Source organism: Etheostoma cragini, chromosome 3 (assembly GCF_013103735.1).
Source record: "Etheostoma cragini isolate CJK2018 chromosome 3, CSU_Ecrag_1.0, whole genome shotgun sequence".
Taxonomy (NCBI): domain Eukaryota; kingdom Metazoa; phylum Chordata; class Actinopteri; order Perciformes; family Percidae; genus Etheostoma; species Etheostoma cragini.
The window spans coordinates 1,076,347-1,148,435 of NC_048409.1; the positions used below are offsets into that span (position 1 = coordinate 1,076,347).

The 72,089-nt window shown below is 39.2% G+C and overlaps 1 long non-coding RNA gene across 1 annotated transcript; it reads right to left on the bottom strand.

The window, feature by feature from the left end:
* Nucleotides 1-35,040: 35,040 nt before the first annotated feature.
* LOC117942022 lies at nucleotides 35,041-57,257 on the bottom strand. Its single transcript, XR_004656046.1, has 3 exons — nucleotides 57,140-57,257; nucleotides 36,355-36,360; nucleotides 35,041-35,052 (listed from the first exon to the last, which is right to left on the bottom strand). It is a non-coding gene; the product is annotated as an uncharacterized LOC117942022 (long non-coding RNA).
* Nucleotides 57,258-72,089: the final 14,832 nt, after the last annotated feature.

Genomic DNA, 72,089 nt, shown 5'->3' on the forward strand with positions numbered 1-72,089 from the left:
TATTCCAACCCCAAGGAAGCAGAAGATGACAGACATCAGTGAAAAGACATCCGTCAAGATATCCTGCGGCATTGGCGCAGTCCTAGAAGTGGAACGTCGTGGCTAATGACTACGTGTGATAACCGAGTTTCCAAAAGAAGAATTCTAATGCGAGTGGTTCTTCTGCAGTAGGCTATGTGGTAAAACTCAACCTCTTGCTTAGCATTTGTCTTACTCATCTCAAATCATCTAAAAAAAGTAATTTAGACTACAGTCACATATGATATGACTATATTTGGTGATCTCTTCGTTCCTACCAAGACAGAGTGAATATTAGAAGAGCTAGTAATGTTACAGAGTTAACATTACTGTAAAATGCAGCCATACATCAACGCCACTATACTAACGGGTAGGTAGCAGTTTATTGAGCCACGTTTTCTTTGCTTCAGTGGTGTGTCACATTCGTAACACCTGCAATTGCCTTCCATAACCGCATGATTCACTTTTTCTGACACTGTTCACAACAAAAATGTGTTATTTGGGAATAGTCACACATAATGGATGCAAAATATAACAGTCATGTAGCAGTTATTAGGGAACGTGCAAGAAAGCTCTCCAAGTGGCTGACATACATTTATGAAGAAAATGATTAACTGTGCTGTGATGACTGCATCCTGGAGACATATTCCACCGCTATTCATTTGAGTTTGAGCAGTTTTCCTTGGGCCTAAGATTGCCTTTTAAACTAAACTAAGCATTTTAATTCTACCAGTGTACAGAATGATTTGGAGATAAATTGTGTGTTATTGGTAAAATGTCAACCTCATAAAAACAATATTTCCTTGATGATACCACTGGGGAATCCTTCGTGGTTTATTCTGTGCTTGAAAAGGTGATAATGTGATATTTGCACGTTGAGTACTCTCACATTGTGTAGGTGTTATCTTGACATTTAGTGTCTCCACTAACTATCAAAGTGCAGGCAGTGATAACAGAATGACCCTTGAGGCTTTTTTCTTTTTTTGGCACACAATGCTTACCTACCGTTTAATTTAGTAATTAACATACATGGATCTTAGACTCATCTTAATTGAATTTTGTTGATTTTAATTAAGGGGTATTATAAAACTGTAATGGAATATGCTGCAATCACTCTTTGTCTGAGAAATGCAGGGGCAGGGCATACTGTATGAACACGCTCACAATCAAGAGATTGTGCCGTAATAATGTCTGAAGTAAAACTACTATAATGTCTGAAGTACAACCACTGAAGGACCAAATCCACTCAACAGGCACACTGCAGTTCTATTGTATTTCACTGCAGCTGATGTTTGACATGCAATGAGTAAAAGAAATAAGATACAAACCAATAAACATGACTTTGTCCTCCCAGGATTTGCCTGATCTCTTTCTGTCAAATCTTGTGACACTCCCTCTATGATGATTGATAGAAATTACACTGTTATAGTAGACGAAGGACAATTCCACTGCATATTTCTAGAAAAGGTAATAACAAGAAAGAAGGCTTTTGTCACCGAGTTAAATCAAAGTAACGGACCATTAGTGTTCTCCCCACCAACCTCTGCTCCAGGAGGTGAAGACAATATCAAAGGGTGAACACATTCACTTCAAAGAATTGTACAAATACATATGACATTACAATTTAATGAGCCACATGTCTCTGAATGTAATCCCCATGCTGTGCAGGCTGTATGAGATGCACTGTAGTGCCTTGTGCTGCTTCACGGTAGAGGCTTTGGCAATGTGTGGAACACACTGCGTAATATCATCTCAATGTCATCCCAGAGATTATCATGAAATGGCTTTGGAGTTACTAATGAAACTGAAAGCGTGAACTAATAATAGCATGGACAAATAATGCTTCATCAACTCCACGGACGGAAGTGATTGATCAAGGTAATGGGCTCAAACAAGTGCTGGTTTAAATGGGAAGCTGAAAAAAATCCCCCTCAGATATCCCTTTGTAGTTCAGTGTGTTATTGAAGTGTTGGACTTGACTATTTTTAGTGAACACACTTTTCCTTAACATTCCTTGTCAACCTCTATTTCAGCTAGTTTCATATGCACATTCATCTCACAGAACTTCAAACAACCTCTGGTGTGAACTTGTTACATTCAATCAAAGGTGTTTGCGTGGCTTAGACTATAAATAAAGCTAGCTCTAGGTATATGTACTATATTTATCTATTATATATAGCTAGCCACACCCCTCAATCAAACATAGGCTCTTGTGGCTGCATTGCACTTTGGTCTGCAGATGTTACTGTCACTTGCGAAATTAGTATCTCTGTCTCATCTAGGATGTCTTTTTTTTTTTTTTTTACTTCTGAATGTTTGATATTGTTGCACAATGATTAAATTAGAGACAAGCTCCATGCTCCTTGATTCTATGGCAGTGGCATTAAAACCCAAAGTTTACATTCATGTTTTAGCCAGTCCAGTTATTGCTCCGGTGCCACAGGGAATTCCGCCGGATGTCCATCACCTTCCTCTTTATTTGGCGAGAAAGGGGCGGCTGTGGCTCAGTGGTAGAGCGGTTGCCTGCCAATCGGAAGGTTGGTGGTTCGATCCCCGCCCCTGCAGTCATTGTTGAAGTGTCCTTGGGCAAGACATGTAAAAGCGCTTTGAGCAGTTGGTAAGACTGGAAAAGTGCTATATAAATACAGCACATTTACACATTTACATTTGTGTAAATTTAAACTCTGTCTGATTTCTGAGGACTATGGCTATCTGGACTATCTGTCCAATCTGAGGACTGTGGTTACCTGGTCCTCAGATCTGTGCTGGGTAAATCCAGACAGCTAGCTAGACTATCTGTCCGATCTGAGTTTTCTATTGACGACTAAAACTACTTGTGAACACATGTTCCCCTTAAACAACTTCCTTCCTGAGACTATATAGCAGAGGCACCGTCATTGTGCACAGGGCTCAGTGTTGCTCATGATGATTGTGATTGGTTTAAAGAAAAGCCAATAAACCAGGGCAGGTTTTTCACCTGTCCTAGAATGCTGTGTGGACTAGCCAGACCTTCCTCCGCCGCATTGTAGAGGAAGGCCATGTGAGACTATGTTTTAGCAAACTTAACACTCTTTTATTGTCATTCTTTCGATCACAGCCAAACTAATATGTCAACGTCACATCCCATTTTCAGCATCATCAAAAACAAATGTGTGACCACTTGCAAGGTGTGTTGACGTGTGTTGTATGTGTCTCTAGGCTGTCCTCTGCTCAGAGGTGCCCTTGTATTGTGAACAGCAGAGGGACAGTGGGGGGACTCGTGGTCTGCTGGTCTTCACATTGCCTGCTGCTTCCCACTGCAGGGAATGAGACGTGATTTGGCATGGGGGGGATGATGTCTGCTTCGCCATGGTTACTGACTCTTTGGAAAACAATACTGTTTATTCCCACAAGACCGACACTAAGCCGTCACTTGCTAAGGAAAAAAGGTTTGTTTCTGCAGCCATCAGGAAATTAGTTGGCAAAAAATTGGGTGATTGTGTATTTCAAAGGGTTGGGATGCCAGATGTGAAACACATCTCTTTATGTAATTTGATGGATTCTTAAAGGTTGTCGATTGATATTGTGCATTGAGCAAATATCTGATACTGGCTTTAGTCTTGCATGACCGGACCTTCTGTCTGACCAGTCCGGGATGGGAGAAAAACGTGCTGGGGTTTGTTGGCATTTCTTTAAACCAATCACAGTCGTCAAAAAAAGTGACAAGATATGTATGTTTTGTTTTTTAAATTCTGAGCAACAGCAAAGCAACTATCCACATACACGATGGCGGTGCTTCTGCAAAATAGCCTGTTGATTTAGTCATTCTATTTCTCCATCGTTCCTTCCTGATTTGTTTTGTATACTCACCTCTTTCATCTTGTTTCAGATACTTCCTTTCCTGTGCTTGTCTGTCCCGCCCGTGTGATTGCCTAGCCGGCCCTGATTAGTTTCACCTGTCCCCCATTATCCCTTTCTCCCAAGTGTCTCCAGTCTGCGTGTGCCCTGTTCTCTGTGCCAGATGGTCTTAGTACCTCCGTGTCTAACGTCTCAGCGATTTATCTCCAGCAAAACTTCTCATATGTGACTTGTATCTGTGTTTCTGACCACGTCTTAGATTAGTGTTTTTGTACCCCTCTGTTTGCTCTTGGACTGATTTCCTCTGCACCGAACACATCTTGTCAAGGTAACCCCCCTTTTTGACTTTACCTGTTTTTGTGTTGAGTCTTGTGATTGAGTCGGCCGTCTGCTACGCCAGTGTCACAGATTCACACTGCAGATAACTTAGTAAAGCAGCTGTTATGGGAGCTTCCCAGATGAGACGTAAACTGGAAACGCGAGGCCCAGATAAGTTGAAATCAACCAATCACATGAGCCATCCCGTGTAGTGAGGGTGTGTTGAATTGCATTACATCATAGGTGTTTTCTTGTGTATTTTACCAATGGGCTAGAACTAGGTTTTCTTAGTTGTGCTCTGAGCACAGCACATTAGCAACATTTCTTATGTTGTGAGATTCATAATTGTTCCAATGATAAATGACTAAATTACTTAATTTGGAAGAAATCAGACAAAACGTCCTGCTGCAAACTAAATAGTGGTGTGTGAAATTTTATCATGTGCATTTGTCCTGGTTGTTAATAGATTTCACACAGCATGCACACATCATGTTCATCCTGTGTGTCCCAATTAGCAAAATTGTAGGGAGCAGACTGGTGTAACATCACAGAGCTTTATTATACAGTAGGTTATGACATTTACATTTATCCTTTTCTAATGATTTAGTTCTGCCAAGAAAAATCTTTTTCTCTTTCCACGACATTCTAAAAACAAACCCTGTGTTCAAACCAACATTGCACTCACATGGTTATTATTTCCAAAAGGATAACAGCAAACAAAACTTGGCTCAACAACCCGCCAGTGAGAAAGGTGTTTGCACAGTCTGGGTGAGAGAGCGCGCGTGTCCATCTGTCAAAACTTGTTCATAGCTGTTCTTTTGCTTATTGATTTTTCTCAATATATCACTTCAGTTTCATGTTCCTTTCCCTTTCTGCTCCCTCGCCACTGATCGAACGGACGTCCCACCTGACTTCTCCTCTGCTGCTCTTTTTAGAAGCTCCCAGGCAGCCGGTCCTGTTTGGAATTGCACCATGATCTTAGAGCTGCAACATTAGAAAATTCATATATGCCAGTGTTTACTGCAAATCAGTCACATTTAGAGTTAGAAAAAATGTGTAATATAAAGAAGCTTTGTGCTGGGGAGAGACATGTATGATCAGCTTGTGGTGATATTTATACACACGTTTGTTGTGTATTTTGTTAATATTTTGTTGTATGGTCTTTAATATTGTAGTTATTTTGGGATCTTTTCTAGATTTTTGTCCTGTGGGTGGTGATGACCCTAACAGTTTTTAATAATAACTAAAAAACTGTTGATCACAACAAAAACATGTGAATACTAAATACTCATACAAATGAGTCTATGATGACATGAATCAGTTTGAGTTTGTTTAGGTGGCTTATTTTATTCATATGCTCTTGTTGCGGCACACATCTGGAGTTAGACCCACAAATGACATACAGTCTTCTTCTTAGATGCCCCGCGCTGAGCGAATGATTCTTTTGCATCTTGTCTTGATACTCGCTGAAAAATGTGATGTGTCTAATTACAACTTAATTATGTTTATCAATGTAGAAAATGTGACAATCTAATAGGAGTTTTAAAACGCCCCTCTCGGAGCTTGGCATTTCTGTCACGATCACAAGCTTTGTAATGTCTGTGCATGGATCATTGCTTTCAGATGATTAAGGAATGATAGGAAAGACTATATAAATCAAAGACAACCAACCCAACTAATTAGCTTTCCTAACTATTACGTCCACTAACAACTGCTGGAGGTGTTTCTCTTACATAATCAACTCCATTATTAGACAGTGTCGCTGCAGCTTGTTGTGGATCACGTCTGATAGAATGCCAGCAAAGCATAGGGGAAGAAAAGTGCTTTTGTATCAATAAATCCTCTGTAATGTCATTTTTGAATAGGATACTATAATAAGATTAACAGTGTTGCTATAGGTGAAAACAAATTTAGAGCTATTAAGCTCATTCTCAAGGGCAAACGGGGCTCGGCCATTTCAATTACTGAGTCTGGTGAAACACTTTGGCTCGATTCGAATTTGTCTGTATATCAATTAATAAACCTTGACAGCAATGTTACATCAAGGTACAAATCATAAGTACGAAGGACATACCTTTACCTAATGGTTTGATTACAGAATTCTACGTTGACATTATGTGAATAAAAAATCCCCCCCCCCCCCGGGTGAGCAACACTCAGGACACAAAGCGGAGAGATAATCCACCAACTGCAAAAAATCTGTGGCAATTGTTTGCACTCAGTAAAGATTGTGTCCTCAAAAGGTTCACCTTCAGAGTGGGGCTATTATGTTTCTCCTGATATGGGGCTGATGCTAATCAGTGTGGATTGTATTTTATGCCTTAAGGCAGGAAAATGTGCTGATGAGAACCTCACAATAAATGAACCTTATCACCTAATGGCATCTCAGCCCACCCTGTGACTTCCTGAAAAAGCCCTTGCTAAATGTCACGGGCAGGCAGAATGCACATGTGAGATAATTAGAAAGAGATGATCCCAAGATGGATTGGTCACTCATCATTATTGCAGATAGCAAACTCGGGGGTCTGTGGGAAACACTAACACCGATTTCAAATACCATCCTCGGAAAATGTTTTGGTCGATGCTCAAAGGCAACGATTAGAAAAATAAAACTGTGGCCGCTGACCTTAACAGAGGGGAAACCGGAGTAGTCCAACAGTGTTAACATTTATTTATCCTACGTATGTTTTATACTCCTGGCACTACAACTTCCATTACATAACAGAGCTATGAATTATTAATGGCAGTAAAAACAACAGTTGCTGTAGAACAATACACACTAAATGTACACACACTTAAGTGTTGCCAGGTGACGTTAATTGAGCACACACATAGTTCGAAGTAAGGCTGTCATGAGGCATGCAGAGTAGAACTTGTTGAGTGGGATTTCTAGAAAGTAAAAGCTTGACTTTGGAGTTTGGAAGATAACATGTAAATGCATTTAACAGAAACATTGAGGACAATATACTTTTTGAATTGAATTTACTATAATTATCTTTGTGAGCAGGAATTGGAGAAAAAAAAAGTATCATTAAAATCAAGGTAACATAGTGCTATCCATCCTCCTATACAGACATTTAGAAAATAAAGATGGATGTGGTCTCTTTTAAATAAAGGCAGAAGTTATAGTGTCGTCAAAGTGGGACCATGCCCTCAGTGCTACACAGTAGCCTGCAGCAGCAAAGCACCAGCGACATTAGCTTCAATATCCATTTTGATTTGTCAAAACTTTCTGTTGAGAATCAGATTATAAAGCTGATAAGTGGGTAATTGTCACTGGACTCTAAAGAGGTTTTTAAAGTAAGTGGCCACTAACTGGGCCTCCAGGGTGAACTCAAATCTTCACCATGAAAACAAAGCCCGTTTTGGCCCTGTGAGCAGAATGCAATCAAGTTCATCTCTACCTTGTAATATTGTGAATATCACTCCAACCAAAGTGTGTGTGTGTGTGTCTGTGTTGTGTTGTGTATGTGTGTGTGTTCTTAGGATGGAAATGCCCTGTAGAGCAGGGCTAAGTAGGCTATCACTCATTGTGAGTAACGGCTGAGGTGAAATGTAAGTAAACTCTGTGAGTGTGCACGGCCACCCGAGTGCCAGATGCTGCGCGCTGGTGCCAACATGGCATGTGAGTGACTCATTAAATCAGAAGAATGAAATCCATTGGCCTTTCTCTGATGGCTGTGTCGCTCATTCAAACCAGCAGCAATTCTGCTCGAGACTTTCTTCGATCAGGGAAGGAAGCCAGCTGGGACAGTTCCTGATTCATTATTGGCATGAAAAAATAAATAGATGAAGAATTAAAAAAAAAAAGCATTGAGAATAGGACCGTGGGGAGGCAGCTATGGTATTAGAGAAAAGAAAACAGTTTCCTGTAAGCAGCAGATTATGAAAACATTAAGCAACAATTACCGTAATGAGAGTTATTGAAGCGGCAAGGTAGCAGACCAGCTGTGTGCATCTGGTTGCTGCATCTGGCTGCAGTGGCAGAGCATCCAAAGGGGCAGGCGGGAAGTCATTCATCAGTTATAGCCATTCCTTCCCTGTGGATGGAGAAACGGCATCGGTAATTGTCATGTACTGCATTTGATCTCGCAGGCCGCATATTGATGCATGCACTGTGATGGATACTAAGTGCGCTGTCAGAAATTTTGAAGATATCATTTAGGGTAAATTGAGAGAATGACTTGCAGTGGGCAATTTGTGTCGCTCCCTCTGTGTTTAGAGATGAGCACAAGATTATCAATTGCTGATAGGACTCAAATCTTCATTTTACATTTTGGCAAATATGACCACAGAGAGCAGCCAAACTTGGCTCTGCATTAAACCAATTCAGAAATGTTATTAAATTAACTAATGCGGCAACCTGACTGTATTTGGAGCATGATGTCTGCTTCCAAAACCCTTTTGATTGGGATTAGGATAGCTAACATACCATGTATATGTACCAAGTGGATTTTGCACAGATAGCCCTTGATTTGATAAACTGGTTTATCATCATCTTCATCCTCATTGCTATTGTCATTAGCACGGTCTTCCATTCATTTAACCACAGATGTTGTGAATACTGCTTATAGAAAACAGTTGAAGAGAAAAGCTAGCATTCAATTATCATTTCACAATTTATGGTTTCAAGCCCACCCCTTTCCCTCAATATCTTCAGGAGAAATCAAATTAAATTAAAAATGACCTTTTCGTGTAATTAGTGACGACAGCATGTTTGTGGTTGACAGCACTTTGTTTTGCAGGGTTTAACAAATGAAAGGACCTTTTCTTTCTTCCCAAAAACATTGCAATCCCATCTGTTCATCTCTTTTGAATGGAATCCACATTCTGCCGCTGGCCTCAAAGAAGATTTTTAAGTCTGAAAATTATTTTAAATGATTACCTTAATTATTTGAGTTTTGTGGACCACTGCCATGCTCAATAAACATCAAGACACCAACCCTTTTAATACAGCAAATGTTATGATGCATGTGCTGTTCACAAGAAACTGACATTTTGTGTTGTATTTATTCTGTGTTGCATTCATTTCCACTTCCTGGTTTGTCACTGGCAATTTCGTGTACAATATTGAATCTTGCCCTCACTGTGCCCAGCGGTCTATTTATTCAGGGAGTGGGATTAAGGCTGAGCAGCTCGGCCCCGGACGAGACGTAAAGTAACGTGACTCTCTACTAGGGAAACAAGATGGATGGGCTGGGCTGTAGTCTAGATGGAACGCCTCCATTGGGCCGTTTGGCCTGGTGGAGCCCATCAATCAGGGCGGCACCCGAGGTCCAGGCTGAGGTTGTGTAATGATGCGGACAGCATGTGGCCGAGCCATCCCTGGCTGCTCAGGTGTGAGGGTCTGCCCTGTCCACCAGTCCTCTCAGCTCCTTCACCGCTATCATCCATCATATGCCGGCCAGATTCAAGGCGTGCAACACATTTTATAGGTTGGATTTGATAAGATCGCCATAACTAGAGTTCAAAATTAGAAATTAGATTAGAAAAATGAGAAAGTTGTGGTGTTAATAAGTTAGGTTCTGTTCATTCGGTTTTTTATGAACTCAGTTTTTAAAGACTTGAGTGCAGACCTGTGGTAGAAGTCAAACATCTCAACAATTAAACTTTGGTACCCTTTACAGTAGCTTATTCTAGAAAAATTATTCATTAGAGCACGGGTTGCATGATCCTTGACAAGTCCATTTCAAATGAACAGCATTGCAGAGGTGAAGACCAGACACATCACTTTCCCTAATAGCAGTTATACAGGAAGTTGCCATTAGCCTTTTTATAAGCCCCAGACTTGCAGCAGTGTGGGCGCTTCAGTCTTTCTATAAAGTTCATTAAAGGACATATTTTATTGCACATTATGTGCTTTATATCCCTCACACAAACATATTATGCTCCTGGATGAAGGTGGCCTTATGAGTCCCATAAAGCAGGCCTTGTGAATATGAGTGTAAAAGCTGCTGCTTAGTATGGACTCAGTGTGAGGGGAAGGTCATTTGCTAGAAAGCATGCACTGCAAAAATGTATGCTTATAAAGATGTCTTGGTGGGGTTTCCAAGCTGCTGAAAATACATCTGCTACAGCCTAATGGACTTCCTTCCCCCGCTTGAAGTAATACCTGGGTTGGATTTCAGTACGCTATGAGATTGAATTAAACAAAGCCATTCTTTGGTCAAGGACTTGTTTTATGCCGCCGTGAGGAATTATTTATTGGTTTCATTGTCATCGTAAATTGAGTGTACATGTGACCCCACATGTAAAGGTATATGTGCATTGACAAGTGGCATGTAAATTATACTCTTGTATCATGCTTGTTCATTTAACTGCATGCAATACCTTGTGATAATGAAGGATGTTAAATGGACTAAGCATTTTTCCTTTTTCTTATGTAATCAATGTCGAGGGATTTTAAAAAGGCAGTGTGTAAGAATGGCTGATAATTGCTTTTTGTTCTTCCCTGATGATTACCACATTATGGAGGCATAGCAATTTCTGATTAGACCTCAAATTGGATTTGAAAACTGGGATTTGAGGTGTGAGGAGGGGCCTTTTACAATGCAAAACAAGGACTTAAAACTCTGATCTTTCTCCTGAATTTCAGGAAATGATGTGGATGTATGCCTTAAAAGGTTTATTAATTAATATCAATTGTTTAATTAACGTAAAGAGGGATTTCACACTCTTCTAAAATTGAATGAGTAATATCCCCTTCAAATCCTTGTAAGCCTATAAACTCCAGAGAATATTTCCTGATAGAGTTGCAGCACCTCCAGTGTCTATTTTGTATAATTTATTTTGATTTTAACATCATCCTTATTTGGGTGTCTTGTCAGTGAGACCTTACTCAGTGAACTTCACATTGAAAGAATGTATTATTATTATGACTTTAATTCCATAACTACTGTATGTGACGTTGTTCTAATTAAGAATTGCCTCCCCCAGTGGGGGCATGGTTTGACTGGCGTTTGTGTGCTAGGGCATTGAAGCAATTTCTTACCCTGCAAGCATGATTATTCTAAAGTTTGCCAACCCAGTTCTCAGGAAGTACTCCATAACCTTGAAAATAAGGGAATTACAACAATGGTCTTGTCTCTTAACCTATCAAAGCATGCAAATTGCTAAATTGTATGCTTCATTACTACTTTTAGTTGCCTCCAGTCTCATTACAGCATTTCACATTTCCTATACCATGTCCAGGCATAAAAAGAGCTCGTGGACACTGTGATCTGGGGGTTAACAGCAGCCTTTTATAAAGGGTGCTGAGGGTGAACGTCCTTTTTGCAAAGAGGGGGTCAATGTCTAGAGATTATTAAGATGTGTTGCCAAGACATAATGGGGTTCCAGCACATTACATACACCTCTCTATGTCATTAGGTTTTGTCAGGCATTAAAACACTCATTTTACTAATATGGACAAACCATTCGTCATTGGCATGGTAACAACTTGGGAACAGAGTGCAGTCCAATCAAGTCATCCCTGTGTCTTGGATGACCAGATTAATATGCCATACCACCTAGATGGCACTGTCGCACTGCTGACAGGCTGACTGACAGCCGGCTGATGTGCCCGAGCACAGATTGTGGTGTCACTCCACATCTGTGCATTTGCTTAAAAGCTGTGGAGCCAGATTAACATTTAAACATGCAATATTGAAAAGCTGTCAACAAATAAAACTTTTTGCTCATTTTTGTGAGACATTAAATTCATCTAGTTTTGTTGCAGTGCCGTGTAGCAAAAGAATACTTGAAGTTTTAATACAATGTAATTATAAGGCACACACTTTCATATTTGGACTATTTGTAATATGTTTTGCCAATTGGAAAAAGAAACAAATGTAAATTTCAAATGAGAGGGACAGAGGCAACCTGTCTTCATTTCCAGCAAAGCTTCAGGTGCTTATTTGCTGGGAATTATAGAAATATGAGATGTCATTCACCTTGACAAGCCTATTTTCTGCTCTGTAATTCCATCTGGGAAAGTAAAACATATGCATGCCTTTATTATAGTATGCAGTGTTTTCACGCCAATACCCTTTGCTGAGATTTTAATTATTGCAAGTACCAATAATTGCAAAAAAGCTAAATCAAGAAATAGAATGAAAAAATTGGCCTGTTCTCTGATCAGAGTTCATATTATTTCCAGATAAAGCATATCAATGATATGTTCTATTGAGCTCCAGATTTTCCCATGTTTATTTTAAAATACCTAATAAGATGAAGCTTGCCTGCACGGATAAATACTGAGTGTTCCTCTGTGGGCGTTGCATCACTATGCTCTGGAGATGAAAATTAGATCTGAATTTCAAAAGCACATAAGACACTTGAACAAGCAATTTATTGAGGCAAACAGCCTACACATGGCAGGCCACACAGGCCTTCACCAGGGCTGTGGGCCTGGCTGGTGGCGCTACAATTTAACAAAGTGATGTTTTAATGAGCCTGGCTCCAAAGGACAGAAATGCTATTCTATGTTGAGTTCCTCGCTTGAAAAAAAAAAAACGGAACCCCTGGTAGTGAATAAATGCATGGTAAGGGCAGAACGATATACTATAGACCGCTGCAGAGAAAATCATCTTGTTGTCCCCATCACTTTGTCATAACTAAATCAAGCATTAATTACATGCAATGATGGTAACATTGTCATTTCAATTTGGAAACAAAATAATAATTGGAAATTGAATATTGATGTAATGACATTTTGGATTATGCAATAAAAAACATTGAGCTGCCATCCCTTGCCGTGTGAGTAATCAGGATTACCTCTTTACTCCAGCTACTGTATAACAAGCATATCGAGCAGGCATCTTGGCTTTAGAGCTACTCCTTTTAGAGTATCTCTCCACTCTGATGTGCACGATCACACAGAAGTGTGATGTGTTCGCATTTCAAGGACGCTCATACTTACATGCTGTAAATCTGGCCTCATTAGGGCCAGAAAGTCCTAGTTTGGAGACTTTATCCATGCCACAAATGGTCTATGGACCCTTCTCTGAATCCTATTTGCTGGTGCAAAGCACCACAGCACAGACATCAAAGTTACTTTGTAAGGATGTTCTCTGCTATGATCCCCACTGACCCAAGGTACCATCAAAAAGTACACAATCAAATCATCTAACAGGAAGAGACTTTCTAATGTTGTTTTATTATTGACATCTGTTGGTATAATAAAGGTGTGTTTATCACATGTCTTAACTCATAGAATTGGAGAATAACTTATGTCATGCAAATGGGTGTAGGGCTCACTTATTTTTACCAGTCCATGCAGCCCAGTTCATAAGATGGAAAGTCATCAGCACACTACACGGTCATGTAGAAAACGGCATAAAGTGCATAGCAATGAAAGTAGAGATTGCAACCTTAACAGCCTATTCCTGAAATATCATTAAAAACACATCACTGAATTTAATTGCCAATATAAGCACCAGAGATGGGGGTAGCTCACATTGTTCATCTTGATATACTTTTAACTTATAATGATATGCAAATGCATGGCTGTGGCTGTTTAGTATACTTCTTAAGAACTTTAAGAGCGTGTTAAGTGAAAATAAACTTGAAAAATACTGAGATGGCTGCTTACAGTAAAGATTAATTATTTTTGTCATATTCATTTTTTACACAATGAACTGTCACAACATGTTGGTTCTTCTACAGATAAATATTTTTTTCTTAAAAAAAAAAACTATTGTATTCCTTAATTTGCATGAAAATGGCCGGGTATGTCCCCATGCCATGCTAATTTTGTATGACACATGAAAAATATAAATGTCATGATGTTAGATGATTTTATTGGGACTTTATGCAAATCGTACATGGGGAGGGGGGGGGGAATCAGCAGACGCCTGCCGATTCAATATCATCACGATACTTATGCCACGATGTTATTGTGATTTTAAACATAGTGCAATATATCGCAATTCATAACCTTTTTTCCAACTTCTACTTTTCCCAATTTCAAATGATGTCCTCAGAAGGAAACTTATCAACATCTGTTTCATCTAAAAAGAAACATTTCTCTCTTTGTTCATATCACTTCAATGTTATTGCTGCAAAATAGGATAAACCAACCAACACGTGTGTGTGTATATATATAATAAAAGGTAGATACTTGGCGTCTGTGTAGCGATGTAGCACTGCCGCTGAAAATATTGCGTTACTATGCTGTATCCATTTTTTTCCGTTGCCCTAAATGACCTTTATGATCATTTCCTAAACGTGTGCCGTTTTTGCTACATGATGTTTTTACATCTCTGTGAAGAAGTTGGACATGTTCTGCAACAGAGTAATCAATGTCTGATCTTTTCTGAGATTATTTTAATTTTGTTTATAATTTGAAATGCAACATTAGTTTTAGAATAGCTTTTGCTCAGCAATGTAGGCTGAAGACGTTTAAACTTGTTGCTTAATCGTTTTATTGTAGCCTGTTCACAAAAGTCAATCTTCCTAATAATAACTTACTTTGAATATAAACCATACTAAACTGGTGATTTCTATTTGAAATCACAGCACATTGTGACAAAAATCCATTTAGAGAGGATTACCGCTGGTAATTATTGGTGTAGTAAGTTGAATCTGAACATTTGCCATATGGATGTCTCCCCACTTAAATGTTGTCAGTAAATTATTATGACCTAGGTTGCCAAAATTCCACACACCAATCACATTTTCTTTGTCATGAGATGTGTGTGTGTGAAGTCTTTTTGTCAGAGTCCGCAAAATAGTTGGAGCATGGTTTGAATAATATGACTTTGTCTGTAACCCCATGTTTACCTTAGTTGTGGTACTGATGAAAGACAGTTGGTGTTATCACACAGATACTTTGTGATTTTGCAATGTGAAACATAAAAGAAACAACTTTACCATGGATTTAAAATGCATCATCAATGATAAATGTACATGGTCAGGCTTTTCTAATTAATTTTTTTAAAGCAAAACCATTTTTATGAAACAATATTTCCCTTTCCCTTACTGCGCTGTAGAGACACATAATTGTAAACTCTGAAAAAAAGACTTTTAAAAAAAGAATTTTGTTTTTATATGCTGGCACACACAAGCTTGACAGGCTGTTGAAATGGAGAAATCTGGACTTCTACTCTGACGTGGATGCTCTGTAAAAGTCTTACCTATCACATCAGTGTCAAACAATGGATTACACTACTTTACGAGACGTCAGTGGTCATTTCAATACTCCACAAAATTAATCAAATCTTTTCTCTTTGTAAATTCCAGGAGATCTCTCTCTCTCTCAACTGAGAACAGGAGTTAATCAAATAAAGTGGGATTGAGCAAATCAATCATCTGGTCTCTTCGAGGGTCCATGTTGACTGCCAGAGCACATGTCATCATTCATTTTCAGCCAATTTACGTGATGAATAAGCGGCCCAGCAGAGTGTTTGGCACCCGTTTTCCATTTACATAAATCTAATTTCAGGTGAAATTTTCAAAGCTCACCTTTACCCCAACTCAGCCTTCAGTCCTGATGTTGTGACTGGAACAATGGTTGTCCACTGAGTGCTCAGCTAAGGGGACTCAAGGGGTTGGCGGACTTTATTTGACTGTTCACGAACATATCAGAGAACAAGATCAGAGAAACGTTTTTTTTTTTGCGATTAAACTTTTTTTATTTTAAACAAAAGTGCAAAACATTGGTCTAGTTGACAACATACTGATAAATACACTACACATACCAAAGAAGGCACAGTGCACTTTTTCCACAATCCTTCCTTGTGATCAAATGTTTCCACACAAAACAGAGGAAATACTTCAAGGAGGGAGACACAACAAAAATACTAGAGCAAGAACAATGTCTGCAGCTCACAAACAAGATGCATAGAAACAGACTGGAGACATGGAGACTGGCATTAGACAAAAGGGACCAAACACACACACAGATAGAAGAAAGAAGGACTTCAAGGATTCAGCAATGCTAAGCCAGGTGTCCAAAGTCTTTTCTGGCGCTCCATTTCTGCGGCTGTGGAGCGCTCCACACACATGACATCCAAAAAGGAATGGGTCCATGTACGGATAGACAAGTCATGAGGTCGTTTCCAACGGGTTGCAATCATTCTCTTAGCCACTGTAAGTCCAGTGAACACAGCACCTTTAGAGTTTTAGAGAGCTGAAGGGTGTGGCCGGGTTAGCTCAGTTGGTAGAGCGGGCGCACACATGTGGTTACTCCTCCGCGCAGTGGCCGCAGGTTCAACTCCGACCCGCGGCCCTTTGCTGCATGTCATTCCCCCTCTCTTTCCTTTCATGTCAGCAATATTGTTCCAGAAGTGACCAAAAGGAGAAAAATCCCTGATCATGTGAAGATATGTACCTTGATCCTTTAGTGGTCATGAAGGGCTGTTAATTATTTTCATGCAATGCATCTTCCTGAGAAATACTCGCATGATTTCCTAAGGCATGCACTAATTTCCACATCATTTTTGTGACAATAATTATGTATGTTTGTCAAATGGCTACAAAATTACTGTGATACTTGTTTCTGAGAGTCATTTTAGTTAAGGTTAGGGTGAGTTGTTTTAGTAAGATTTAGGTTGTATCATCTTGGTTACGCCTATATGATTGCATCAGTCATGGTATTATTTGGTTTGAAAAAAATGCCATTTTGACTACATTATGCATACAATAAATTCAATTTTACACTTTGTATATCTTTCATGACTGGTCTGTTTCAACGACGTTCCACTTCCGTGATTACTCTGTTACTGACAAAAATAGTGCCGGATTTCACTCTTTTCAGCTGGATGCCACTCCCCTTCCTCTGTCTCTGTGTCGGCGTTCTAACCTGCGGCTGATTTTTGAGGACTATGGTTACCTGGTCCTCAGATTTCTGCAGGGTAAATCCAGACAGCTAGCTAGACTACCTCTCCAATCTGAGTTTTCTGTTGATGACTACAACTACTTGTGAACGTACACATGTTCCACCAAAACAACTTCCTTCCTGAGACCATTTAGCAGCGGCACCGTGGCGCTGTCCGGTGCTTAGCACCACCCAAGACACTTGTAACTGGTTTAAAGAAATTTAAAAAAGAATTCCAGGAATGCCGTGTTGACCCACCAGACCTTCCTCCACCACGCGATGGAGGAAGGTCTGGCAAAGCGAGACCACCACATTAGTAACGAAAAAATAAATCACCACACCCTATTAGAGTGTTGTGGTTTGCTGTAGTTACACTTCTGACATTGACATTGATAGTTTTTAGCAATGATTTATAGAACGCGTTGAGCTGCGAGGAACAACTTTCAGTACAAAATGTAAAACAATAGAAAGCAGTCAAGAAAGAGTCAGAGCTGATGTGGAGTGGGAGCTGAAGTGTGTTCTTTTAACAAAATTGAGACCACTCATGAAAGCAAGCACAGGGCTGTAGTAGGTGGGAGAGATGACACCCACTGTACTGCAGCTACTTCAGAAATATCATGCAAAGTACAGTACATTTTAGTTGGGGGTGGGTGGGGGGGTGTTCAGTGATAAAGCTATAGATTTGAATATCAGACTAAGAAAGGAAGAAAAGCTACATCCTTTTTTGTTCATGCACTACTGACTAAGGTTTTCCATTCCAAAAGACAGTAAGCTTTGATTTCAAAAGGTTGTACAGGACTATTGTTGCAACAACAGCTCATTATTAACACCTATTTTAAACAGGAGAAGTGTTGACATGCAATGCATCTAGAGGCTTTTAATGAGTTTGCTGTCAGACGATCAAACACCGTGCCACAAGGCAGTTGCACATTTACTGTCTTCAAGATAACAGACTTTAGCATCTGCGTTTGAATCTGTCCTCTTCTCTGTGTATTCATTTCTGTCTCTTACTGAACGTGCTCACATTGTTGTGTGGAATATTTACAAGTTATGATAACAATCAATGGGCATGGGAAACTAAAAGTGACAAAATGACTTTCAGGAATGTCTGATCTTGTAATCATAGATGGCTTTAACATTAATTGCTACAATGACATCTGTTTTGTGACTGGGTTCGCATCATGTGAAAAAGTGTATGTCTTCCATTTGTGCATTAGGACTACTGGGGCTCCATCTTCATCCTAGATTGCTTGTATTACATGGCTGATTGACCATGACAGATCCTCCAGCTTTTAGATTATTTTGCTATGAGATGAAACTGACATTTTGTCATCTGTCCAATAAGCTTCCACAGAGGTTTTCATTCTTCTGATTCAACTTTGCATTACTGCTTCTGATAAATGAAAAGAAATCTCCTCAATCTCAAAGTCACCTCCTAGCTCTAATGTGGTCTGTTTTGTAGATTGCATGCAAGCCTGTGCTTTCAGATTGGCTGGCTTTATTTTTAGTGCACGTTCTGAGGTAGTGAGTGGCTGTAAGGCACAAACTGGCTGCAGACTTGACTGAGTATCAAATTGTCATTTCAAAAGTGACAAGGTGCTGATTTGCCCGCCTGGCACTGTGCGATTGGACATCACTGTTGACAAATGGGCAGTGGAACAAAACTGGCAGGATGCTAGAGAAGACAAAATGCCTTTAGCCAGAGATTTTTCTTCTATCTGTTATCACAGCTGGATAACAGCTAGTTAAAATTCCTGAATTTTCTGATAGTATAATCGTTTTGCTGCCAACCGTTTCAGTGTCAAGCACACCCTCAGCAAATATTTGTCCTCTGTGCTGTCATTGTATTTTCAGTCTATGGTCATTGTCAGTTATTTGCATGATGCGTATAGAAGAAAGTGGACTGTTTGGACTCCACTGGTGGGTTTGCCTTTACAAATCTACATTCATTATTTATTTATATTCATTTTGGTGAAGAAGTCATTACAAACCTTGGCATGTAGGAAAAAGAGAGCCCGTCTGAGTAGGTCAGTGGGTGTCATTACAGCACAACAGTTGTAAAGGAATTAGCGAGGGAGGGAAGAGATGCAGATTGCTGCAATTACTGCTGTCTTTCTCTGAAGCTAACGGGGGGATTTGCAGTGAACAGCCACTCCGCTACATTCCTCTGTTCATTTGATCTTTTTCAATGTTAAATTCCTTCTTGAATGCTAACTTAAATTAGACAAATACTAGCCTTTATAAAGGCTGTAATCGGTAATACTTGTTGGATTTAACAAAAATAAAAATAACTATATTAATACAATATTTTTAGTTTAAGGCCTTTTAGCTTAAAAAGTCAATCTACTGTACTTTTAACCCTTGTGTTGTCTTTACTTTGGGACCCTCTATCATATATATATGTAGAGGGAATGCAATCAGTCTCTACTAGCACACAGTTAGAAATGGAAGTGGGATTTGTCATTTGTCATAAAGTTCTAACTCATGTTAAAAAACTACTATGGATAAGACATAAGTGTCATATCTAGACTAATTTTCTGAATTGCGTCAGGAATACATGTTTATCTCCAAAAATAAGGTAAGGCGTTGATTTTCAGGTAGAAAAAATGTAACTTGTTCCATTTTTCTTTTTGTAAAAATTTGAAACGGGTCAATTTGACCTGAATACCATACAAGGGTCATGACTAAGGACTGTGTTTGTGACTATCTCTAGTATTAGTGACTTAATACTAGAGTACTTAATCAACACTAGTAAATAGTAGTGTTAAAAACTAAGGCTGAATCAGGCCACCAGCGAACTAGAGATGACTTGGGCATACTGTGGTTTCTTGTTGCTTGAGAGCTAATGCATTATTCAATCCTTGCAGGGGTCAAGAGTCAGAATAAGAGTAAAACAGCCATTCACAGCCAGTCACCAAAGGTGGGATCAGATCCTGGTGCATACCCCACATTTTCAAAAGCTATTCTATAGACAGAATGTGACTAGGTATCGTCCCAGGAAACCCTCAATGGATTTATTTTGAAGACTGATTTTGCAGTGGTAATGCATTTCCCCTGTCTCACTGTCCGTCTCCGCTCTCGCAAAAGAAAGCAATCCAATGAAAAAGGAACAGAGAAAACTCATGTTGCATTTCAATCCAAACCAATTCCAGTTATTTCTACAGATAAGACTCCATTTATAATTGAATTAAAAGTGAAAAAGTTTGAAAGCATTTTTCCAGTACACACGATCGTGGTTAAATACATTTTTAGATTGTCACTGTTTTTTAATTCATTGTTTAAATGATCCATTACTGAAATTATGAGTGTGGTCCTTCTATGTAAATACCGTGTTGGTCCAAATATAAGATGACCCTGATTATAATCATCATCTCCATGACCACGCCTCTCTGTATTTCTGTTATAACTATCTGTTATAACTGCTTTTTTGCAGATGGATGTACAGTTTATTATTTGTTTTGGCGACATCTGTTGTGGGTGTATTAATATAAAAAGTAAAGACCCCAAATATAAGACAACACCACTTTTTCAGACTTTCTGAGAAAAAAAAGTCTTATATATTTGACCAATATGGTAATTTGACTGGTAAGAAAAATGACCGATTTTAATTATGTTTTCCAATGGTATTTAAGTCTTGTATTAGTATCAGTATGAGTATCAATATCGGTATTAGTGTTGGTATTGGTAAGGGAAAAGGACAATACAACCCCTAAACACAGGAGCAGATTAGTGGTTTTGATTTTAAAATAAAACACATTTTAATCACATCACATTGTTGTCTTGTCAACAGATAATAAGCCGCTGGACACCCCCCCGGTTATGAATCTGAGGACATGAGGTGCTCCTGATCCGCCGCAGTTCACCTTAGACTCATGAGCATGTGGTGGCAGAACATCTCACACCTCCCATTAGGAAAGAGGTGAGCAATGAATTACCTGGAGATACATCTCAGGCCCAAAAATATCATTGTCGCACTGTCACCTTGTCACAATGTGAGAAATGGTGGGGTAAAGAAGAGTGATAAATCACAACATGACAGACTGTGTCATCTTTTAGTTTCTTCCCAGATCTGATAGAACCGACAGAAGTGCCATTAGATCACTTAAAATGGAACGATGCAGCTTTTTAGCTTAATTTACCTTAACTGAACAGCTTCTGAGTCATTGGAATGGTTATAAAAAAACACCACTAAATTTTGAGTTAAAATGCGTTGTAACTTGCATCACTGAGATTGAAACGAGTATAACATTATTAACATTACCATAACATTATCAAAATGTTATTAGTAATGCATTGTATTACTGCGTAACAGCAAAAAGGAATACACTACTGTAACGGTGTTAATGTTGTAACGTGTCACTCCAACACTGGTGATATCAGGTCTCCAGATGTAATGAATTGCTTCACGGCACAGCACACATAACGGCCATTCATGATCCGGCTAACAAGGCAACGATGGAGTTTACCACACTATCTTCATGGCTGAGCCAGCAAAAAAGAAGCAGAAAGCTGAGAAAGCATTGTCGGAGGAACAGAGAATGAGGAAACGTCAGACTGACCAAGGGAGAGGTCAGACACAAGTAAACATAGGAGCTGCCATACATCTATTCTGAAGCTGTAGGGGGGGGGGGGGGGGGGGGGGGGGGGGGGGGGGGGGCTCTGTAGAGAAACCTGCAAGCAACAAGCGAGAAAATGTAAATGTGCTGTATTTATATAGCGCTTTTCCAGTCTTAACAACTGCTCAAAGCGCTTTTACATCTACAGGGAACATTCACCATTCACACACATTCATACACTGTGGCAGGGGCTGCCGTACAAGGTGCCAACTGCTCATCAGATAAACATTCACACACATTCACACTCCGATGCGCAGCACCGGGGGCAACTCGGGGTTCAGTGTCTTGCCCAAGGACACTTCGACAATGACTGCAGGGGCGGGGATCGAACCACCAACCTTCCGATTGGCAGGCAACCGCTCTACCACTGAGCCACAGCCGCCCCTGAAAACAGCAAAGAAATGGTCAAAACTGCATGGCACCCCTTTAAGAATGAAAACCTGTTGATCACTGACGGTCTGTTGCTTCCTGTTTCAGGACAGTCTCCTCACTGGAAAGGAAGTCCGTCAGACGGATGCAGAGAACCGCAGCAGGGTGGATGCATGGCGGACGCGTGGCAACAAAATTGAACCAAGGTAATTAACTCTTTACACCACATTTTCATTTTTCCTCACAGCACATAATGGCAATTTCATTTATTCTATAGTTAAAGCTGCATCAACTGATTTATAAAAAAAAAAATTGGGCTGCTTGGGGGCAGCAGAAACAGGCTGTACCTTGTAAAAATGACACTAATGTATGATCACCTTTTTAAGTTAATACAGCAAAACTTGTTGGCAAAAAGTTGCTTATTGACAAACACGCAAAGGCAGAGTATCGGTGGTATTGAGTTTGAATATTTCAGGCCACCTGGGGTCTGTTTCAGGAAGGAGGTTTTACAAACTCTGGGTCTAACCCTGGACTCTGAGTTGATCTACTCTGAGATGAAAACTCAGTTTTTGGTTCCAGAACAGCTGATTTGAGTTGGTTCAATCAACTAAGTGTAGGCTGACCCAGAGTTAATCACGTGCACCACCACAATAAAAAGGCAGCATGAATGGAGCCATAATACTACGATTCACCATGGTAACAACAACAAACAAACTGGTCGGCAGAAACACGCACACACATACATACATACATACATACATACATATGTGCATATACAGCGAGTTTGAACATATATTTAGTTAAAAAGCATTTGCGGGAGAGAAAATCGCTGATAAAGTAAATGCGTAAGTTTCAATATAGTGTATTACCATATTTAATCATAAGTATAATATTACATTTAGGTGCAATCCTGCAGGCAAAAAAGTCCTAGGCCTACTAATCCTATTCTGAGGCTGCAGCATCATAACAGAATTATAATTCATAATCTTTTATTTCAAAGGGTTTTCCACATCCATTTTTAATGTCTCTTACTGGTCTGTGTTCAGGACACGCTACAAAACATTTAAAACACATTTCAGAGCAAGGCGCACTCGTCGGTGCACGGTGGCTTTTAATATCAGAGATGGGATGTAACGAAGTACAAATACTTTGTTACTCTACTCAAGTTGATTTTTCAGATATTTTTTACTTTGCTATGTATTTTTATGGCGACTTTTTTTTTTTACTCCTTCCATTTCAACACGAATATCAGTACTTTGTACTCTTTACATTTCACCAAATTGGCTCGTTCCTGTAGTTTTGTACTAAAGGTTGTCTATCCGGTGTGATTGGAAGTGCATGACCCGGCGTGCGCCGTACACGGAGAAAAGAAAAGAAAAAGACCAGCTGTCTGGAGGATAACGTTGGCGTTTTAACAGACACACCCGGGGTGAAGTTGGAAACCAGGATCAGATTTAAATCCAGTCCTCATCTAGTCCTCACTAACAAGTTTACAATCATCTCACTGGAGTTACCGTTATCACTGTTAGCATCATCAGTACCAAATTCAATCTAATTGGATGGGAATATACACAGAATTCACACAGAATCATGCTTTAAATCATATCTTACTACTCAATCAGAATCGTATTAACCTGGAATCACAATAATCATATATGGGATATTTTAGGCCTATTAGCAGACTTCCATTTAAAATGTAGCCAACGGCATATAAAGAGTCTTTTTTCATGTCCACTGAAGTTCCTCAGCCTGCTCTCTAGTAACATGTGTCTGGTCCAGGTAGCTTTGGATAAAAAGTGGTTCTCATTTGCAAAGCTACTTTTACTTATACTTAATTATACTTTAAGTACATTTTTCAAGCCTGTACTTTGTTACTTTTACTTGAGTGAAGAAGTTAAATCAGTACTTGTATTTTTTAAACAAAAGTATTTGTACTTCTACTAGAGTACAGGAAGTGAGTACTTTTGCCAACTCTGGCTAGATAATTGACATTAATTTGTTGTAAAGGCCATGGTAGCAAAACAAGTTTCAACACCGACTGACCTTTTCTGAAAAAGGCAGAACTCAATTGCCTTTAATTAGCACATTATTTACTCTGCTGTGCCTAATTCAAAGCTTTGAGGGAGCTGAAGAGACCATGACACATTGCCATTAATTTAAAAAATGTAATAACTTGTATTAGAAATTGTGACAATTTACATCACTATTGGGAAATGACAGTTTAGTAGTTATCAGTACTGATCTCAAGAAAATCCAGATTCTAATTCGTGCTTACATTTGCAAATGAAATGCATGACAAACAAGTGAAATAAATATTAATAATAAATAAACGTAGCTGCCCCATCAGCTGTTTAGTCCCTCCAGAGTATTGTACAGTCTCCTCAAATTACAAGAGGCCAGTTCCACCATTGCTCTTAGAAAAGAACTTTTTTCTTCTTCAGACATTTGGTCAAATTAGATCTCAGTTAATTTTTAATGTCTTACAACATAACTGTGTACAATTGAATCACATAAGGAAAGTGAAAGGGGAGACAGATTTCCTTCAGGTGTTGGTGGAGGCCAAAATAGAGCTAAAATAGTGAATATTGGACTAAATTGGGCTATTTCTGAGAATTTCTCCAACTTAGAGACATAGATTTTATGGTAATATCCACAAGAAACACTTAGAGCTGTTCGGGATTTTGCAAAGTTTGCTGTGATTAAATAAGCCTTATTGGGACAAACATGGCTGCGGGAACAAAAGGACAAACAACTACAACCATAATTTAAAAAACAAAAACATTCATTTTTAATAAATTGATTATTAATATAAACCTAATCCTTTTCATTAGAAATGAAATGTAATACATTTTACAATTTGGTAAGTAAGAGATAAACACATAATTTGATTAGAATGAATCTGCCGAGGCGCAGCTGCCTATGACGCCGATAAGTGAAGAGAGTTGTGGGAACTTTCCCGGCGGGTCAACAGTAGTAGCAGCACCTCTCCACCTCCACACTCCCAGAGCGACGTGGCTAGCAACGGACGACGAGGGAGCTAATGTTGTTAGCCAAGCTAGCAGCACCTCTCCACCTCCACACTCCCAGAGCGACGCGGCTAGCAACGGACGACGAGGGAGCTAATGTTGTTAGCCAAGCTAGCAGCACCTCTCCACCGCCACACTCCAGAGCGACCTGCTAGCACCAGACCGCCAGGCAGCTAATGTTTTTAGCCAAACTAGCAGCACCTCTCCACCGCCACACTCCCAGAGCGACCTGCTAGCACCAGACCGCCAGGCAGCTAACGTGGTTAGCCAAACTAGCAGCAGCAGGGCAGCCATGGAGGGAACCTTAACAACGTCAACTCAGTGCTGCAGCGGCGGGGTCACACTTTTCCTGGTAGACGTTTTGGTGATGAGGATTATTTTTTTGTTTTTTTTTGTTATGTATGCAACACAAGGTAAGAATGCTGGTTTATTATTATGCTGCCCATAAAATGACTAGGCCCTGTTAAGAACTGTTAATTTACGGCCCAATATCTTTATGCCATAATTCGCTATTGCTTTGCTAGAAAAACTTAAGGCTGCAGTTCTCTATTTCAGTGTTTGTGTCAGGACTGACTGGCTGGCTTCACTTTCATTTGATTTAATATAATTCAGTGACGTGTTAAGGCTCTGTTTTTTAACTTGTAGTAGGCCTATTCTGTTCATGGTCTCCGCCGTGTGCCTGTATCCTGTGTTACCCGTGCCCAGGTGGTCCTGTCTTGTATTACGGACTGTATTCTTGTTTTTGATGCTTGTGGAGCGTGTATATGTGTTCCAGTTTTATTATTTAAGCCTTAGTACTGTTTTGACACCACAAAGTTTGTCTTAAAGAAGAGTCTTTATCTTGACAGTAGGCTTATAGGTAAGAAAGAAATTTATATTTGGTTGAATAGCGATAAGGGTCGATTATTTCCTTGTATTCCCGGGTCAGTACTCTATGGCAGGCTAATTATTGTCTTGGATAGGCTATTTATAAAAAATTAAATCTCTATACAGTAAAATAAATTGATGGATGCAGTTAGGTGTGTGGTGGTTGACTTTGGCTGATAACTTCACTGAAAATTTGTCAGCACCCCCATTTCAAAATATGTTCCCACGGCTCTGGACAACTATATCGTAGTGTAACGAGAAGTACTTCCACTCTTGGTTATGGATTACTACATTAGTAGTACTACATTAGTAGTAATCCATCTACATCTACATTAATCTACATTAGTAGATTAGTACAAAGTCCCATGATCCTGCGGGCCCTTGGTGAAAGAGATAGTAAAGAAATATGAATTTGCCTTTGTAGAATGCTACCGTACTGATCAACAAAGTCTCGGTTTCCACAAAATGGTTTATTGATTAAGCAACAAAAAAGGGAAATTATCAATATTGTTGGCTGCAACAACAGAAGTACTTCCACTCTTGGTTATGGGTAACCAGAGTACAAAGTCACATTAACCTGCGGGGCCCATGGTGGATGGATGAGATGGTAAAGACATAGGAGTCTGTCAGGAAAGCCTCTTCCTTGAGATCCCTTCTAGTAGCCATTAACGTGTGTTTTTGTCCATGTGGTGTGTCCGGTGGGGTTACTTTATGGTCATACAATGATGGGGACGTTGTATCACTTTGTCTACTGTAAGCTTTATTGTTGTTTAAGCTGTACTGAACTGCTGTAAAGTAACCGGACTGCTGAGTCCTGTTGTTAAAATACCTCCATCTTTTTGCTTGCTGCTTGTTTCTTTGTGCTTTGTGTTGTTTGAGTGTGTCGTCCCACACCGTGGGCCTTGCTTGTGTTAGTTTTTTGCACCAAGTGTAAAGCCAGTAATCTGCATTTTTAATCGGTTAAAAGACCAGTGTTCCACAGCAGGCGCCCCGAGTTTGCATGCCTGCAGGGATAAAAGGTACTAGCAAGGTACCCTGTGTGCATGCTCTATCTCCCGCTATGTTACTAAATAACACAGACACACACCTGTACACACATTCACACACATCTCATGTACACACACAAGATAGCCTGGTAGCTTAACTCGGCTGCACTTCATGCTGCTTTTTTAAATCCCCCCCCCTTCTTAATTGTTGTTCTTTGACAAACGTTTGGGGTCCCGCCCGCCATCCACAACTCTCGCAAGACCTGCAAGAAGTACAAATATTTGTACTTTAGCTGGATTAAAATAAAAGATCGCCCTTGCAATGTAATCTTACAAAGTATTCACATTGCAAACGTTATTCAGAGAGAAAAGCAAGGGAAGAATTTCATTGTACAGCGAAACTTGTTTTTGACTGCCAAAAATCGCTTTCACCCTGACCCTGACCTGATTATTGTTGGAAGAAATTAAAGGTCTCTTCTCCTGTTTGTATTAATAATGTCAAAATGCATAGAATATTTACCTAAACAATGTGCAAATATGTTGTAATAGAATAGTGTAATGGCTGTAGCAATCTGACATCCCAGTTAAAGAAAGAAAGCAATGCAGAATAGACCTGTGTTTACTCAGTCAACTGGTTAAATTTTATCATTGGAACATCTATCTGACGACACAAAGAAGGAACCTTAACCAATACATTGTTGAAAAATATTATAGTAATGTGCTTTTTCAGAAACATTGTCCTGGCTACTCACTATAATATAATATATAACCCCAGTTTTTATAGTTTCTAATGAACTATATATTGACTTCGGCACTGTTACCTAATTGGCACCTGCTTGCTTAGAAATGTTAGCTCACTACAATGTTTTAACCATAAAAAGTGTTCCCTAATCACCATTTTGTATCTGCAGAATACTATAAGCACCACACTGCAAATATGGTCGGAAAAAAGTTACATATAAACCTAGTTGAACAGGGGTCAGTTCAGCATGCACTACAATCTAATAAAACTTTGACTTTGAGAATGGTTAAACATGTCAGCTCTGCTCAACTTCATTTCTCTTTTACATAGATCATTCACAATAACATTCTGTGTTAAACTATGCATGCCTAATTTAGGTACAGTGGCTTTCCACCTCGTTCATATTGCAACATTTTCATGACTGCTTTTGTTCACTGAACATATGAATTGGATAACCGTATGTCAAAATTTCTAATAGAAGCCCTGTTAGAGCAGTTATCTGTGTGAAATTGCTTGCTTGTTTGTGTGGGAGCTTGTAAAGAGTGAGTGTGTCTTTGTGTAGGCGTTCATGTGAGTGAGAGCATGCATTCTAGAGGCTTACTGCTTGACTTTAAATCTAGCAACAAGCTTAAGTCTAGTAACCCAGTTGAAAAGCACAACCATGTGTAATTACATCAGCGTCAACTAGAAATTCTACTAAAGAATGGGAGAGAATGGTAAAGGACCTGTACTGTAGTAATGCCGAACATAGACTGTATAAAAAGACAGACGACGTGTATACTCATGCCCCCTGTATTTTAAGGAAGAACATTTATGTATTTATGATACATTATTCATTCACAAAGAAAATTGGTGTCCTTAAAGGTTGGATTCTCTTCTTTTTTTTAATAATGGCAATAAGTTCAATTTCCAATTTCTTTTATGGCTCTTTTTAATCAACTTTAGCATGGGGGGGTAAACTTTCCCATGCCACTGTACCTAAAATGATGCAAACCATCTTTGGAAAAAAAGATTTCTTTGATTTGTTTAATTTGGCCCTGTCTTTGATACAGTCTATGGTTTGGCCCATGTTCCATCTGCTAACATGGAGGGGGGCGGGCTTTTGACCTGGACTGCAGCCAGCCAGGTAATCCAGATGTTTTGGCTTCACTTATACAGTCTATGCATCAACCCCTGATTCTGTCATATTTAAATTGATTGACAAAGAAAACAAATTGAAAAATAACAAACAAGGCAGGTTTTGCTTTGGTAAATTATGTTGCATTGGTTGACAAATGGCTTTATTCTAATGTAATTTCCAAAGGGATTTTCATCCTCATTGTTTTCAGCTCGTTGTATCTACTTAGACCATATTAAAAGAACACTTGGGTTTGACATCTTACATAGTTTAGGGTGTGTTTGGCCTATCTTAGCACAAAGTCTGGGAAAAAGCAAAACAAATACATTCACTGCATTTTAGTCAGAATATGCAAATGTGTAAAGAAATGGCAACTTTGAAATGACATATGAGTTGCAGGCAGTCACTGTACCCAGTTGTGAGAAGAATTAATTTTCTAACAAGCTTCTTAAAATCTATGGTCACCCAACTGCTCGGGGCGCCTTTAATGGGCAGCTCCTTCACTCTGACATCTCTCCATCAGTGCATGTTTACGGTCCTGTTTGTGCATATATGTGTTTTTTGTCCCTGTGCAATATATATCAACAGTGTAAAATGTATTTCCCCCCTGGGATTGATAAAGTATCTCTTGTTCTCCGTACTGTGATGCTTTGTTCCTGTCTAAATGGTGCTCATGTTGCAAAATATAAAATGCCAACAATTTGACCCCGCCTATATGATCCCAGCAGTAAAAATCCGTAATGTGTCGTTTAGTCATCTTTAGCATTGTATATTCTTAAGTAGCACAGTATTGTCTTTTAAATCTCCATGTACAGAGCACAAATAACTGATAATACAAAGAGGGATCCATTACATCCTCCATTCAAGGTTGGTTTCAGCACTTGGTTGTGTTCTGATATCCATCTGCATGGCCTATGATGCAATCTATTTGATGTTTTGTATTGCATTATCATCATCTAGTAACCTAAGACCTCCAAGGTTCTTGTTTAAGAACAGCTTATTTTCAGTTATTGTTGGAGCTCAAGCATTTTTGGAAGATTTTTAACTTCTTAAGCTGTCACTCTAAAAAGTGCCGCTAATTAAGTTATAAATACCACCCAGTTGGGTTTCTTTCCGAAGGACATTATGTATTTTAACTCAAAATGAATATGTGACTTAACAATTAAAAGAACTACCCTAGCTATTTCAACACCCCAGAGGTAAAAATAAAAGCTTTTTTGCCTCATCCATTTGACCTACACTACTTTTTTAAGCCATGGCCTGTTAAGTGTCAAATTGACTAGCACACCACTCGTGCATGGCCACACATTTGCAGCACTGTTTATGCAAAATGTTTTGACCTTTCTTGGCATGAATTGGAATATTGATCTATTCTTCTTGATGACAACAGGAGTCAGCTGTAACTGATCCAAATCAATTAGAGCACCAAGTTTCCCGATAGCCAGTGTGAAAGCCAATGGTATGTGAAAATGCACCTGTTTACTTGTGTGCACACAGACACAACTCTTAGCTGATGATAAAGTGCTTGAATTGAGAAATTACCTTTAAGGAAGGCTCAGGTCTGAGGACACAGGACGGAATAAGTGTTGCATTACATTTGATGCAGGAGTTTAGGGGTTACAGCAGCACATGTATTTCACCATTATGATGGCTAAGATTACTGTATAATATTCTTCTTAATTTCATTTAAAATGAAATGTTTCATAAAGCAGGGGAGAAAAACACAGTGAATTGGGATAAGCACTCAATTCAGTGTTTGTGCTCGATCACTGCATTGTTGAGCACGTACACCTACAAACAGCACATAACGGCCTGCTCAAGTTTCCCTTAACAAAGACACAATATACTAAACATAATTCTAAATATGATCTGAGCTGAGCATATAAAGATGAATTGCCTCTCTATCTCCTGAATTGAGGAGGTGCTTCTGCTAAGGGTAAATGTAAATGCAACCAACCAGACATCTGTCACTTGTGAAAAATCTCACATTCAACAACAGATTATTTCAGTAAATGACATCCATTAATTCCTAGCTATGTGTCTTTCCTGCATGGATAATGTTTTTTGGAAGATACAGAGGGTTTGATTTGAATGTATTCTAATTCCTTGAAACAGGCCATTTTAGATGGTTAGATCGGCAGCAATGCACTGTGTATGAAACATTATGAAAACAATTTCTAAAAGCACAAAACAAAACCTAGTGAGTCACTGCCAGAACAGACATACTGTGTGCTTCATTGCCAAAGACATACACTGTTTTTGAGAACCCTCATCCTTCCCATATGTTAATTAGGGCTGCTTGCACAAACGTTTTTACACATGCTAATATTTTTAGGGTACTCTTTGTGCTCATTTTACTGGAGGTTCACAAGGGCTTCATCGTATCTTAGATATAACATTGGCTTCAGTGAAATCTCTACTATTCTAGTAGGATCATTTGAGAACAAGCAACATCTTTGTGCCACCCATAGCTCATTCCAGTGCAGCAGAAATATCGGAGACAAAGGCAGACCACTACAGGCTGTCCATTATCATTGTTTTTGGCTGGTTTCACACATCTCCAGGCACAAAATATGTTTACAGGGTCAATCACCTGCCACCTACTCAGTCTGAGTAATTGGAAATGACAACTGTTACATATTGCATTTCCAGCAGAGAGGCAAAATTGGTTAGTGGTTCTCAGCTTCAGTAAATACTCATCGCATCAGCTGGGTCCTTTGGCTTTACATAAGCAGCTGCTCAAAAGGACCTCAAGATGTTGTTGCAATAAATTTACATCGCATACTGTGTCTAACGGAAGCCAATGAAAAAAAGCTCAGGAGGAAATTTTGACTACATTTCATGTGTCAAAAAGTGGCTGTCAGGATCTTTCAAAAATACTACTGCAAACCAAACTGATAGTTATGAAAAAGGCAGACGCTGTAAAGTTAAATGTTATTCCATGTCCAAGTACAAGCAAACCTCAGCCCATGTATCTCTTATTGATTTATTCTTGTGTAGCTACATGTAGCAGTATAGAAAACAATTAGCAAATAGTTGATGTACTGATTGTTTTAAAAATATGTAGGCATGTATAGAAGAGCAGCTGGTCCAATCAGTCACGCCATTCATAGTCTACAGTTGCGGTCATTGAATGAAGTATATCGGTCTAATCTGTAAAATTTGAATAATAAATGCTTTGCAGGAGCCATAGTGTTTCATAAATAAAGAATGAATAGTAAACAGAATGCAAAATGACGAGCCATTAGTCTAACATTAAAGAAATGACTTTGAGTGAGTAGAACACCGCATTAACGTAAGCCTGGGAACACGCTAGTTCAGCTTTTAGAATAATGAAAGCTAATCACAAAGACTGTGTGTCCTTCACTCTGCTGGCCTCAAATAACATTAACAGCCCCGCCCAAAGAGAACAGCAGTACTACTTGTTTTAATTAGTGCTGATGTGCCATTAACAAAAGTAATGAGAACCACTCTTGCCAATTTTGGTCCACGAGTACTTTAGGGTAAGAATGAAAACATGACTTTATTAATAACAAAATGAAATGTAATTTATTTGCAGAGTTGTCTCTCGGGAAATTGATACATAAACAAAAAGCACAGAGGAAGACAAGATGTTAACACTCATTGTTCAAAGACATTATGATGTCCAGCACTATTTTTATTACATATGCATTTTTAATTCTCATGTGAGAGCTTTCTAAGAAGCTCTTGCCAGCAGAAGTGGGCGTGTTTGAGATTGTTAAACCTGCATGGATTAAACCATGTCAATCACTTGATGCAGTTTAAGCAAACAAGATGAGGCACTACAATAGCAGCAGTGTTGCATAAGGCTATCTTTATGCAGCAGGTTATTTTACATAATGGAACTGAAAATTAAGAAAATTGACTGTAAAGTAACTAGTGTTTTTTTAATATAAGTATCCGACATGATTAAATGTGGGAGCAAACAAGATTCAACTCTACACAAGCTACAGTATCACAGGATGTCACAAGCTATCTTCATACAAGCGTCTCTCTGCTGGACTGCAGGATGTGTCAGTAATCTGTCAGTGTTGTAAAATGGAGGACATCATTTCACTGCTACCTAATACAGGGTTCGTCCTGGAACATATTGTAATTAGCTGTCAAAAAAAAAACATTGGACACCCTGGGGACTTGGTTTTCTAAGACATAGGTCATGTTACTGCCGTGCCATGTCTTCTTTCTCTACACCCATTTCCTGTTTGTGTCTGTTGTCATCTAGCCAATTAAACAAAAGAGACCCCCCTCAAAGGTTATATCACCTTCATGTCTAAGAACAAGAGGACGCAGGTTATTAAACTGCCCTTATAGATGACTGCAGTTTAGAGGAATGTGACTTTACATGAATGGGTTACACTTAAGTTGAAATAAACTGCAACAATAAAAAATGCAAGATAAAATGAGAACTTTGTGAAGTAATAGAATGATTGTTGGTGCCTGTAGTGAGTAGCGTTAAACATAAAACATAACGCTTTATTGATCCCCAGAGGGGGCATTTGGTTGTTACAGCAGCACAAAGACAATAATACAGATAAAAAGTACAATAACAAATAAATACAACAGAAAAAGAGCATGTGCAGAAAATAAATGTCAAGGTAAAGTGAGAGTGGTATGATTAAAGAGACGGTGTGAAGCAATAATTAGCAGCAGTTAGTAATTCTGTTAACAGTGTACACCGTGCGTGTGTATATGTGGATATATTTAGAGAGCGAGAGACAATATTAATAGAATATGGACTATATTGCTAAATAAATTCAGAACATATTAACATAGTTCACTGTTTGTTGGGTTCAATAAATGCAACATCTTATCCAAAAGTCAACTTGTAATTGTGTTAAATAATCATAATTTCAATATCAACCAAAATGAATTGGGATTGTAATTTTTTCCATAACCAAGTAGCCCTTCTATATATTGGTATTTATAAGTGGAAGATTTCTGTGTGTAGCAGAGTGTATGAAAAATGTATTTAGTCATTTGATAAAAGTGTGACAGTGCTGCCTGTTTCACCTTTCCCTTCACTTATGCCTAATGAAAATAGAAATGAACTTCCGAACAAAAAGACCTTCATGGGATAATAACAAAAATGGCGGCTTGACCGTCCACTCAGGATATTACAATAATAAGGGGAACAAGAGGTAAACAACTCCTTTTTGTATTTCAGTGTTGTACATGACAATAGGGTACAGGCTAGTAGGATTTGAAGTTATGGTATGGAAGTATGGTTTGAAAAAGAGATCAGGTGATCGCTGAGATATTGCAACAACAAAAAAATAACTGCTGTCTCAAAACCCTTTAAACCAATTAAAAAGAAAAGCCCAGTTACTAGAAAATGTTCCACTCAGGAGAATGTATGCTGTAATGAAGCTTTTAGATTGGAATCAGGCTGTTAAATAGAACGTATTATAGTTATTAGGGGATTAATATCTTATCTAATCATAGTATCAAGATTAATATTAACATCAGTAAGATAGGATGGACCCGTTCGGAGGGTGGACAAGGTCACAGCAACCTTTTCAGCTGAATCCATCCATATTGAGTTTTTACATCCAGTGGTGCAGGGCAGAGTCTGAGAGACTCGTGTGAAATGTTAACCAGCTGTGTCAAGGCCCCACCGCCCCTGGTCAAATTCCCTGTTTTGTGCCATCAATTTGTTACTTTGAATTTTTGCCATTCATTTCACATTTAAAAACATACACGGCACGCAAAACTGTGTTACAAGGAAGTATTAAATCATGTTTTGTCTTTCCAAACTGTTTATCATCCATCATTTTGCCACTTCTCTCCCACTCTGAGTAGCTGAGTAACTTAATTTCTGTTGTGGACCCAGTTGTGGAACAGCAACACCACACCCAAACTCAAAAGAAACGCAGGTGAGACAGAGGTTTACTTTACAGTTGATTCACTGAAATTTAAAAATACGTTTTCAGTTTAAATTGCCTGTTTCCTCTAATGTATCTATAAAATAAACCATTTCTACTTAAGGACAGTTAGCCTACTGCCCATATTATGCCTGATACATCCTAAAATGCTAATGTTTTTGGCTATGTTTTGTATTCCAACATGCAATGCTGGTCAAACATAAATGAAAGGAAAACAACTAATTAATGCAAATGTTCACGTTGTTAGCAGTCTAATGAATTTTAATGCAAGTTATCAATTCTATTGCCAGCAATTCACAAGAAAATAAGAGGCTTTTCCTTATTAAGCTGCTGTCTGCTGTGCAAGCCATCAGTCCAAAAGGATATTAAGAGAGCACACGAAACCTCTTTAATCAAGCTGTTTCCAAAGAAACACAACCAAGATCATCTGCTGGCTGCCTCTCCAACTTCCATACTCCTCAACCAGTTATTTTGTGTATTATGCATGATTTTGAAGATTGCAAATATAGATGATAATCTACAGACAATACCATTATGATGTAAATATGTATTTATATAAATTTGTTCAAAATAGGGAACGTAAGGTAAAGGCACAGTGATTAATTAACTAAATCTCCACAATACTCACATAATGTGTACAACAACATTTAAGATGTTTTCCCCAAAAACAAGCTTTTCTCCCCTCCTTACATTTTGTTCAGATTCTTGTGCAGATATATATCTCTTTGTAGTAAGGACTCCCTAAAGCAGGTAAACAAGCAAAAGAAGTATTTATCTTAACTAAAAGTACTGATTACTGACTTTAATTTTTTTTCATCTGCTCACAAAGGCCACAAGGGAAGTCAAAGTCTTTCTAGTATACCCAGTAAAGAGCAAAAGCATGTAAAGAGAGAAAATGTGTTATGAAGGTTATGGTGCAGTGGTCCAGAATATTTAATGTGAATAAAGCTGACAATTTAATCCCAGAGGAAAAGGAAAAGTAACTGAACTGCTGTGGGGGAAGGAAAATGTTGTGACTTTGCATGATTATTAAGTGTGGATAAGGAAATATATTATTGGCCTGGGGATGGGCTCTATTATTTATGTGGATAAATTATTAGGTTTGTAATGGAAACAATCACTTAATGTTATTGTTTTAAACTCAAAAATCACTTATTTAAATCTTTGGTTTTGGAGTGCGTTTTATACGGTACTAAAATATCAGAGTGTGAGGCAAACTTCATGAATGCATCGGTTTGCCAAAAGGAGAGGCTTTGTAGATAAAATAGACTCGTGTCAACTCTTCACACCAGTTCTGCTGAACACCCAGTAGACATAACACAGCACAAACAAAAACACCTCTAATACCTCCAAATCTTGTTAAAATGTCATTGGAGGCAAAGGACATTTTTTTTCATTTGCCATTTGTCTTTTACTTCAGGGAGCCTTTAATCTGACCACTCCTACAAATGACATATTTAAGGGATAGGATGGACAACAGGCTAAAACAAATGGGATAAATGCATTAAGACAAAGAATCCTCTTTTATGGAAATAATGTCTCCAACTTATTTCAAGCTACAATAGCTTTTCTATATGATCTTACACACAAAAGACAATAATATAAAATATTTCATACCATTCACGCTGAAAGGATCGCCATGACAACAGATGGCGTGACTGTACATGTGGTGCACTGATTGGTTTGACTACTTTCCATAATGCAAGGCAACAAGAGCCCTGGGTGAAATCATTTGAGTGTGGCCAGACATATCGTACACTGTGATCTTATGGCAGAGCTACGACGCTGACTCGTACGTTCAATTTGAGATTTACCACCCTCTATTTGTTTGGAGGTTACCCCGCTGAAGCACAGCAACAAACAAAGACACAAATGTTTTCCTTATCAGACACTGTCTTCTGGCACCACCTAGTCAGTCCTCATCTTCTCTAAGACATTGCTTCAGTTATGTTTGATGAATTGAGCAGTGAGATGGAGGTAAAATCTCTATTGGAATCTAAAATAATGAGGCCAAAACAGCTGATTGTGCCTACGCTACCCCAACTCAATATATCCTTTATGCATTTCTCATCTTGTCAAATAGGGTCAACAAAGAGTTCTTCCATTATTTGTCAAGTGTGACTATGCAAATAATTGCATATGTCCTTTTTTGAAAGTGCAGGTTTGGCTTGCGCTATCCTGTCCTTTCTCAGAGGAGATGACCTTTTGGTGTATGTAAAGCCATTCATCTGTAGCGCACTGCTCTGACACAAGAGCAGAATGAGAATGCATTCATGCTGTCGAGCAGTACCTTTATGAAGTTGAACCACAGTGCAGTGATGATTTAAGTCATTTTCAGTTACATTCAACTTGTATGCAACTACGACCCTGCTCACTACAATCTTCCTAACTTATGGTTGTTGGTTGACTGAAAACGAGACAGTCAGCCTGTATTTATTGACTTAGTTGAAGTATTTATTCAGTGACATTACTGCAGTCCGCGCTAAATTAACATTTCCTGCATTAGTAAGTAAGTAGTAGCTGTAGTTAGGAAGCTAGCAGATATCCATCATAAATACATATTAAATAAATAGGTTATCAGTGAGAACCAAACAAACATGAACACATTTGGAAAAACGTAATGTCTCTTGCCAGAAATCATAACCAAGCAACTTGATATAATCGTTCTGTGAGAGCAGCATCAGTTCCCTATAAACTAATCAAGATACAATGTCGGAGCACAAGCCTCTCGTAAGCTAGCCTTTGCTTATTCCAAGGTAACAGGGATTGTTTCCAAAGCGTGGATGTAATATCCCACACTTCTTATTTTGGACATCCTGACTCCAGGAAAAGGAGAAAAGAATGAGGGACAAGATCATGCTGAGTTTAATCCACAACTCTGGGTGTCAAACCGCCTCCAGGTCAAACTAATGGGTGACATCACATCAGGCTATGTCCATCTTTGTACCATTCTTAAGTTGTCTTTTATTTAAAACAGATTTCACAGACACACATGGAACATGCCTTGCAGAGCAGGCTCCATTTGATACTCTGTTGTTGTTCACACAAGTTCTCAGTGTCTTATGAAAACTGTTCTTAGGACACAGAAGGTGCCATTATTGCTCAATCTGATGGATGAGTTGTTGGCTGGCATGTGAAACTGCCCTGGCCTCCGCTTTGGTTCAAGAAAGTGCTATTCCTCCAGGGGAGACATGCTGTGATTGAAGTATTTACGACAAGACAGAAATGTGATGGCACAAAGAATGTGGGTGACAGTGACGCATGACTGAACAGATTACGGTGTACAGACTGCAGAGCGGCCCTTTGAATTGTGATGCCTCGTTTTATTGTGCTGAGGTAAAAAAGGTTCACCTCTCGGGGAGCTGCATTACTCTACCCCCCGCTCTTTTTGATATAGCAGTCCACAGAACAAAGACCATGTCAGCAAAGCTAGACGAACCCCAACAGACAGTTTGGAAAAACTAAAAATGCACTGTGACAGCAGGACACTGACCAAGACTGATAGAAAGACAGTTCCTCTAACATCTAGAGGTCTTCCAGTGCAGGATCAAATCTGCCTGCCTCAAAGCACTCATTTTTCACATTTTTACAATCAAAGATTAACGTAGCTGGTGGGGGGGGGGTGCCCTTGCAAAACAATACCGATAAATGTAATGCAGTGCTTTTAACAAACAGATGACTAATTGAATAAGTGCAGTTTCTCCACCTCTATGGTTAATATAAATCATGATGAGTAGCTTTACTGTTCTTGGTAAAAACAAACCGAAAACAACGTGTTTCAACGGTTTTATTAGTACAGTTAATCCCACGGCAAGACCACCAGCAGCGTGCAACTTCATGAAGGGGAGGGGCTGGAGGGCAGCGTGTGTGTGTGTGTGTGTGTGTGTGCACTTAACTTTCTAATAAAGTTCAAAGGCAGTATTTAAAAAGTGCAATCCACGTTTACATCTAAATACTACTAAGTGTGATGAAGCCACATATTTGTTTTTATATTTCTGCAATCTACACTTCAGTTTGTGGGATTTGTTTCTGACTTTCATATGAATGTTTCCACCAGACTTGGTCAGCGCTCAATATACGACTGGGATTGAAGTAAATAAAAGAAGTCATTCATGTAAATTCCTGCATCACCGAATTTCATCATCACATACAGGCCCGGCCTCCAGGAGAGAACTGTTTGTTTAATCTTTCTAGTCTTGAGTTCATACTGTATAATCATGCATTACTTGCCTTTGTTGAATAATAGGGAAAGTAGAAAAGCCCAAGAATGAAAAGGCATAAAAGGCCCGTCCTCTCAATGCAACGTCCAACACTACATATCAAGACAACTGCTCTGAGCTACTTGCTTTGTGTTCACTCACCTGCTAAACGTTAACAGGTGTAATTCCATCCAGCAGATTTTCTGAAATCTGACCTGGAGCACAAATGAAAAATTGTGATAAGAGGAAGCTGATCCTCTCAGTGATGGTTTGTTGGAATTGTTTTGTCAACGTGAAAATAGTAATAATTCATTATGGGGCACCTTCATCAATCCTTGTTATAGTGTTGTACCTTGTTTGTGTACTATTGGTTTCTATTGGAGTTTTAGTCTCTCAATAAAGATGGACTGAACTGAAAATTAAGCATGCACTACTTTATATTCTTGCATGGAACTATTTTATGTTATTGCATACATAGTGACACAGTCAGGACTCATGATCCACCAGTGTTGATAGTTTGGAAATTCATCCTACTCTATTTTATGTGGTTACCTAACATTTTACCTGATGAGATTCAAGCACAGCCCACTCTCATCAACAGACACACAGTAACAATGAGACAAGAGACTAAATACTTTGACGTTACATTAGTTTCATCACTATAATGACACTATGTAGACAGGCGAGAGGGTCATTACTGACTGATTGTCTGTCCTGCCCATTAGTGACATGACACATGGACTCGGTATTTTCATTTCTACATCTCAATGTCTCATCTGTCCATGGGACCCCTATCTTTCTGCTCCATCTCCTGTGACATAAAGATGGGAACTATAAAACACTGCCTTTGAAAGAGAGTAGGCCTACTATCCTCCCTTTAAGAATACAGTTGGAATTTGCACAGCTGCAGACACATATCCGTCTGTTCCATTTCAAGGAAAGCTGATACAGAATGATGTACATATCAGTGTCAGGATATAAATCCTGCTGTCAGCCTCAGCTGTTGTGATCAGTTTATGTCCTGTCAAAATGAAATGGTTACCTGAGCAGATCATCACTACTTGCACTGATTGTACACACTGTTACGCAGCTGTCAAGTCATCTCGTTCCCTTACTGCAGAGCACGTTTTAAATACACTGGCAGTAATAAAAGGGGGCCTTGGGGAGCAGCAAGCGTTTTTGGTATTCACCAAGGCCACACAGACTCCTGTCTTTACACTTTTTACTTCCTGTACAGCATTCCTTTTGGTTTTCAATATCTATTGCTGCTATAATCATATTGTTTTTCAGATATTTGAGTCTATTTAGTAAAATACTAAATAAATCTTTGTTAAAGTCAGGCACAGCAAGGTACTGAATTAATAGACTGATAACAACTGATTTATCAAATGAACAACCATGTCTTGCTGACCTGTTTTCCTTTGCTATCCCTCTATAAAAACAGATCCTCCAAATATCATCTACCTGTGATGTTATTTTGTGATGAACTGTTGTAATTTAATTTCTTTCTTTGTAGATCTATGTTTTCTCTACATGCCTTATCTACTTCAGTTAGTGATTCTCTACATTTGCCAGACTACTGCCGACCTGCCGTGAACTCCCGTGTTGCTGTTAGCTGTGGGTGTTCTGTGTAGGTGTGGAGAGTGAGAGTGATAGCGACGGCGACAGCGATAGTGGGAGCAAGAGATCAAATTTTTCCAGTGGAGAAAAAGTAAGAGTCCTATCCCTTACTCAAACTGTATCATATCTTGGATCTGTATTGCATTATGGGCTATTGAAGCCACTGTCAACAGAGAAATTGGTATCTCTGCCTCTCCTGCTGTGGTTTTCTGTCCTGCTAGATAGCTGAACATCTGCTGAAAATAGTGGAACTTGAAAGAAGCCCTTGGTATTTGATTCAATCTGACATTTCTTATTTTATTATTTAAATAAGCACTTAAAATTCATGTTACGCTATTTGCCCAGCACGAAACAGCAGACTATCTGGTGAGCACTCAGCAGCTAAGGAGTCACACATTTCCCTCAGGATTTGGTGGAGAAAAAACTGAGCTAAAAAGGTGAGGTAATATTGGACTTAAAGAAAGCAGGTTTAGTGAAAACTGAGTTTGTTAACCCTGAGATGAGGGAAACTGGATTTTCATCTTCAGAAAGGGAGGTTAATCAAAGCTGAGAGAGAGGGGGAACAAGTACCTTAACCTCAGAGTCAGTTACTATGGTAACTCCAGTCCGTTTCAGAAAGATAGGTAACTTAACCTCAGAGGCAGTTACTATGGTAACTAAGCCTGTGAACCCTGACCTGGTCAGGAGAAGGTTTTCTTCACTCAGTCTTCTCCCTCTGACACAGCACTCTTTCATTTATTCATTCATTAATTTATTCAGTACGTATCAGGTGCATTTAAGCTCAGTTTGTTATCTGCACAAATAAAAAAACATGTTGGCTTATTAACCATGTTGGGCAGACTATAGAACGTTTTAGTTCGGAACATAGCATTTCCTCAATTTCCACATTTAGTCAACGATCCTGTTGATGAAGAAGCTGTATGACTTTTCAGGGAGTTAAACATACGTTGGGAGATGATATTGAGGCACCGACTAAAGATGTATTTTTATTTCACATAACCTATTTGAGCGGTTTGGGTTTTCTTCCCAGTCTATCAGTTATGTAGCCTACATAACCTTATCTGTCCTCATATAACTAACGTCCCCCATCGTGTTCTTCCCAGTCTATCAGTTATGTAGCCTACATAACCTTATCTGTCCTCGAGTCACTAACGCCACCCATTGTGGACATACTCTTTTTGTCACATTATGTTTTTTTGCAAATGGCAGTTTTCTTTACAACATTGGTGATGCGGAGCAAATAAGTCAGAGTTGGCAAAAGTCTTCACTTCCTGTACTCTAGTAGAAGTACAGATACGTGTGTTAAAAAATACTCTGGTAAAAGTAGAAGTACTGATTTAACTTCTTCACTCAAGTAAAAGTAACAAAGTACAGGCTTGAAAAATGTACTTAAAGTATAATTAAGTATAAGTAAAAGTAGCTTTGCAAATGAGAACCACTTTTTATCCAAAGCTACCTGGACCAGACACATGTTACTAGAGAGCAGGCTGAGGAACTTCAGTGGACATGAAAAAAGACTCTTTATATGCCGTTGGCTACATTTTAAATGGAAGTCTGCTAATAGGCCTAAAATATCCCATATATGATTATTGTGATTCCAGGTTAATAAGATTATGATTGAGTAGTAAGATATGATTTAAAGCATGATTCTGTGTGAATTCTGTGTATATTCCCATCCAATTAGATTGAATTTGGTACTGATGATGCTAACAGTGATAACGGTAACTCCAGTGAGATGATTGTAAACTTGTTAGTGAGGACTAGATGAGGACTGGATTTAAATCTGATCCTGGTTTCCAACTTCACCCCAGGTGTGTCTGTTAAAACGCCAACGTTATCCTCCAGACAGCTGGTCTTTTTCTTTTCATCTCTCTCTTTTCTCCATGTACTATGCACGGCCGCTTGTGGTGTGTAGTTTGAATAATTGATAATAATTGATTTTAATAATTGATACTTTCCCTTTTTTGTTGCTTAATCAATAAACCATTTTGTGGAAACCCAGACTTTGTTGACCAATACGATAGGATTCTACAAAGGCAAAACCATATATCTCATCCACCACGGGCCCCGCAGGGTCAAAGTTTGGGTTTCCACAAAATGGCTACCGTGCTCCGGTAACGTGTGTGTGGGGGGGCGGCTTATACACTGTCCCATACTAGCAGCCTAAAATCTGCTATTTTATCTGCTTTATATGTTTTAAGTGTTTAACTGCTCTTTAATGTTTGATTACCGCACTGTAACTTTTATTATTTTAATCGTTTTTATGAATAAAGCACTTTGTATTGCCCTGTTGCTGAAATGTGCTAAACAAATAAATCTGCCTTGCCTAAATTATTCAGCTAGGAGGCCCAGAAATATGACTTCAAAGGAATTCCAATGTTGCTCCGTATCTACTGGATGTATAAATAGGCAACTGTTTGCAAAAAAAGTTTGCCATCTTCAAAGATGACAATATGTTCATGTTGTGTTTGCAGCTTGTTATTTACTGCCCCCAAGGGGCCAAAAAAAGTTAGTTAGTAATTTATAGCAGGCAACGGGACACGTTGCCATTTTTCAACCACCTTTTGTATCATTGAAGCGCCAACACTGATGTGGAAAGGGAAGCACCGTGCATAGTATAAGTTACAGTGAGTAAGCCAGTTTCAACAGGTGGGTGTTGAGGTGGGACTTGATTGATGTTAAGGTGTCAGACTGTAGTATGCGTGGGGGCAGCGAGTTCCAGAGCCTGGGAGCAGTGCAGCTGAAAGTCCTCAAAGCCATGGTGCTGAGGCGTTGGAGACGGTTAGGAGACAAGCAGAGGAGGAGCGCAGAGTAGTCCTGGAGGTCAAAGGTGTAGGTTGGGGCTAAGTTGTGAAGGCTTTGTAAGTGAGCAAAAGGTTTTTGTAATCAATCCGGTATTGAACAGGGAGCCTGTGTAGCTGGATGAGAAGAGCGGGGATGTGGTCAGAAGATTTTGAGCGATTAACAATCCGCGCAGCGGTTCTGAATGATTTGAAGCCTGGTAAGCAGGGGTGGGAAGGCCAGGGAGAACAGCATCACGGTAGTCGATGCGGGACAGGGGCATGGACCAAGACTTCAGTGCTGGATTGGAATAGGCGGAGTCCGGCGATATTGTGAAGATGGGTGATGTTTTTATGTGAGGTGAAAAGGAAAAGGTGCTGTCCAGGGTGACACCGAAACTCTTGACCGTTAAAGGTCCCTGTTTGTTTCTTCGGTGCCGATGACGATCACTAGAATTATCAGCGTGAGATGTTTTAATCTATTTAAACCATAAACGCCTGAGTTAATTCTGCACCCTAGTTCAGAAGTGCTGGATAATACACATACTTTACATAAACCTCTAATTTCAGAAAAATATTTTAGTGCACAGTTTGGCAGTAATATGAGAGTTTGTGAACAGGAAGTGAATGCGTACTGTTTCCTGCATTACTTACATTATTATAACATAGGCTGAAAAAACTGCACAACTAAGCTGCGGTGATCAAATAAAAACCAAGATTCTGTTGCTGTATTGTTTATTTCTCTCCTCATGTTTTTAAGAAACATATTTTACTTTACAATTTTACTGTAATACAAGGTTGTTTGTAACCAACCCGCTGCTTGTGGGACACGCTCGCATTACATCACCCACCAGCGGGAGCGTTGATTGGTCTGCTGTGGGCCAGTGCATTATGGTAGTTTGTTAGTAGGGTTTGTTTTTACCTTGAACTGAAGGGGAATACCACAGCCCCATTTCTCAGGTTTTCTCTGGCAATTTAGCACCAAGCATCAATTGTACTGCATAGCCAGCCCAGTTTTATGAAAATAACCTTCTTTCAGCAGTAAAAGACTTCTTAAAGTAACCTGAAAAGACAACAATTTTATTTACAAGATCCAGTGTCTCATACTCTAATTAGACTAAGCACATAGACATGAAAGGGTCCCTGAAGACTGGCATGCAAGTGGCACAGTGCAGACGCTGGTGGTAGAACTGCAGATGACAAAGGTGCAAATAGAAGGCGTTAAAGCGTTTCACTTGCTTCCCAGTAACACAGCGAAGTGCAACGGACTGTGGTATAATACTCAACAGTATAACAGAGTTTACACGTTGTTCAACACCTAAATGTCACAGCAAAAATTAACAGGTTCATTATTTGCATAAATCTTAGTGGTTGTTTCAGGCAAATAATCATAATTTCAATAAAGGAAATCTACAAAGGGAGGGGAAAAAGATGAATAAAGAATTCTGAAAGAAGGCTGGCTTGCCCAGGGCCAGGCCAGCTCAGCGTGTCTTTTCCCTGTTGCGTCCCGCTGTCTTTTCTACCTTCAGCGGCCCCCACACCCTGTCCCTTCTCCTCCTCCTACCTTCCTGCCTGCGCCCATGGGGAGGGGAGCGGCTGCTCCTCTGCTCCTCACAAAACAGATTCAGAGAGAGGTGACTGAGAAATACTGTGCGTGCTTGCTGGACAACACTGGTGACTTTTTTATTTATTATATATATATATATATATTTTTTTTTTACAGAAAATCCCTGTCTTTTCTACTGACAGTTGCCAGATGTGTTCGCAAGTCATTTTTTGGGGGAAAAGTTGCTAATCTAGCGACAAAGTTGCTAATTTGGCAACAGAAGCTAAGTTTCCATCCACATGGCAATCAAATTATCTGAATTTTGGTTAAAAAAAAACTAAAAACTCCTGTGAAAAAAGCTGGTGTGTGTTTCCATCCAACGGCTTTAAAGCTGATAAAAACATCATGTGTAATGACGTCACATGCTACTTTGCGATCTAATTGGTACATCTAATGGATTTGAGACATTTTAAGGTGTTTCCATTTATCTTTGCACTGAATCACACAACATTCAAACATTACTGAACTAAGTCCTAACCCTTGGCGACCATTGCCTTCACGAGTTCCTGATAAATTAAATTCAGAAAGTCTCTCGTCTCCTCGTCCGTCCACTTCCATCTGTCTTTGTTGACACCCGCCATGTGTGCAGACAGAGAAGAAATATTGGGCGGGGATGAACTACAACTGATTCTTCATTTTGTGGCGGGTGTGTGTTGACATTCATGATATTCCATCGAATGTTACTGTTTCCATAAGGCATTTATCATTCAATATCACTTAGTTCGGATAAAAACGTGTGGAATGGAAACATTGCAAGTGTTTTCATGGAGACAGATGCTGTGTGCACGGAGGGGATGGACTGTGTGTGTGTGTGTGTGTGTGTGTGTGTGTGTGTGTGTGTGTGTGTGTGTGTGTGTGTGTGTGTGTGAGAGACGGAGGAGAGCAGGGAAAGGAAATGCAGCTGAACAAATGCATGTTTTAAATAGCGTTAAAAATAATAATGAAACGCAGTGTGTGGCGGCCGGTGTTGATTCTGTGGCGCACGGCCACAAATGAGTCTGTGTGGGGAACACTGAGATAACAACACACAATAGGCAGTGTACCATTTTTGACAGTCACAGCTTTAATTAGCTTTTTGATAGTGAATTAGGATGAGAGTAATATTTTTTACAATGTCTGTAGTTGGTTAAAAGGAGTTGAATTAGTTAGTAAATAGTTACTGACTAAATCTTCAGAACAGCAGGAATATTAGTACCATCCCGCTGAGTAGCCCCCACCTCTCGTTCTAAGGGCATGCACAAGGCAAATGCAGAGTAGAGTGGTTAATCCAATCATTTATCTAGTATTAACTGGAATTACTTTATTTTATTTTTTACTGTGTTTTAACATTTGTAGATTATTTATCAAATTGTGTGTGTATGAGTGTAGAGACATTCGAATGGTTTTAAAACAGTGGAGAACTGCTGGATAACACATAGATTGTGTTGGCAATGTAAAGAGGGCTGAGAGGAGACAGATGTGGACTAAAGATATAGGTGCAACGATGAATCGATTAGTTGTCAACTGTTAAATTAATTTAACTATTTTGCTAATTGGTTTGAGTAATTTGTTTTATTAAAAAAAAAAAGGAGTTATCTTATTCCAGCTTCTAAAATGTGAATATTTTCTAGTTTCTTCTTTCCTCTGTGAAAGACAGACTTTTGTGGACGTCACTTTTGGCTTTGGGAAACACTGATCCACATGTTTTACCCGGTTTAACATTTTTATAGATAGAATAGAATAATCAACAGATTAATTGACTATGAAAATAATCATTAGTTGCAGCCCTAGTAAGTTGAAAGATGGGAGCGGGCATTAAAATGGAATAATGCATATTGAAATGGAAGTTGGAGGAGAGTCTTTGGCACATAGAATAATTACAGGCGGCTGCACACAGAAACTTATCGAGTGTTGTCACTGCAGGTCACAATAGGGAACACACAGGTGGTTTAGAGTTTTAACTTTATCCTGCTCTATTGATTTTAGATGTAGAACAAAGCATGATGTAGCTTTTATTTTTACATAGTTTTCCCATACTGTCAACTCAAACTTTTGGATGCCCGCCAATACAACAGAAAAACAGAAACATGTCATTCCAAACCACACTATGACATTGTGATTGACAGCCTCATATTTTCCACACTGGGTCACTTACTCTAAATTGTGGCATCGCCATAATCCAGTTCATGGCGGAGGAACAAAATATTTACATATTTGTGTCAATCAAATAAAATGCACTTTAGACTTTTAGACACATTTCACAAATGGCAGGTTTGAGTGGGGTAAAACATTAGGCTGTTTAGCATTGAATTTAATGCTCAGTTCTGGATTGTCCTCTTCTTCTTATGTGCAATACATTTATAGATTGTCAAGGCTATAAACCAATACCTGCGTAAAATAGCAGACATTTTGAAAAGATGCTTGTCAAAAAAAAACCATTCCTATTTAGTGCATTTGCAGCTGAGTTTGGAACGTCTTGTTGTCTTCAGTCCTCCTGTACTAGATGTACTGTACTGTCTACGTTTGTGACTAAGATAACATTTTTGACATGTCAATGATGAGAAGTTTCCATGAAAGCTCATTCAAAAGTCTACATAGTTTATATGCCTCTGATCTGATTTTGTATCTAGCCTAATTAGTGTTGAAAAAAATGCATCCGTGGTTTTCTTCTGTTCCCACTAATTAGAAAAGACTAGGACTTCCTTTATGAGGGCAGTTCATTTACATTTTGCAGCACATTTGGTCTCTTTGCTGTTTGAGGCGGAGCAGCGGCTTCTGTACAGATGGCTTTAAAAGACAAAGAATGCTGGATTACTTATGAAGTAATTTGGCTGACTGGTGAATGGACAACCCAACAAACGGTTAGCCCAGGTACGTACGTAGCAGATGGGCCGCCGCTTCTCACACCCAGGTTTGAAAGATCACCTCAGGAAGGTCATTAGGGAGCCTCATTGCCCCTACTGTAAGAGGGGGATTTAAAAAATGAGAGGATTTTTTTTATTTTTTACAGTTGTTTAGCAGGTCATGAAAGAAATTAGGTTTGGGATTCGCTGTGTGTCTACCCTAAGATACAATTGGTTGGAACTGTAAACGGTGAATGGACCTACCTTTCAGTGTAAATTCCAGTTCCCCCTTTGGTTGTAATGATGCCCTTCTCCAAATTCCTAGATGGATTCTATGAAATCAGTGTTCCCTTCAGAGTATTGCAAGCATGGTGGCCCACCAGACCCCAGTTAACCCCCACCAGGCCTAAGCCACTGGGATTTTTTTTTTTTTTATCTACAGTTACAGTTGCACGGCTCTATTTGAAACTTAGACGTAATCGCCAGTTAGCTTTTAGCACTGACTTAATGTAGGGCCCTATGGAAATTGTCTTACAGCTTTTTTTTAAATTCTAAATTTCGTGATTCAGTCCATGAGGACAGTTGGGCCCTCGTTGAGAATAATTTCCTTTCACAAATGTTATGGTTTAACTAAAGTTTTTATTATTGCATTAAATTACATTTGTTGTTCAATCTCTAAAGAATTCAAAAGTCAAACGCGGGGCCGTTTCTGTCTCAGACTACAGAACCTGCTTGGGTATTTTTACCAAAGTGTTGTGTGCACAATCTGTCACATCATCGGCCACCCTGTGGGATTTCAGTCCTCCCACATTTGGCCACTTTTCAGATCCAAGTATTGTGTCCATGCTCTGCAATGCTTGTAATTAATTCCTTGTGTCACTTTCTGTTGACTATAACTACATCATGATATGCTGATCCAGTGAACCACTGGACAGTCAGTACATCTTGTTCACAGATGCAAACTGGAATATGTCGCGCTGCCTGAATGTACATGGTGATTGAATGTTGAATGTATAATCGTAGAATGATTTGAATGTACCTCCCAAGCATAAATCTTGTAATACACTTGTGTTACAGTATATATGAAGTGTGGCGGTCCTGTAGTCCAGTACTATCATGCTATTCAATTAAATGCAGAAGTGTACTTTGAGTAGCACCAATGAGACACATTCTCGGTCATTAACTGTTTTCATCAAAACTTCAGTCCCAATTACACCTGACACCACAGTTTAGATTGGATGACAATAATTAACCATTAACCCTTAACCAACCGTTAGGATTTTGACCGATTAATACTATCTGTTACACGGGGAAAAACAATATTATTAAAACATTAAAGTTGCATTTTAAGGTCTGGTGCAACTCTTTAAACTAAATCTAAATTAGCATCCCTAGTTTTATTCACTCCCATCGGGACCCCTGTTGCTTAAAAACACAATATTTAAGTGTTGACAGTATGCTGTAAAAGTTACATTAATGTAAACTTCCTACAATTTATCTACAGTGTTCTGCGTAAAACTAAACAGAAATCAGAGTAATTAAAAAAACAACTTTGTAGTGCATGCACACCATGAATGCAACACATGCAAGGATGCCCACTATGTAATATCTGCAAAAAGATTAAAAGTATGATACATTACTATTTCAACACATGAAATATTAATTCATTATGAATAGGGATCAGTGCTTGTGTGCTTGTGTATTCCATTCTAAATATTATTTTACATAGATCTAGCAGATTGTTTTATATCTTTTGTATGAATTTTTTCTTTAATAACACTATAAAATCTATGACCGTCACCATCATAGTGCACATAATTGCACTTATTACGACTCTGCCACCATTACAGGATATTATCTTTTTTCCCCGTGTCAGGGTCACATACTTACTCTCCCATGGCATCTGCATGGATAACCTGCTGTTCATAGCTCATGAATAAATATTATTTCAATTTAACAGTTCAGTGACTGTTTTAGGGAACCTTTGAATTATGAAGCCAATGAAGAACTAGGTTGTTCGATTGGGAAGTTATTGTTCCATTATTGCAACTATGACTACATTATTATTACTGACACTCAAAATAGTGAACTGAATTGCACTTATACTTGCATATGGAATACTGTGCCTCTAAATCCAGGCACTGTTCAGTTGGTACCACAGGGATATTTTATTTTTAGACACACATCTTTTTATATTTTTGGATCCTGGAACGTCCTTCAACTGACTGGATCCTCTGTTGTTGATGTTCTAGTGGAAAAAAGGCTGACTGATGGGGAGGATACATTGATGAGTTCGGCCTCTTTATCTGTGACGGGTCAGGATAAGCCAACATGTAACATTTGTACCAACAAGGTCATAGCCACAAGTATGGAGGGGATGTTCTGATCATCCATCATATCCACGCCAGTGCTGCTGAACCATTTCCTGCCATGCTGTCCACCTCACTCCTAACATCTGTTACAAGGAGATGCAAGGGAAGAGAAAAAAAAGATTGTTTTCCTTAAATACAGACATTTTATTTATTCCTTTTGTTATCTCATGACCTTATGTGGCTACTTTTACTTTACTACTCTTCTCCATTAAATGTTTCAATGAATTCAGTAACTGCATTTGACTAACTTCTTCAGTGACAGAAGGGTTGGCTCTCACACTTTCTGCAGGTTTCTAGCAAAGACAATGCAGAAGTATTTCTCAAATAAAATAACCAATAGTAGCGTGTGCTGAACAGACAATGGTATGGAGAGTTATTCCTGTGCGTGCATGCGCAGAACATGCGTTGTAATTGGCCGTTGGCTGCAGTCTCTGCCGTGTGTGGGGGTGTGCAAAAAATAAAATTCACCTTCATGAATCGATTCAAGCTCTAACGATTCAAAATCAATTTATAGAATTCCCAAAATTGAAATTATTTTTGTTTTGTTTTGTAATGCCGTGTGTGTATATATATATATATATATATATATAAAATATATAAAAGTAGCCCCATTTACATACTGTGAATCATTTTTTTAAATTGAGAATCGTTTTTGAATCAAAAATTGATTGTACTATTGAACCGTGAACCTAAAAATTGATGTTGAATCTTGACATTTTCTGAATAGTCCACCCCTAGCGGTGTGTTCCCGTGCTTGTTTTTGGCCAAGACAAGGGCGACATGGGGCGACGCCACAGTCGGCCTTCGTCCTCACTAGTTCTTGTCCGCTGGCTTGGTGTCAGGGCCTTAACGAGGTGTGGGTATCAACAGCAACAGGGGCATCAGAGCAGCAAGCGCTCCCTAGTGTACTATCAGTTTTATAATAGATTAATTTATACAACAACAACAGTAAGACAATAATACAACATATTTTGAAAGATCACAGGAGAAAGGCAAATTGCTAATTTGTGCGTGTGAGATAAGGGGCTCAAAATGAGATAAGCACCGGGGTGAAAAACAAACAGCAAAATGTAAATGGTTCGCATTGGACTGAATCCTAATGACTAACAGAACACGTTATAAAAACAACCCAAAACAAGCAAATCCTAAAGGAGGAAATTAAATTATGAGTGACTGTAGTGTGCGTGTGTGTGACTATAGTGAGCAAGATAGGACTCACATAAATGTTTCCCTCTGGTCCTCCGGCAGCAAGAACAGAATGCAGTTCCCTTAGCTGGGCACAGTTCAGCTCAGATTTGGATCAAATGTGTTGTTTGGATAACAAAAGACACCAAAACTCTGCTGTGATATCAGATCCTGTGCATGACATCACTGGCTGCAATTACATAAGAATTTTGCAAGCTTGTAAACCTGTGAAGTGAGAGACTTTCTTGTGGCTGATTCCAGTTCCTGTAGCTTTATACACGCAGGATGGATTTGTCTGCACTCTCTATGGTCATGTGCCTTTCCTTCTGTAAACACCAGTCGAAAACATTCATTGAATTGAGAATGATCTCTTTCCCATTCCCCATAAAAACCACATTGTCCTTTTGGTCAGATTAGGTCCTAATATCATTTAAACCAGTTTACTTGGAGAACTTGTGGGTGTCTCAGTGTGATTATTTAGTCCAATCAAAGTTAAAATGCCATTTCATATATGCTGTAACAAAAGTAAATGATATTGAGGCTGAATAAACTGCTAGTATCGTGCACACAGCACGTGAGAGAACTACTATTTTGCATTTAGTCTGAAGAGAAACGTTGGGCAGTTTGGGTCATCGACAGTCCTAGCAAAAAGTCTACCTCAGTATAATATTGTGGGATATTGTACTGCACATGGTTTTGTGTTAGTAGATATGTTCGTGGAGGTAATTACATTGGTAATCATTGCTCACAGGGAGACCATAGGCAGAGACATGAAAACCATTCCTCTGGTTTTATGTTTCACTCTGCCCGGTAAAACCTCTGGTAGGTCACATGAATGGACTGCTAATAGCCATATACACTGTTGCAGAGTAATTCATCTTGAAGTTATCAGCGATCTGACTTAGATTGTGAAAGGAATATGAGAATCTATGAAACATTTTCAGACAGCCTCATTGGCTCGGAGAATTATTGATTAACAGTTCATACCAATATTCCCGTTATGGAAGAAAGAGCATTGTTACACAGCTATTACAGTCTTACATGTTGTGCCTACATATAATGACTGAGACTAAATTTGCTGCAGTGGCGGTTTTTCATGTAAAGCTATAAAAAAACAATATTATATACCCAGTCAGTTACATTAGAGTCCTCAGTTGTTTGTGTTCTGCAGCACTGGGTAAATGGCATCCAAATACTAGAGCACATATGGCTGAAACCCCATTTCTATGGTGGCGCATCTATGCCACTTATGTTGACAACATTGAATGCAGAATTGTAGCTGTAGAGGGCCTTGTCATATCAAAGGTAAACACTGTATTTTCTGTTTTTAATAATTCATGAGGCAAGCTGTAAACAAATTGCTCAAGGCAAAGTGTTGATGCATGTTAAAATTCCCACTTGAAGTCTATTTTTTACTTTGCAATGCACATGGAGGACAGGGCGAACCGTTAGCTAATACATGCGTTTTATTACTAGGGAGATGGGATATTTATTGACCCATCAGTGAATCCAATTGTCTTTGAGGTGTAGAGAAGAAATATTGTTTTGTATCTCCAGTCCCAGTCTGACAGTGTGTAAGCAGGACAAGTGCTGCAAAATGAAATTTGCCTTGCCAGTCAAAACGAGCCAGGTCTGGTCTCATTTTGCCAAAAGAACCGGCTCATAATGAGATTAGATACCTCAGCTTGGGAAGACCTCTTGAGTTTCATTTTTATTTATCAATCATGCATGAGGTCACAGAGATAAGACCAAGGTCAGCAGGTCTCCCCTGGCGAAGAGATGCGCCTATTAATACTACTACCCTGATCCGTCTTTCACACTCACGCCAGCGGCGCGCCGCTTCATCGCAGTAGCTTCCCAGTTTGAGGTGGAGAGTGTCAACGCAATAACCATGTGCAAAAAGTGCAGCCGTATCCAGTAATATTTTGTTTTACAGAAACCTTTCATACTAGATGATTATCAAATTTAATCTTTACATTTCATAGTATGAAAATTATCAAAAAAATGTTGTAGCTTGATAGTTTAAACAAAACCTCCTTCTAGTTACAACGTTTTTTAACCAGTAATAGACAAACTGTAGAGGATTTTTTTGTCAAGGTGGCCCAGTCAAATTTATTTCAAGATAGCCACAGCTTTACTCTCCTGAAAGCTACAGTGACATTAGAACAGACAAAACAAGGACAGCTCATTGGCCCGGTCTGGGTCCAGAATGTGGGACAGTTGGCCTGGCCCAAATCTTGACAGGTTTTAACCTTCTGTGGCAGGAGGAAGCCCATCTTCCATGTGACAGACAGCCAGCCGGCTCGAACAGACGGTAACGTGTGCATACATTTAGAATATGCAATTACTTGCAGATTAATCTCACGACAGTGTCAGCAAAGATTACATATGTAATATGAACTCGGATGATTTTCTCAGTAAATTTAATCTAAACACAATGCTTAAAAATCACCTGCCTGTGGACACAGACAATACATAACCCTGACTAGTCATGCAAAACACGATATGCTCAAGGCAGCACTGTCTGAATTAAGAAGTAGGACTGTCTCGACTACATTATAATTGAGCATATACTGTATGGCATTCATTTGATTGATTTGTTTATTTAGTGGCTTTGAGGTTAGTATTAACACAACCACTGGAAATTATCAAATAAATGTCAACATCTCAGATGTACAGTATGTAGTTGCCCAAAAATAATGAGAGCACAACAGAGCAGTATTTAGGAAATGACTTCCACTGGAAAGTAACAGGAATGCTAAATATTTACACTGATGTCCATACAGTAATTTTAAATGTGTCTAACATATTAAGAATTACTTGTTTTCCTCCAAACCATACAGAAGATATAGGTTGTTTATTCCTATCGTCTAGTACAACCGACAAGATTATTTGATAAATTAGCCCAGCGGTGGCAGGAAATATGGAACTTTGTCACCGCTTTGCTCCCGTCATAATTACTACGGCCACCAGGGGTCTCCGCTCCTATAAACAAAATATGAGTCATAACGCTAGCTTGAACAAATAGCTTAGGTTTTTTTGGGGGGAGAAGAGTTCTCAATTATGTATAATATTGAGCTATTTCATTGGCTTTTGAGTCTCACACAATGACGCTGAGTCTATCAGAGTTGGATGACGTTGTAGAGGTGAGGGGCCTCAAATGTAAGCAAGGCCTATCTCTGCCCTTACTCAAGCAATTTCAGCACCAACTGAAAATACCTCTTCTGTTTCTCTTTAAGACTGGAAGGTCAATCTATGTCCAAGCATCTAACGCTGTCAATATCTCCCTAAAACCTCTCACCCTCCTAATGTCTCTTTCTCCCACTATCTCTCTCCATCCCCCTTTCCTTCTCGTATTTGTGGTTTTGAAATCACTTTTGTGTCTACAAACAACCACACTGCCAGTGATTATCCTAAACTACTGCAAACACAATACTATTAAAATATTTTTACATAAGATTAGGCTGTAAATGGGTGCAGGCCTAATAAAATCATACTCTGTAGGCAGATGTAACATCACAGCAAAATGACCCTTCGATGCACGCAATTATGAGCACATAATAATAATAATAATGATAATGATATACATAATAATATGCAAATGACCTCTGTTGTGCTGTTGAAATGAAGACAGCAGAATGTGCAGGAAGAAAGAATGGAGCGTCATATAGAGAAGGAAAGCTAGGCACACACCACAGCTTGTAATGGTAGTTTTACTAAAGTCATAGGTAACTATAGATTTGACACTCTGAACCAGTAACCACCAATCTTGTCATGTTAGCGTTGATCTAACCCTTACCCTCACTAACCTTTCATTTTCGATAAACTTCTGTCTCAACAACCACATTTGACAAAATGATCCTAATTTGATTTCATTTGCTTTTGATGCATGTCCCTTTTGCTCCTGGATCTTTAATACATTGTATAAATAGAAATTCTTAAATATGGGCAAACAGATGATCACTAAGACAAAGCTTGAAAAATCCATTTTCTGTCCCTTAATTGCATTTTGCCTCTTCTCTCATATTTATCTCTCCTCCTTTGCTCTGTGCATGTCTGTTTGATCAGTTTAATAAACACTGGACTCTCCTTGACCTGCAAGAACATTGAGCACTGAATGTATTCCCAATTATCTCTTATGCAAAAAAATAATTAAAAACTAGTGCCGTCTTTTTCACATTTAGTTTGCCTTTTTAACTCTCTTGAGAATTTTGTAATTCACTTAACAAAAAGAGCACTTAATTCCATCATTTTCATAGACAAGTACACGCTGCAGTATTTTGTCATCACCGTTGATCAGGGGAGAGTTAAAAGGTTTGTAGCACTTACTTAGAACATCTTGATGAAGATGAACCTCGATGTGCGAGTCATTTTTGGACTCCAGGGACTCTGTGGCAGTTTTTCATTCGGTCTCCCTCTGGCCCATCAGTCAGCACACCATGTCTGTTTTTCCAGCTGGCTAATGTAGTCTTTCAATTTGTGGATGCAGAAATAGTCCACTGACAACTGATATGATTGGAGAGCTTGCTGTATTTAAAGGAAATAGCAGCTAAATAGATTGGAGATACTTTATTTATCCCTGTGGAGAAATTCGAGCTGGTGGATGATATAGAAAAAGGCAATTGGGCATGATGCTACGCCAGCAAATTGGGTCAATCGGCTGATAACAAACACCTTAGTGCTCTTCGGTGGCTTTCCATCAATGCACAGTCTTTGCAAATATATGCACATTTTAAAACTTATAAATAATGCTTAAAACATGTCAAAGGTCATGTTGCTCTGCAACTAATTTAGCCATCACTTATGATCCTTGTTGTGGTTATTTAGTCTTTTCTAAAGTGTACCTGATCAAACCTCAACTTCAACACTGCAGTTTTTTTCTTCTTTATACTTGGGAACATTTTGGCTGCTGATCTGATGATGTGGTCAGTTTGGATGCAGGGTGGTAGAACGATATGTATACTAGGCAGCCTCTAACATTGTTTATTTAAAAAGCTTAGTTTCATTAATGCAGTAAAGAGCATGCACTCACACTGATACAGTTTATGATATTTACATAGAACCAGATGAGCATAGGGGACTAATTCTGGTTTTCAGAGTAATGTTCAGTTTGCAACTCGTGGTTGCCAAAATTATGCATCACAACATTAAAGTAACATACAAACTGTAAAAAATGACACCGTGACACAGGGATGTGCCTGCTTTTCTGACGGCTGCTTGTTTTTTCTTGTCCTGAATATTTAAGGAATGAAAACAAGAATGACATGTGATAGCAACCATAGCAGAAAGAAAAACAGAAACAGCAAAAGTTTCAATTTCAGTAAAAAATAAGAGACGCTGGGCGCCTGGGAGGCACACCTGGTAGCGGAGGTGCCCATATGTAGAGGTTTACTCGTCAATGCAGCGGCCGCAGGTTCAACTCTGCCCTGCAGCCCTTTGCTGCAAAATATCTTGCATAAAACTGCTGCCAATGTTGCAATCTTATGTCAGAGCATTTATTATTCCAGTTGTTGGGAAAGAGCAGTTTGGGACTGTCTGTCTCCAGTGAAATGTTTTCTCAGCTGCTCTCTGCATTACGCACGCCTCCCCAGGCAGCGGACAAGAAGCAGGGCCTACCCCCTCTGACAGGACAAGCCCCTGGCTTCCGCCCGCGGGAACCACCCGGATTCTCCGGGCCTCCTGGGCTTATTAAACTGGTGTAAAGGGTGTTGTATTTTCTGTCAGAGTCTAAAACAGCCCTGCACTCTCCTTGTGAAGGTGGTAACCTCACGACAGGCAAAGCCACGCTCCTCATCTGAGTGTGACCTTATCATTGCTCCCCCTTTCCTCTTTTTCAAAAAGGACAGGTATTTGTTCCGCTATGGTTTTTTTTTTACTAGAAGGGATAACCTCTACAGTGAATGTGCTTGTTTTTACCTTGTTATCCAACTTGATCTCACCAAATACTGTGAAATGAACACGGCTCCTTAATTTAAAATCGGTGGCAGTTTCACGGAATCGCCAACAAATTCCGTGATGGGCCCATGGAAGATCTCCGTGAAATGAACACGGCTCCTTAAATTAAGGAAAAGGTCATGGGTGGGCGGGACAACAGTGGGTTGGGATGGTTGGGTTTAGGAATCTTGACGCACGGGCCACGATCCCCGGTCTCCTGGGTGAAAGTCCTGTGTTGTTCGAGCCATCCACCCCCCCGACCAACCTCCCAACACAGATTTCCAGGCTTTCACACTACTTGCTACTGTTGTCGCTCTTAACACTACGTCATCTTGTCATTGACTTTACTTTGACATTGTTTTCCGTGGAGGCCAACACCACATAATGCACTGGTAACACTTTGTGATTATTTCACAGAATTCTGTGAGACTGGGCTGTGTAATAATAATGTATCTTTTCTTGTGTTATCACTAGCAATGCCCCACGTCTGTTCCTGTTGTTCTAGCAACGACACATTCTTCCATTAGCGCTGGATTTTGGATCACTGTAAAAGGAAATATCATCCATGTCTGGTGATATTATGGTATCTTTAGTTTTGCAGTCATTTAGTGGAGGTCACTATTCCTCATCCAACTTATCAGCTTTTAAAAACCGGCACAAGCTCTTATAATCTGACAACTATTTCAGCACTTTAATTCGTTCCAGCTTTCACACATTTTTCGTATTTGCAGCTTATATTATTGGGAAGTAATTTACACCTTAAATGAAATTGGTGACCTTCTTTGCAAATGGTGCTCTAATGCTTACATCAATATCACATGACATTTATGTTCTCAGGAAACAGAAAATGTTTCAAAACAATTTCCTGAAGACCAATGAATGCTGTTGACCAAAGACAGCTTGGGAACGGCTGTAATCCTCCACCACGCCGTGATAGACCGCGTGTGTGAGAGGATGACATAATCATCCACGCCCTGGAGGCGGTTGTCAGAGGAGAAGATCATGGCAGAGACGGCTTTGAACCGAGACTCCCAAACTGTGTTGCGAGGGTTTCACCACGGCCACGCCTCTTTAGGAGACTAGCAGCCCGCCCTGCACTGTTTCCACTGGGAGAAGTGAACGTGAACACAGATAACGACCGATTCTTTAATCTAGGCGACTGACGTTACAACCACTGCAAAGTTATTTTATGAAGGAAATAGACATATCACATATCTGAGGCTCAGTTTGGTGTCTGTTTTGAACCATTTACAATCCGTACTCATCTCCATCTGTTGAAGCCCGACTGAGCGGTGACTCGGGTTTCGCCCGTTGTCTTTCACTTTCCCTTTTAGCTTTCAGTTGTTGTTGGTGCATTTATTAATAGATAACTTCTAAAATAAAATAAAATTAGTCCTATATAAAGAAATCTCCCTCTACATTTTACCTGTATACTTACTAACAAAGGCTTTTCCGCTGGTACACCAACATCTGTGACCCGTTAGAATGTGTGCTCAGTAGCGCCATCTACCTGCTGTAAATCATTTATCATGAAAAATTAATACCTGGGCAGAGGCATTAATAATAATAATATTAAAAACACTCGCGTTTGCTGATACAGGTCCGTAATGAACATCCAATGAAAAATTATTCACTTTAAAGTCGTGAATTTACGAGAAAAAACTTGAATATTTTCTGAGAATAGAGCTGTGAACTTTACAAGACAAAACTTATTTATTTATCATCTGTTCCAGTTTTTCCAACGTTTTAGACACAGACATTGTAATAATGGCCCCAAATGATGTGAAATTGCATTTCTTTTTTAAGGTACCTTGCCATACCCTTTTAAAAATTTTACTTGCATTTTTTTTGCATATGTCAGGTCCATATACGTGTGCGTGTGTGTGTGTGTGTGTGTGTTATGTGGTGAATGTGAAGACTAACTGCTACCTCCTCTGTCAGCTCTAGCCACTAAAAAGAAATAAGAGGAGAAATGAGACCAATCACAACAGCTCGTCAGTCTGACGTCATGCTGCCTGAGCTCATTAATATTCATGAGCTGGGTAAACGATGCTGATAGCCAGGTTCTCATTGGCTAGCTGGTAGCCGATCAAGGTCAAGGAGCTTAGCTGGTTGAATAATAATGAGAACTGGCCCAAATGGAGCTGAGTCTTCCTGCAGGCTTTCTATACCACACTAGAATGGCTTGAAACAAGGTAACCACGGTAACCAAGTTACAGAGTCCATGGTAGAACTTCAGACGTTACCACAAAGGATTGAAATGTGTGTGGCAGTGTGCCTTTAATTGAAAAACCTATTGAACATTTTCTAGAGGATGACCCCTAACCCCCCGCCAAATATGTGTTCATAAGTCTTCCACAAACCTAGAGCCAACACACACTCTACAGTTTATCAACTTGCCATCTTTCGAGACGTTTCTGTCAGGAACGTTGTTCCCATACTGGTCTCCTTTACAGATCCATACTGAGTTACTTGAACCACTTTCAGGAGTGCACTGCACATTTCTCATCAAATGGCCATTCTGTGTTACCAGCAGTAACGACTGCTGCTGTGACCAGATGTGTGGTTCCGTTGCCGTGGTAGCCTCTGTAACAAGGTAGTGTGTATAGTGTGTCATGTAAGCTGCCAGCCATTATCTCCCAGCCAGTACAGACGACCTCGCTGTAACCCAAGTGGCTCCTTTGACCCGAGGCACTCGGCTTGCCCGTGCCCAGCTCCCACTTGGAAATTAGTCACTATCTGACAGGTGGGGATGGATGCCTGTGATCCTGGCCAGATTCATACACTTTCTTCACCCCCATCTATCATCTCCCACGGCTCCTTTTGTCTCAAACTCCTTTTGTGTTGTGGACTGTTTACTCTCTGGACATGAGTTGATTGCTGCTGGTGTTTGGCACATGAAGTAATGAATGTAAGAATGTTCATGTGCGTGGACGCTGCCCATCCTTATTATTTGCTTTACATGTGCTCACTTATCCATCAGACTTACAAGCAAGCCACGAATGCAACTACGCTGCTTCACAAAATATTACAACACTTTATTTCACCAGTTTCAACGGGAAGCTAAAGCTGTAATTTTTGAGGAACACACTCCGAGCTACAAAGCCCAAAAAGACAAACACAGTTTTTAATTTCTAGACAGTCTTTTGTTTTTTAGTTACAAATTATAACAGAAAAAAGCATAGTTTTCACATTAACATAAACCTTAGATTCTGGTGGTCTATTGTCAAAAATCTGTATAAGCCAAGCATGTCGTATGTACTCGCTTGTACTGTATGATGCCGACAGTTTGTTTGGCTTCATGGTTATCACTATGAGCACAGTTGTGTATGAGTATGTGTGGGGTAGGGGGGCACTTGTGTGCATAAAATTGAATGTGAGTGGGTGTAAAATGAAAGTGCAATGTGAGTAATCAGAAATTTTTTAGTTTATTAATGAGATGTGTTTTTATTTAGCTTAAATGGATTTGCCATTTTCTGGCACTCAGTGTTCAGGGTGCCACCTATGGCAACATGAGACTCACACTGTGTGGGCGGATTGTAAAGAAGTGTGTGTATCACACCCTCTAAAAGGACGGTTTGCTCTTAATGGAGCTGTAATCAGTTTGTGTCAGTAAGAATACATATAACTACAAAAAAAGACAGACATACAAAGAAAAGAAGAATAAAGCCACCATACCATATTTAACAGTTTCTATCACAAAAACATATTTACAGTCACACTTTATGTATTAAAACAAAACAGTTTTAGATATTTCATTTAGAATTATTTAAAGATAATAGAAATATTAGGAATATTTTTTTAAGATTGTTGTCAGTTTGTCATACCGACAACACAATGTTAAAGTGATATTGCATCTAAGATTTATCAAACACACACTCCCTGTACACTTAATAAAAATGTATTTAAAAAATATATATTGGTACTGTACTTCACAGATAACGGAGGCTGTTGTCAGTCGGATTTCACATCGGATATAATGGATTTCAATAATGACTTGGAAAGTCTTCATTGATGGAAAAAGGGACCATTCCCCCGGCAGAGTCCACTTCTCCACCATCCATTCATTTGGACAATATTTTCCAAACTCGTTCTCCTAATCCTCAAGGTTAGGGCTAGGGTTATCAAGCTCGTAAGAAGGCCGATGCAAAATGTTTCAGCATGTTAGAGTGCGGTTGTTCATGTTTTTTCTCAAAAGATACATTTTGTGTAGAGTGTCACTTTAAGGCATAAATACAACACATCGGAGGTAGTGCAGTCATGCATTGGGATATGACTGCAAAAGCTCAGCTCAAAATCAGATGCTAATGAACTGTGGCACCATTAAACAGAGAGCAGAGTGCTGCTTTTTCACCAAAGGGCATAAAGAAAAAGCACATTTTGTGTAATTCACTTGCAGGAGAAATTACTCCAAAGCTTGCTTTGGATCACAAAAAACCCACCTGAGCTGCCTGCGTTTTAATTATCTAGTCTACAGCATAAGCTAACAAGCTAACCCTTTTGACTTAAAGAAGCCACAGATGCAACAGCTTCCTCTCCCCCACTTTTGGTTCCCCGCATCTTCGATTAATATTAACTTGATCAAAAGACAGTGGCTGGCCCGGAGCAAACTAATATGCTCATTAGCATTGACGAGGGTGCCTGGGAGCAGTTCATGTGCATTAATGAAGTAAAGAACTGAGCCAAACAACCGTACCCAGCTAGCTTTGGAATGCACAGCCAGCCACACGCTGGGCTCCCTAATGACCTGAGGATCTGAACTTGGGCAGAATTCAATAGCCCGTTGTAAAATGGCTTTGTTCAACAGCTCTGTGCTGTTATCATGTATGGCTTATGGTGCTTTTGTAAATCCTGTGAATAATGTTGACCCGCCCCAAGTCGGATTTTATTTTCAAATGCAAACAAATGAAAATGAAACAGCCTTCCCTAACTACATGTTGTTCCACTTGCAACGCAAGAAAACAATGAAAGAAAAAGAAGATTTTTTTTTCCCCTGCATATTTAGATACGTTACCCCAGGGATATGTTTAATTTCCATGGATGGATTGCCCCTCACATTTTCCCTTCCTAAAACTGACTCACTGAAACAAATTAGTTTTCACTCTTTTTCTCGGGGACAGGAGGTCATTTCATTACATTTTCTATCAACACCATGGATATGCTGTGCTTTATATTCTGCAGCCAAGATTATTTGAATTGATTGACCACTGACATTTAACAGTTCCCTGTGATGCAAATTTTAACTGCAGGAGATGGCAAAGGGCATTATTTTCAAAGTATTCACACCTGTCTCCTCCGTCTACGGAGCCAGGCTGCGGCGCAGACTCGCCACGGGGCCATAGCTTGCCACATGACCGTTTGAAAGATGATTTTATCAAGGCCATCGTCAGTTGTGAGTATGGGTGAGTGCAGACAGCGTTCAGGTCAATTGTTCCCTGTGTCCATATGTGCTGCAAGGTGTCTGGACTGCCATACAAATTGCACTCCCCCTCTCCTTTTCACCTCATCGCTCCCTGTATCTATCTCTCTTTCCATCTCCCTGGCTTTCTTACAAACATACATGTTCACAAAAACTGTACACAGTGAGGAAAATATATAGCATATACAAGGTTTTACAGCTTAGAAGCAATATGCGGATATCCCCACAGCAAAATATGTAAAAGTGACAAAATATCTTTGTGCATCTAGATGGAAAAAAAATCCTATTTGCTTCAGTGATGAAGAGCTATCTTGGCCTTGAAAACTGAGGCTTTATGATGTCAATTGGAACGCTCGTGTGTGTGAAGTGGTGATAAAGCTTGATGGGTGCATGAAAATGAAAAAGTAATCTTTCATCAAGAAAGAAAAATACACAAATGCTCCGCATGCTTCCACTATCTGCTGCTACTAACCACCATGTGGGACCTTGTTAGTCAGTAGCTACACCTAAGTGCAAGCAGCATGCAACCTCATTTGGCAGACACACTAAGTTAGGCGCCTTCCGTTCTGTTTTTAAAGCAATGTCGCTCCAACCAACAAGCTGCATTTGAGCTGTAGCTTATAGCAAAGATAGTCTGAACCAAATGATGGATTTTGGCTCCACCTGGCTGACCTTTGGCCGAGGTTATCAAGCATTTGCAAAAGGTGGTGCTGGTCCAAATTGAAATGAGAGAGCAGAATGGAGCTTCCCCAAGCATCATGACCTTTGCTAGCCACTCCATCAGCTGCTCGTCACCGTAGACTCATTTATCAGGCACGGCGCTCTCTGAGGAAGCTCACAGGATCTGCCCTGGATGGGGTCTCATGACATGTCGGGTCATCTCACACCATCTTTGCTGGAGACAATAAGCGAGTGGGCGGAAACACAGTCTTCACTGGTCAATACTGAGTGGGATTGAGCTCTTCTGCATCGGTGCTAATTTGGTACAAAACTCACATAATGGCAGATGCTGTTCTTTGCCGATGAAAAAAGTCGTTTCTGCCAATCTCAGACTAGTTGTCAGCACTAGGACCTTTTGCTTGTTCAAGGACTTAAACTCGATGCAGGGAAACTGGTTGAAGATTGAACAGTGTTAACTCTTTTTGACAATCTTGCAGCCTCTCTGGAAGTACATATTAGCACTGGTTTCCTGCAGCACGCCTTGCTTTGGGGGTTAAATGTAAAAGGTAAAACAAAAGCACAGAAGGCCATATTATGTAAACTGCAGGCAATGAGGGAACAGTCAGTCTTTCACAGTATGCATGTAATCTTCCATAAAATACTCTGCATATAACAGTCTAAAATAACTATACATGTATTCAAACTCTGTCTGCTGACTGAGCATTTTATTTGTGCCACTGTATTGTATTACAGAATTATATTATGCTGGGTTGTAGTGAGAATGGCTGAGCAATGGATAGTACATACAGTACTATATCTGCCCACTGCATCCTGGAATAAGCTAACAGGAAAAGCCCCTTCCCTGTAAGATTTAAGGTTAAACTACAGTATTAATGGGGATTTTTTTTTTTTGAGTTACAAATTTAATATTTAAATTTTCACATAAAGGCAGCAAAACACTTTAGAGCTATTGAAACCAGTATCACAACGTAGTGAAATCTGATCCTTGACTAGCTATAAAACAGATGGACGTTTAAAGCAATCTGTATTAGAAAAACACATTTTTAAAATGCTCCATCTAAGTCACACAGTTTCCTTTTATAATGTGGTATTATTTATACATTTTTGACAATTTAATTAGACATTTAACTTAAGATTCCAGACATGTTGATAAGTCAGAATTTCTTCTTTTTCAATTTAAAACAAAACAAAACAGTGCCAGTCAAAACAACAGATTTTACTTCGAAATAACAATCTTCATTTCAAAACTAAGACATCAACAGAATTCTTATAACTTTTATATCATCTGCTAATGTCAAAATCCTTTGAAAAGACAATAATGAGCTGCTCAGCATGATGACAGAGCTCCTTAATGGCTACTTTTGGCTGTAATTAAAGTAATTACTGACGGGAATGACAATTAGCAGTGACCCCACACAGTTCAAACATAGAAAGATATATATATATAAGGTGAGAATGGCTGTTCATCATGCTATAAAAAATATATACAAAACCATTTATATCTGCTGGTGACCGGTATTCTAATTTTGAGAGTGCACACATGCAGACTCTTAAGGTTCAGGTTGGTATTGGTGACTTTGTGTTTAAAAAAAAAGAAAAGAATCACACACAGTAAAAACCACGGTCCCACTCTTTGAGGCACTTTGGCAGGCTCTTGGCCAAACCATTTATATAATGACTCGACTGAAAGCTAACCATGAACACATGGGGCAAGCTCAAATTCCACTCAAGCCTTCCTCATACTGATGAATATTCATACTTTGGTATCAATATTGATGTTAAAATCTGGGCGAATACTAAATTAATTACATAAAAAGAAGCTCATTAAAGATGGCAAAGATAATAGACTTTGCTGCTTGGTTTGAGGGCATTCTCAAAGGCTGTGCGTTAAAATGCCTTTGCAGGTAACTGGAACAGAACGATGATTTAGAAGTGCTAATGCGTCCTGCATCAGACCCGCGCCTGCCTGGGCTGTCTCTGGGTTGTCATTCAGGTTTCAAAACTGGAAAACACATGGTTGATATGCTAGACTTTGTGGCTTCTTTTCTTAAAATAGCAATTGGTGTCTGAAATAATCGGAGAAATGGGCTATGGATACTTTTTGATGGAGTAGTTTGTCATGTGTTTGAAGAGTTTTGTAATTGTGATCATCATCAGACAAACACCCAGCCAGCTCGCTGATTGGACTGGCTTTGGCTGCCAAGCTCGGCTTGTTTTCGAGGCTTATACTCCATGAGAATAACTGATCCTGCAAGATTTAGGCTGCCTCTGCTAGGCTATGTTTGTGCTGGTTTAAGGCAAGAATTAAATGTAAACCTATCCTTGTTTTTCCAACATAAGCCACCAAGTACAGTAGACTAGATTAGAGCTAAGCGTCCCATCTCTAGTGACTTAGTCAGATCTAAGCTACTGTAGATGGATGCTTAAAGGACAATTCCTGTCGATTCCAACATGTAGCTCTGTTGTCTGTAAATGTGAAGGTCTGTCAGAAGATAGAAAAACTAACCTACAGGTCTGTCAGAAGATAAAAAACTAACCAATCAGGTCCGTCAGAAGATAGAAAAACTAACCAATCAGGTCTGTAAGTAGAGAGAAAAACTAACCAATCGGTGCTGTCTACACCGAGTTATCCTCCTGCTTGAATAAAAACCCAACAGGCTTCAACAGGGCAAGTTATAAACTTGTTTTTAGCCTCTAAACTTATTTAGTATGTCATTAAAAGTGCCCCTCCATGTGCAGTGATTCCTTCTGAGTGTACACAGTGAATCTGACTGCTGGAGATGTGACAGAAAGGCATAAAAGTTGTACTAATTCATCACATGGGGGGGGCACTTTTAACAACATTTTGAATATGTTTAGAAGATAAAAACAGGGTTTATAACTTGCCCTGTTTAAGCCTGTTGGGTGCTAACTCTAGCAGGAGGATAACTCAATGCAATTGCGTGGTTGTAATTATACTACAGTATCTTTAAGTTTGTCAATCGGACTATATTTTGCAGTTGGTGTCTTTGGAGACTGTCACCTAGGGGATAACTATCAAAGGTGGAGTCAGTGCTGTTGTGTTTATGTAACTTAAATGTGAGTAGACTTGAATGTAGGAATAGAAGATAGTGGTTCAACTGTCAACCAAGACATGCACATTCACAATAATTACTGAGTACTCACAGCAATGTTATAAGATGTAGCCATTCATTGGTATTTTAACTAAAATTAAGTATTGATTTTACATCAAGATAGTTGCTGATGGAAATGTGAATGTTAAGTTAGAAGATAGTGTCTTTATTCAATTAAGTGTCAGGCGATGTGACATAGTGTGTAGCTTCAGAGCCGTGCATTTGTTGTAATTAAAGCATTAAAGCTCACGCAGTACTATGACATATTATAGCCATTGTAATCTATGTTGTCCATGATGGCATATGGATATGTCACAACAATCCAAATAATACAGTTTCCTTCCAGCTAAACAAAACTGATTGTCATTCTCAGAACAATACAACTTTAAGATTGCTTTGTGCTGCTTTTTTTTCTAAAATGCAGTCTAGTATAGTGTCATGTCTTCCCTATTTACATATGCACACACTTGCTTCAGTACTGTATTTTTGGAATACATCTGTTCTTATAATACTTTCTATGTCCACGGACTGAGGCATCACAACCCATATGTTAGGCTGGGACTCAAATCAACCCCTGTAAAAGTAATGATGGGTGGTTCGTGACACGCATGAGGACTCTGTTAGGGACCACACTCATTTACAAGCCAGCCGCTCAGCTCCCTGCATGCCCGTCATAACTCAGCCATTTTGTGAGGGACAGTGCAGTGAGGTCAGACCACAGACGCTGCTCACTGGCTGATAAGAGCTGATGGCTTTGAGTGGTCTTTAGAGTGGGATCTAAGCAAAAAAATAAATAAATAAATAAGTGATTACATTCATATTCAGATCATTCACCATGAACTCATCAAGGGCCTTTTCTTTACCTCTGAATGAGGCAGCACTCTGCTTGGAGATGGTCTCCTTCAATTGTCTCAATCAATCACAGATGACTCAACACGGATCTAAGTCTTCTACAACGGAAAGAAATTAGATGACAACATTTTTAATATTCTTGCACTATTTTATGATGACGTTTATGTGAGATTGTTTTTCGGGCATTTTAGGCCTTTATTTTTATCGGTCAGATAGAGACGTAAAGAGGAGGAATGACGTGCAGCAAAGGGCTGCAAATTCTACTATTCAGATTCCATTTTTTAATGCAATGATTCATATTGAACAATCACATTTCAAATTGTGTGATTTAATTCAGTTTTTGATTTTGCCAAATTCCTACCCTGCCTATATTGATTACTTCAAAATAGTAACATAACACAAATCTTTGGCTCTTTTTAGATGTCAGGAGTAAAAATAATACATCCTCAAAATTAGTTGTGTTCTGGTTTATGGATAGTATATAGATAACAGAGTGATTAAGACACAGATAGATAAAAATAGGGTGATGGTTTTCCTTGGCAACTATCACATTTTTCCTCAAATAATGTACATATTTTAAAGCATTCTTTTATCTCAAAGGGATACAAAAAGAGGGCAAACAGCTGACCCCAGGACCCTTCTTAGTTTGTTGGTTTCTACTTTATAATTCATCTCGTCTGTATAGCATCCAGCATATTTGTATGCATCAATGCATAAGCTGCTGTACTTTCTAACAGCCTGCTTCTGAAGGTGTCTCTGGTGACATGCTACAGCTATTTTCTGCTTAGGGCAACATATTAATACATGTCAGTAGTGGTGAGCTGGCTTAGGCACTGACTTAATGCAGTGCTGAATCAGTGAACTGACCTTAGACCCCAACACCACACTTCAGCTCCTATTAAGACAACACAGGCAGGGCGCTGAGCTGCAACTTGATTTTGACGGACACACAGTCGTTATCTCTGTTGGCCGTCACTAATCGTATGCCTCCGTAGAGTAATGGCTCAGGTCACAGGGATGACAGAATTGCAAGGGCAAAACTCACCTAGCGTTTTTGTTTCAGACGAATAGTCAGCCACATAAAGCACAATGTGACCACAATGACACACGGTGCAATATTCTGCAGCTTTATAATGTCAATAAAAGCCTTAGTGCTAAAATTATCTTAAGGCCAACGTAATTGCAGGATTGCGTACAACACAACTGACAACATGCTACTTAGAGAAAATAGTAAGTTACCCCACGTCATTCTTTATTTAGCAGTATGACTCTACAGGATTCCTACTTATTCAGCTTAACATGAATACTCTACAGGAAAATAGATCTGACTATATGTGTTTCGCATGTAAGAAAGAAAATTTCTGTAAGCTAAATTCTACAACCTTTGTCTTTAATGGACAAATCTTAAATGAATATATATAAGATTGTAATTGAAAGGCTTTTTATGATCTTTATATACTGGATTACGCTAATATAAATCAAACCTAAATGTATTTATGCATGACGGACAAAGCTAGGGCACATGGAAATGCTCTTAATTGTTTCAGCTTCCAGAAGAAAAAGTTGTTAATTGGGTTTATGTAAGGCCATTTGTCTTCAATCAAAAACTGTCATTTGTTTCCTGAGGGCTTTAACAAGGACATGTTCACTAACAGTGGAAATCAACACTATTATCACAGAACTTCACATTTAAAAGCCCTTCTCCGCGTTCTTCCTTTTGCATTTTTCTTTTCCTTTTTCTAAGTCTTATTTTTCCCTCACCTCCATAAGCATTACTGACACTAGTTCTCGTAAGTTACGAGAATAGTCTGATTTAGAAATGATTGCCTGCTTGTCCTTGTTGCCATGTCTCCACAACTTTCTCACAACCATTTCACATTATCGTCATTCACTGCAGCGATCTCCTCATCTGCATGGTGGCAGCCCTACTGCCAGCACAAGGACATGAAATTGGACCTCAGCAGGGAGCTAAATGTGCCTTCAATCTCAACAATCCTTTTAATCTTTCATCAATCACGTGGAAGCAGCCCAGAGCCCTGATCCTATTACGGTTTGAGGGGAATACTTTCAATTGACAGGCACTAGAACTGCAGTGAAAGTTTGCCATGCAAGAAAGTTTTGATGGAAGCTGGGGGTGGTTTGGCAATTTGAGGAGAACATCTTCAACTGGTATGCTAAAACTGAAAACAAACAAATAATTGGAAATGGTATCCACTTGCTGTCAACACAAGGATCCTGAGACAACAGGAAAAATTGAGAAGGTTCTAAACCATCTCCGAGGCAACCGGTCCACATGAAATGTAAACCTTAAACAGGGTCTGGATTTATAAATTCTGCTCAGGACCAGTTTCTCCTGTGGCCTATTTAGGAGTAAAGCTGAAGAATAATGGGCAGTTCATCACAACCAAAAATTACTCTAAAAGTAATTTACCAAACATTTTAGATCCAAATGTGCTCCCACATCAGGACTAATGAGCTGGAAAAGTGGTTCAGAGTCAGTAAGGGTGTTCCTATCCCAGGCATGGTGTTGCTGTACTGCAGTGAGCACATCACATACTGCTTGCCTCAAGTTTGTTTAGCACAGTGTAAATGAGATAAAAGTAGTTCTTAGAAATCTGTTATTGGGCTCTGATATTGAACCAATAAGTAATATGAATTCATAACCTCAGGGTTTTCTTTTTGAACAAAACATTCTGAACAATTTGGGTTTTAGTTTCAAAGCTGAGTAACATAGCTGGGAACAGCCTGCTTATGTATTTATTATTGTAAGCATCCCTTTCTGATATAATAATTATTACATGGAAGCACTACAAAATTGGATTTTCTGTGCAGATGTGTGCCGCGGTTCTATTTGATCATCTTAATGTGTGCTCTTTCTTCTTCTCTTACTCACATTAAAGTCAGTTGTGTTCAACCCAACATTTTATTTTAGGTAATTATTCATGCACCATCTTACATTTATGATGTCAAATATGACTGCTGACTTAAATGAGAAGATGTAAATGTAAATCTGTCCGTAGCAGTACCGGCATATTGTGGAAATTGCTAGCCTTACACTGTTATTAGCATTGCTGCTCACAAACCATGAGGCAGCCATCACAGTTTTGACACTGATGCAGTGAACCTGACTCATCAAGGAGAGACTATATTTTATAAATGATGTGGGGGTTTATTCATCGAGCTGAAGAAGCATTAAGTCCTGTAACTTCTAACAGAACCATCCCCACATTTACATGGGGCATAAGCCTTTTATAGAAATTTAAGCTAAGGTGTACACCAGATATATTGGTGGCTGGATGGTTGGTAACAAGAGGTAAATGTTGGAGATGTGTTCATTCTGTTATCTTTTAGCTATTTTATACCCCAAAAAGACTCCAATATAGTTTTAAGTCCAGTGAAAAATATAAATTGTTCTCATCTCCCAAAATATGTTGTGCTGTGGCAGATAAGCTGCTGTACTAACACCTTTCGTTACAGCGTTACTCGTCTCAGGACTGAAGAACCCCACATACGTCTTCTAATGAGGAATTCATTAACAAAGAACTAGGAAAGTGTAAAGGAAAAGAAAAAAAAGACAGCGAGTTATGGTACAGCATAGCCAAGCATCCCATAATTAGGAGTTTTATGGGGCATATAATTTGAGTCACAGCACTAAGCCTTGATTCAAAAGCAAACAGATTTTTTTTCTTTGGATATTACAAGAACACAGTGCTGCAGAGTGAAATCTCCCAGTTCATTGCCACTAAGTTATTCACAAAGAAACTGAAATGTACTATATACTAATAATGAACAGTGGGAATGCTATGGACAGGATATGGCTTTAAACAGTTCATCATTTATATTGTTTATAAAACATTGAATGATTCTGACTAGTTTGAATGTCATTGATCTGACATTTGATTACTATCAGACAAAGGGAGAGGATTTGGGGCTTCAGTAACAGTTTAAAGAGGCCTTGTGCACACGGTCTCCGTGCGTATTCAGTGTACAGTAGGTTCCATTCTAACAGTGATTTGAAAGCACGATGCACCTTCACCTTACATACTGGAACTGGCACTTGTCTGAACAGGTACTGTCTCTCCATCTGGATATCTGATGAGAACAGCTGTCCAGCTGTGATATGAAAACATTTGTTGATGTATAGGTCCTTGTCTGTTGTATAAGTTTGAAGCTTATTTCACTGAGCATCGGGTCCATATTCTCAGGATATTATACATATTTCATTCATCTCAGTCCTGCCTCTTCCTCAGGTGTTTGTGTAGTTGTGACTGCCAGCCTCGGGTCCAGGTGTACGAGTTCCAGTAGACAGTCTGTTCTCTAGCCATAACTACTGCACTATTGAAACTAATGGAGTTACAGACTTCATTTAAGATCTTAAGGGTATGGTCAAGAAATCAATTAAAAATGAAGTGACAGGAAGAATGTTCAGTGTTGGCAGAGGTTTGCACTCTCTAAGTGCCTTCTAGTTCCTACCGTGGATATGTTCTGCCAGTACTTCTTAAATGCAGTATTGCTTTACGTCTGCCAAAGTTTTTTACTGTTATCTGTCTACGTTCAAATTATTGGTTTATTCTATCATTTTTATTTATTTTCTATTTCCTGTGCTTTTTTGTATCACTCTTTGCTGCTGCAGTGGCCCAGTTTCACCTCAGAGATCATTGATATTTTATGTGCTTTAAATCTTAATCATATTTCTTTAGGCCATTTAGAGGCAGCCAAAACATACGGAGAGCACAACACATATCATCACCTTTAAAGTTGATACGGCAAACAGCCTGCAGACTGTTGCTTATTTACACTTCCAGAAGATTTAAGCAACATTATCATTCATGTGAAGTCATATCTCTGGCCATCTAGCTTGGAAGTTAAGTCCTTTTTTAGCTTTGGTCTCTGTTAACTCCGGAGGGAAAT